A 51034-nucleotide genomic window follows, 5' to 3' on the forward strand; every position below is an offset into this window, starting at 1 on the left:
AAGAAAAAAAGAAATATATAAGTTAGAAAATGAAGAAAATAGAAATGAAATGACTAAATAAAAGTGAAAATGAAAAAAAGCAAGAATTTAAAAAAGGAATTAAAATGAGAACTAAATATAAAAAATGGCCGAAAATGTTGACGTCGCCTCGAAATGCGCGTTCCTGGATCAAGGAAGCCTGAAGCATGGTAAATTTCGCGGATTTACCAAAATAAAATCCCGTAGGAATAGGAAATTATTCGTTTATAGAATTAGGAAAGATCCAAACACGGAAATCACAGAAGTGATGCTAGGGAAAGCGCGCGCAAGAGCTGCGTCCCTTTGAAGAGGCGCGCAGTGCGCGCTTTGTTCCCAGCGGTCGGTTCGTGATTTTTGGAAACAGCAATTAGTATAAATAGAAGCGTCGATGAAGCTTTAAATCATACAAATCTTCCGTCTCTTCTTCGTTGATTCACATATAAAACTCCCCATAAATTTTCAAGAGAAAATTATCATCATGAATACCCTAGAAATTCGCTTGAAGGAATGGACTAACGAGTTTTCGAATATTGAGAAACATGACATGGGTGCTTACAACCTTGGGTCTCTGTTGAGTTTGAAGCTCATTAAGGTAGTAAAGCCGTTCTTGGATGCTTGTCTTGATTATTGGGATCCAAATTATCATGTTTTCGCGTTCCCGGGCGGTGATATTTGTCCTTTTAGGAGGAAATTCTGCTATTGGCGGGTGGGACCCTGAACATTTTCTGCCATCCCTTCCACTTCACAAGGGTATAAGAGCAAGTTTAGAGATTTGCTTGGACTTACTAGGCTTGAGGTAGATCGTCTTGTTACTTCGAAAGGCGTGCGGATGTTGGATTTTATGGATCGATTCATCACGGGGCCGACCCTCTTGTCTCTTATGTTGCTAGGAGGAGAGCATTCGGTTTGTTTGCTTCACGTTTACGTCTTTCGGGGACATGTTGATGAAGATTTGAGAGGTGATCCCCGCCTATTGGGTCTTGTTGAGCAAATGGAGGCTGCGCAGAGCCCGGCTTGCTTGTGTTTAGGGAGATTATCTTGGGTTTGGATAACGGGGAAATCTAATTGCGATCTTCCATTCTTGGGGAGTCCCGTCATCTTACAGGTAAAAGACACCTTTTTTTTTTCGTTTTTTCGTTTTTTCGTTTTTTTCTTCTTTTTTTTTTTTTTTTTTTTTTTTTTTTTTTTTTTTTTTTTTTGTTGGGTGTCTAATACCTGTTTTGGTAGGTTTGGCTTATGGAACGGCTCCGATTGCTCGAGCCCCCAGTTCATGCACTTTCCTATCATGCCCGTATGATTTCGATGAGGACGAGGTTGTACATGATGGACTTCACCCGGGTCTGTGACTATTGGAAGAACAAGCTGAAGAATGACGATGGCCCTTTGATCGGGTGGATTGTCGTGGTGGCATCTCAAGTCATCCTTTGGAGTGTCTTCTTTGGATCCTACTAGGTCCGTGCGCATCCCTGGATTGGAGTTTATGGTATGCATCTTTCCTGAGAGGTTGATGAGGCAAGTCGGGTTGAAGCAGATGATTCCTAGGCTTGACACCGTCCCATGACTGCCATGGCATTGACTACCGAGAGCCGAAGAGAGTGGGCTATGAAGTGGGCCCAAAGAAACATGTGGTTCTTGAGCTTCTCCTCCAATGCCTTGTGGGTGTCGGATTCTTATACGAGATGGAGGAAGGCCGCAACCGGAAGAGCGTGAAAGGCGAGGAAGCGTGAGCCGTTGACTACAAGGTGCGCGAAGGAGAGAAAGAGAAGGAGAAGCATCGACCGAAGGAAGGAGAAGAAGAAGCCGGCTTTCAAGTCATTCATCCTTCGAAGAAATCGAAGACTACTCTGTCTTGAGAGGTGGTGGTTGGCAAGAACGGAAGAGTGGGGGCCTCGAGAAAGACCGTTGGTGATTAGGTGCGAAGTGGTGCAAGAGCGCCGGCTCGAGGTCGTGACCGAAATATGACAAGAACGACAAGGGCAAGGGAAAGATGGAGGAATAGCCCAAGTCTTATTTATTATTTGATTATTATTATTATTGTTGTAATAAAAGGAGGGATTTTTAGAATCCTAGCCTAGTCTACTTTTATTATTTGCCGTATTATTATTACTAGAAATTGAATGAAATAAAAAGGTTAAGTGGTTATGAAACCGTTGTTATTTTCTTTAAGTTATTCTTGTCGAATTTCAAATGCAATGCAGATGTCCTTCTATTTACATTTTAAATAAAATGGTGGGTTGAATCCCGTGAAGGATTGCCTACGTATTCACTTAAAAAAGCAAAATCAAACCCTTGTGCGTAGTTCGAGTAAATGTAAAAGAATAATTGTTCGAAGCAAGAGCTTGTAATGAACATAGAAAATAAGCATGAGCTTTTGCTTACTCGGGAGGTGCGAATTTAGTTTGTTTGATGATATGAGGATGACAAGTTTGCCAAGATGCAAGAGCACGGTGACATTCGGATGGGCGGCCGTTTATTTAGTGCCGCAAGAGCGACACGTGGGCTTACGCGAGGCGCGTTTCTGTTCTATCCTAGGCATAGTACCGTTTCAGTTGGTCGAGATTTGTGGGGTTTGAAAACTCATTCCCATCTAGGTCTGTGATTCTAACCGCACCCCCCGGGAGTATTGATTTGACTAGATATGGTCCGACCCAGTTAGGTTTGAATTTTCCCCTTGGGTCGACAGGTAAAAGAGCTCTGACCGATTTGAGAACTAAATCTCCTTCTTTGATGTTTCTTGGCCTAACCCTTTTGTTGAAAGCTCGTTTGATACGTGCTTGATATGTTTGGACATTATGTAAGGCACGAAGCCTGCGTTCATCCAGGAGGATGAGTTCTTCATACCTATCCCTCTTCCAATCGGCTTCCGGGATTTGACTTTCGAGTAAAATACGCAAGGATGGTATTTCTAGCTCAATTGGTTGTACGGCTTCCATGCCGTAAGTCAAATAGAAAGGAGTGGCCCCGGTGGGCGTCCTGACGGATGTTCGATACCCCCACAAAGCGAAGGGTATTTTGCTTGGCCAATCTCTGTAATTGTCGGTCATTTTCTTGAGGATTGTGACGACATTCTTGTTAGCGCTTCTCTACCGCGCCGTTAGTCTGCGGTCTATAGGGCGATGAGTGATGGTGCTTGATCTTGTACTTGGCTAGCAATTGTTCGGTTTCGGCTTGGAAGTGGGACCCATTATCGCTGATGATCTCATGTGGGCAACCATATCGGCAGATGATGTTATTTTGTATGAATTTGGCTACATTTTTGGCCGTAAGAGCGGTGTAGGAAGCTGCTTCTACCCATTTGGTGAAGTAGTCAATTGCTACTAGGATGAAACAGTGACCTCCTGTTCTCTTTGGGGTTATTTTCCCAATTATGTCGATTCCCCACGCGGAGAATGGCAAAGATGATGTCATCGTATAAACTGACGAAGGAGGGACGTGTTGTACGTTCCGAAGATTTGTGATTGTGCGAGTGCCTCACATATTTGATGCAATCGGATTCCATTGTGGTCAATAGTACCCTAGACGTGTGATTTTCTTTGCCATCATAGGTCCACTCATATGAGGACCGCACTCTCCATCGTGGACTTCTTCCATCACCTTTCGTGCCTGTGAATGATCAAGGCAACGCAGGACTACACCAAGAGGTGTTCTTTTGTATAATTCTCCTTGCATGAGGACGTATTGTGAAGCTAGTAGGCGTATAGCTCGTTGTCCCCTCTTATCCATATCCGGTGGATAGGTACCATTGAGCTTGAAGTTCAGGATTGCTTGGAACCGGGGTTCTGTGCGATTTCTTCTTCGTCGGTAATTTGATGGACATAAGCGGCTCGACCGTCGTTCGATACACAAAGGCATTTCCATCATGTAATCGGTATACTTATCAAAGATGCAAGTTTCGCAAGAGCGTCTGCAAATTGATTTTCCTCTCGAGGTAGGTGCAAGTAGGTTACGTGATCAAAGAATTGAGCGACTTGGTCAATCCTAGCTTGATAGGGTGCTAGGCTTTCGCTTCGGATTTTCCAAGATCCCGTAACTTGGTTGATGATTAGTGACGAATCTCCATGCACTCGGAGGTTTTTGATGCCTAAGCTTATCTGCGCTTGTAGTCCGATTAAACAAGCCTCGTACTCTGTGGCGTTGTTTGTCACCTCGAAGTCGAGTTTGACGGCGATCGGTGTATGCTCACCTTCGGGAGAAATGAGCAACACTCCTATCCCAAATCCTCTTAGGTTTGATGCTCCATCAAAGTATAGGTCCCAGGAGTCTACATCTGTTTGAAGTATATCCTCGTCGGGAAATGACCAAGTATCTATGGCTTGTGCGTCGTTGATGGGATTTTCTGCGAAGAATTCGGCGACGGCGCGACCCTTTATTACTTTTAGTGGCACGTATTTGAGGTCAAATTCTGAGAGCATCATGGTCCATCTTGCTAGGCGTCCATTGAGGACGGGTTTCTCGAAGAGGTATTTGATTGGATCCATCTTGGAGAATATTTTGACGGAGTAGCTAAGCATGTAGTGGCGTAGCTTCTTTGTTGCCCACACAAGAGCGAGGCATGTCTTTTCGAGTTGTGAGTATTTGCACTCGTATTCCAAGAACTTCTTACTTAGGTAGTAAATAGCTCTTTCTTCACTTCCTACGGTTTGAGCTAGCATAGCACCCATGGCGATTTCGATTCTTGTGAGATACAAACCAAGAGGTTGATCGGTTGTGGTGGCATGAGCACTTTGGTGGTTTAGCTAATATCTCCTTGATTCGGTCGAACGCCTTTTGACAATCATCATCCCACATGGTGTGGTCTGTCTTCTTAAGTTTCTTGAAGATAGGCTCGCAAATCATCGTAAGTTTCGATATGAATCGACTTATGTATTGAACTTTTCCCGGGAATCCTCGACTTCTTTCTCTGTTTGAGGTTGTGGCATTTCAATCGAGCTTTGATTTTCGAGGATCTATTTCTATACCTCGTTGGCTAACGACGTATCCTAGGAGTTTGCAGATGTTACCCCAAATGTGCATTTCGAGGATTGAGTCTCATGTTGTACTTTCGTAGCCTTGCGAAGAACTTGCGAAGGTTCGCAATATGTCCCTCTCTCTCTTTGGATTTGATGATCATGTCATCTACATATACCTCAACTTCTTTGTGCATCATGTCATGTAAGAGTGTAGTTGCGGTGCGTTGGTATGTAGCTCCGGCGTTGATCAATCCGAACGGCATTCTTTGTATAGCAATAGGTTCCCCATTGGGTGACGAACGCGGTCTTGTGCATGTCTTCCATGGCCATTTTGATTTGGTTATAACCCGCATATCCATCCATGAAGGATAGTAATGCGTGGTCTGCAGTATTGTCTACCAATATGTCGATGTGGGGTAGAGGAAAGTCGTCTTTCGGACTTGCTTTGTTCAAATCTCTAAAGTCAACACAAACTCGGATTCTCCCATCCTTTTTGGGTACGGGTACTATGTTAGCCACCCAGTCAGAATACTCGGAAACTTTGATGAACCCGGCTTTGAATTGCTTATCAACTTCTTCCTTGATCTTTAGGGCCCATTCTGTTCTCATCCGTCGAAGCTTCTGTTTTACAGGCTTGAAACCTGGCTTAATCGAATTCTATGTTCGGCAATATCCCTGTCGATCCCTGGCATGTCTTTGTAGGACCAAGCGAAAACGTCTTTGAATTCATTTAGGAGGTCTATGAAGTCGGCCCGTTCGGTAGAGCTCAAGGTAGTCCCTATCCTAAGTTCTTTGGGTTCTAGTTCAGTTCCTATATTGATGGGTTCGGTGTCCTCAGTCTGGTCCCCCTTCCCTTTCTGTAGTATTTCTTTGGCTACGTAGGGAGGTATTTCGGTCAAGTCTGGGTTTTGGTCATCCTCGGTATCATCATAAACAGAATTGCACTCAAGATAACGCAAAGAGTAAGCGAGAACTGATTTATTCATATTAAGATTTGAGTAAAGTTGAAACAAAGAAGCCAACTGATCCATCGTCAGTGGCGGCAAAGGAACAGTAGTTGGGGCATTTCCCGAACTACTGTGACTACTTGAAAGTGAGCTAGGAGAAACGAAAGGAGTGGGGATGACGACAGGAGTAGACTCTCTAACGACTTCTCTAGACTCTGACTCTGACTCCGACTCCGACTCTGATTCGAATTCGTCGTCTTCTGGCTCTTCTTTGAACATCTCTCCTTCTCCAGTGGTGAGCTTGAAGAGTCTTCCTTGATTGTTGGTCCATTTGATTGATTTTCTCCATCCTTTCTGTTGCTTTGCATCGATTTCTGTGATTAATGCGGTGGGGTTGAAACGATCGTCTTGAAGTATTGTAGTAATGATCTCATCCTGCGCGGCCCTAACAAATCGGTCCTCTCCAAATAGGAGGCTAACAGCTTGTTCGTCTAAGCAAGGTGCTTGACGGGTTTTGACGGTAGGAACCGTTTCTGGAGGGATAAAGTAGCAATCGTGAAAGATCTCGATTCCGGCTAACTTCCTCTCGAGGTAATGCCAAGGTTCGGGAAATCCATGAAAGAGTTCCGAACTTCCTTCTTGAACGAAATACCCATTCAAGGTGGGGAGATATGGCCTCATTTGGACTCCTACATACTTGCGATTTTGGACTTGAGCAAGCATTTCGAGAACTTCTTCAGCTGTGGGTTTGTACCCTAGTCCAAGTGGTATTTTTGATGAGTTGCCTTTCTTGTATGGCGCGAAGGTGTTCTTCCGAATTGGGTTCAAAGGCATTCCAGGGAAGTATCCCTGATTTTTGAGTATGTGATTGACCACCAAGTTAGAGTAGGGATTGTAGTACAAGGGTGCCAACTCGCTTTCTATGACACTTACACTTTGGAAGCCCCCAAGTTCGTATATGGGATCCGCCAGGACTTCATTGATTTGATTGTTTCTCGATTATTGCCTTGATAGGCGACGAAGTGATTGTCACAACTTTGCCATTGAGTGGGATCTTGATCTTTTGGTGAAGGGTGGATGTTACTGCTTTGGAAGCATGAATCCAAGGCCTTCCCAGAAGTATGTTGAATGAAGCTTCGATGTCCACTATTTGGAAGTTGACCTTTCGCTCGATCGGTCCCGTAGCTATGGTTAAGCTAGCAAGTCCAACCACTTTTCGTCGTGTACCGTCATATGCGCGTACACCTTGACTTGTAGGGGTCCAATCCGACTCTTTCATGCCTAGTTTATATGCCATTTTGAGGGGTATGACGTTGACCGCGGAGCCATCATCTACCAAGGTCATTGGCACATTCTTCTTTAGACAGATGACAGTGATGTATAGAGCGAGGTTGTGACTAGCGCCAAAAGGTGGCAAGTCTTCGTCTGAGAAAGTAATAGGATTACTTAACTTCGGTGATTCTTGGAAGACCAAGTTGACTACATCTTCGGGAGTAGAGTTATGTGCTACATTCAATTTGGCCAAAGCTTGCGGTAAAGCTTGGCGATGCGGAAATGAGCTTGCCACTAGTTGCCGAGGTGAAAGATCGGCCTTGGTTCTTTGTAATTGCTTGAGCAAGTGGTCGGTGGGGTCGTCTTCGTTGTCATTTGGTGTGATGACATTGGTTGGACTGTTTTGAGTAGTACTTTGGTATGGACGGCCCGAGCGAGTTAGGTGATCCACATCTTGGTCTTCGCCATTTTGGACTATCTCTTTTACTAAGGAGTTTTCGATGAGATACTCGTCCTCATCGTCATCGGCCCAAACCCCATTAATTGCAGCTAGTTCTTTCATCCTCATGATGTCACTTTCTAGTCGTATGATTTGATCAACTAGTCTATCGACCAAGGTGACTACTTCTTGCATAGTGGCATTTTGAGAAAAGGTCAAGGGTATGCGTTCTTTAGGCGTTGCCTTGGGATCGCGTAAGATCATTACCATGTTTTCTAGTTCCCACACTTGTCTATCTACACTCCTTGCCCATGCGATGAAGTCGGAAATGGTAGGGGAGATGGTAGAGTAGAGTCTTTCTTTCTCAATTGCATGAATTTCATTTTCGGTGGGAGAAATGAGATGTGAGCAATCTAAGGTAGATTCGTCACTTGTAATCACTAGAACTCCAAGAGGATTCTGAGTGTTGTTGGGCTTACCTCCTGGTGGAATTGGGAGCCGACCATCTTCAATCATATCTTGAAGCACATGTTTCAATTTGTAGCATTTTTCTGTGTCGTGCCCCTTGCCCCTATGGTATTCACAGTAAGAGTTTTCATCCCAGAATTTGGACTTCCTTTCGGGTTCGGGAGTAGGTCCAATGGGTTGGAGTTTGCCTTGCTTCATTAGCCTTTTCAGAGCATTGGAGTACGTGTCCCCAAGGTTTGTGAACTTCCTTGGTGGGCTAGTTTTCTTGGATGGCTCGAGAAGGTTAACTTCGTCGGTCTTGCTAGTAGAGCCGTATGAACGACTTGTGGACCCTTGATATCCTCGACCTACCGTTTTGGACAAGAGCCCTTTGCGGATGTCATCTTCAATTCGTGTCCCCAACACGGTTAAATCTCTGAAAGTCTTGATGTTTTGGTATCTCAAATGGTTGGCATATATGGGCTTGAGATTGTCCACGAACTTCTCCACAAGAGTGGCCTCATCTGGACGTTCTACTAGTTGAGTACTAGTCTTCCTCCACCTACTTAGGAAGTCGGTGAATCCTTCTTTGTCATTTTGGGTAAGAACCTCTAGAGTGCGCATGTTGACTTGGATCTCGGCATTATCCGCGTATTGTTTCGAGAACCCAATGGCGGCGTCCTCCCAAGTAGCGACCTTTTTGTGATCTAAAGTGTAGAACCATTGCTTTGGGATGGTGTCAAGAGATGAAGGAAAGATCCTTAAGAACATCTCGGGTTTGATGCCTTTGATAGACATGTAGTCCTTGAAGGCGCGGATGTGGTTCAAAGGGTTCTCATGTCCTTTAAACTTAGGGATATCCGTCATGCTAAAGTTAGTGGGCAGTTTGGAATTGACGGCTTCATACTTACGATTGTTCTCCCTGTAAATGTCATCCCCCTTAAGGTACATCAATTGCTCCTCTAGGTATTGGAGTCTTTTCTCTTTGCAGAGTTGTCCCCATGAGAGGATTCTCATCTTTGGACTCGTCATCGGAAAAACCTAGTACTTCACTTTTAATGGGAGGTAGCTTTCCCTCTACATCAAAGATGCGGCCTTCGATAAGCTCAAGGCGGTCATAGGTTTGTTCTTGAGTGAGTTGCATTTGGGTTATCGCGGCCAGGATTCGATCATTACTCTCTTGAATTTTTGAAGGTTTGTATCATCACTTGACCCAGGCATCTTGGGAACTGGATAAGAGGCCGCGACGAATCAAAACACGATCGACCATTCTATCACATTTGCTAAAAGAGGAAAAGTTTTGACTCGTGAAGTGGGTGTGTGCCACTTGTGTTGAGTGAGTTTTTGAAGAAAGACAAGGTCTTTGAAAATGTGTGTCCTAGCCAACTGTAGTGTAGTTGTAGGAGTGGACTCGAAGTGAGGTTTGAAATGGGCTTGTGGCCCGAATTTTGACTTGACAAACGGACAGAGTTTTGACCGGACTTTGTACTAATTAAAGGCCCTATTTTCGAAATTCTTGATTGAAAACGGGTTTTGATTTTTTTGAAAATTCGTCATGATTTGTTTTGAAATGGTGATCACATAAGGTTTTGCATATTTATACAAGCATTATAACGGGATGCTGAGTGCATTTAGAAAGGTTTTGGTTTAAAGGGTGGGTTGCCATACCGAACCATCAAACCCGAAGTCTGTGGAGAGGCTCGTGCCAAACAAGAGTAAGGCCGATTCCTAGTCCATTTCCTCAAGTAGTGAAGGCCCTTGATACAAACAAGAGTAAGCATCATGGTATGGATGACGTCAATCGCTATCCATCCTTAGGCCCAAATAAGAATTAGGACCGTTTAGACGGGACGATTAGTCAAATGGGTTGGGTTGGGCCTAGGAAGGCCGATTAAAACGGTCTAGGAAGACCGAGTTATGAAAACCGACAATTGTCTTGTACAAACTTGTTCCCTAACCTTGTTCAAGTTTCACCCTAGCTACACGTAAGTGTATATCCCAATGAGTCGCCAAAGCGTGGAGACGGGCCGCCCACGGGGCGCTTGGGACGGGGAGCTCGGAAACAACAAGCGTTTGCATTTTGTAAGGAGTCGCCACCAATTTTTATGGGAAATTGGAACCGTTCGAATACCTCGTGTCATGTCAAGACACAAAGTAGTGACATGAACACTAAGCAATCGTTACCCTTAGCATTCTATGTCTAGAATGACTCTCGTGGATGCCAATGAACACGGGTGCTCACGGAGATCTGGAGTAAGGGGTGAGGGTACGTATTAGGAAGCTCTTTTGATCGAACACCTAATCCCGCCCGCCTCGATAGCGGCCTCTACTAATGATTAGGGAGTTTATTCGTACTTGATATATCGTCGGCTATATGCATGCAATGCAACATCCATAAATTAATCCTAACATGTGATAATTAGACTAAGTCGGTGAACAATTAGTTTATCATGCAATTGGGTCGAAGTAGGATTTAATGCTCAAATTACATGTGAAAACATACAAATGATAAATGGAATACAATAATTATGAATTACAATAATGAAAATTACAACAATTACAACGGATAGGCGATTTATGTCGAAAATACCTTTAAAACGGATAATTTGATAAAAAGGAATAAAAGAATAAAAGAAATTAAATAACGAATTGAAATTAGCGATATTACGAATATTAGTTGATTAATACGTAAACTAATTAAACTACGTCAAGGCGAGAAAAGGAGTTGAGGTAAATCACTGGAACAAAGCGCAGAGACATCTGCGCCCTTTGGAAGAAGCGCAGCGATTCGCGTCCTGTTCAAGGGTGAGTTCAGGTGAAGCCGGGAATCGCAAACCGTTAATGTTGATTGTTAATTTTAAGGATTGATTAAATTATTTGACTCGGATGAAAGTGATTAATGGATTATTTACATATGATTAAAGTCATAAAAACAGTAAAACATGAATGAGACGGAAATAAACGGATTAATTATGTGAAGGGTCGATGTTAATGAATGAGATTAATTAAACTAAACAAATTAATTAGACTAAACATGATGAATGATGAATTAACAACGAATATGGACGCAAATATATCAATGACGAATCTCAGAAACTCAATATGAACAAATTGAATCTCTAAAATCCGGGTTTGAATTTAATGACGAAAACCCGTAAATATTGATTATTTAGGATTTAAGTCGGAACAATTAAACATGTGAATGAATTATATACGACATACATGTGAATTATATGCTAATATGATGAAGAAATACAGAACAAAAGAAAATAAATAATTTTGACACGAATTACAGAGGACGAAGGAAGAAGAAAGGAAGCGAGGCTCGGCAACCTCACGAAGAGCGCGCAAAGCAGTGCTGCGCTCCTTCAAGAGGCGCAGCGATTCTTTGCGTCCTTTCTCTTCGTCTGTCTACTGGAAATCCGCAAAAACAGAGTTTTAAAGCACGGTTTTAGAAATCGGTTTTAATGGTGTATTCGACATAAATCTTACAATGGTGATACGATAAAGTAAAATACAATAAATAAAAGGAGAGATTTACACCCTCAGACTTACATGTTGACGGAACGAGAAGAACTAAGAAAATCGATTAGTGATGCTCGACGCGAATGCAAGGAAAGAGTGCCCTCGTAAGAGGAAAACGATTTAACAAGTTGATTAATTAGATTGATTGTTGTGTAGTGGTCAAATTGGTCGGTCATGCAACGGAGAGGCTGGTACCCGGAAAGATCCGAGCTTACGTGGTCGAAGGTTCAAGCACGTAGGCGCCAATTAGTAAGAACAAAGTCTAGAATGCAAAGGGAGAAGAGAAGGGCGGACACTCGCGTGAGAAATATGAGGAACGAAAGCTCCTATTTATACTAATCACACGGAGGAATAGGGTTTCGGAGACTCTTTGGAAGTGAATCTCGGAAAGATATAAAAAAGATACGTAAATCATGCAAAGAAGGGCGGGGGAAGGCGCAGCGACCACTGCGTCTCTTGGAAGAGGCGCGATTTCTTGCGTCTATTCCCAGGAGGTTTCCTCTGTTTAAGAAAGATTGATTTCCGTGTTTAAGTTATGGTAGGACGGATTTAATTCGATTATCTTTTGAATATTACGGGATATTATTTGCCAAAAGATAAAATTTGAGAAATATGGAATAGAAATATCCAGGAACATTCGAACATTCGACTCGGGATTTACTTGGTTATCGAGAAAATGGAGACGGTTTTTGACCCGGACTCGAATGTACTCTAATTATCGCCAAAACGACCGTATCGGCACGTAGATGACAACTAAGAGGTTGACATTAATTTTTGAGCAATCACTTGACGATAATCTTACGAACTGTCACTAATCGTTCCGCGAATCAAACATGCGGCCCAATCATCACCGGGTGGCTTGCGAGGGGTGCAGAAACGAGGTGTCTACAGTTGTTTCGACATCTTCTTAGCTTTTTGGGTGGGTTTTTGTTTTGTGTTTTTAAGGGATTTGATTAACTTTTAGTATCTTTCCCCACAGACGGCGCCAATTGTTCCGGGTGTAATTCCAGAGCAAGTATTGTTACCACCCGTGGCTTGTAGAATAATGTCTTGAGCTGAACCGTTCTTGCCTTTATCGTTCCTCTCGGCCTCTCCTGCAACAATGAACAGGCGAGGGCTTGGCTTTGTGCCAAGCGTACTCACTCCGACGCTCAAGTCAGTAAACTTAAAGGATTAAGTTGTGTTACTTGGCTAGGTATGTATTGTAGAGAGATAAGGAAGATATTACCAGATGAATAGTGTATTTAGGTTAAGTTGTGGATCCTTTCCTCAATGAGGGTTGAGGAGTATTTATAGACTTTCACCTTTTGTCACGTAGTGGCCAAGTGGCCAAGTGGCTAGCAGGTGGAAAGACTGTTCTACCCTCGACCGATGGACCTATGGCAGGCCGGCCGAGGGGTCTTGGATATGAGTACGCGGATATGTGTCCCGGCTGGCTAGTTGCCTGGCCGAGACCCTGGAGACAGGCCGGTGGGTTTCATCGGCTAGGCTGTCTAAGTTGTTGACTTTGCTGTGGATATCTTTGACCTTGCGCAATATGTTGACTCGGTCAGCGGGTGCAGAATATGCCCTATCACTTATAAACTAATATTTTAATTTATTTATTTTAAAATTGATACAATGTAAGTAAATATATTGAAAAACAATAAGTAATTTTAAAAATAATGAGCACAAACGAGCCTTAATATGCTCGAGCTCGGCTCGGTTTTGGCCCAATTTACTTCGAGCCCGAGCTCGAGCTCAGTTTGATCGATCTCGAGCAGAGCTTTGACCGAGCCGATTCCGAGGGCTTGTCGAGCATGCTCAGTTCACTTACAACCCTAATCACTCACGCAAACTAAATTACGATCCATTTTTACTCTTATTTCCATTTTAATTATTTTGAACCCATTTATACACTCTCATACAAACCATCATAAGTGATGGCCTTGATCATTTCTCACCTTCGCTATCCACAAAAACCTCACCCCTTAGCTTCTCAACCACTTCTATTTATGAAGTAACAAATTATAAAATAATAAACTTAATAAACTTGAAAAAAAGGGAAAAGAAATAAATCAAAAGTCCTATAAATATATGGTTCACCAACCAAGTATTTCTACCCAGTAAAAAAAAAACCAACCAAGTATTTCTTTCCCCCAAATCTTTATCTTTCTTATTTTCTTCATCTTTCATTTCCTGGGTTTTCTTAAAATCTTCATAGTTCATTTTCTAGGTGATGGGGCATATTCTGCACCGTTGACCAAGTCAACACACTGAGCAAGGTCAGAGACATCCACAGCAAAGTCAACATATCAGACAGCCTAGCCGACGCAATCCATCGGCTGTCACCGGGGTCCCACGGCACCTAGCCAGCCGGGACACATATCCGCGTACTCATATCCAAGACCCGTCGGCCGGCCTGCCATAGGTCCATCGGCCGAGGGTAGAACGGTCTTTCCACCTGCTTGGCCACTTGGCCACTACGTGACAAAAGGTGAAAGTCTATAAATACTCCTCAACCTTCATTGAGGAAAGGATCCCACAACTTAACCTAAATACACTATTCATCTGGTAATATCTTCCTTATCTCTCTACAATACATACCTAGCCAAGTAACACAACTTAATCCTTTAAGTTTACTGATTTGAGCGTCGGAGTGAGTACGCTTGGCACAAAGCCAAGCCCTCAGTTCGTTCATTGTTGCAGGAGAGGCCGAAAGGAACGATAGAAACAAGAAGGATTCAACTCAAGACATTATTCTACAAGCCACGGGTGGTAACAATACTTGCTCTGGAATTACACCCGGAACAATTGGCGCCGTCTGTGGGGAAGACACTAGAAGCTAGTCACATTCATTCCCAAACAAAAAAAAACAACAACAAAAACCCACCCAAAAAAGCTAAGAAAATGTCGAAACAACAAGACGCAGTCGTGACCGACGAAACCGCGTTCTACCAAGATGATGCTTTCAACAACTCTGGAGTCGTGCAGCCCTCCACCGACGGAGTAATCCAACCAGAGTTCGGGATGCCAATAATACCCGACACGCCGCTGCCAGCCAACCAGGTCACCCTCATGGGGCATGTGGTCGACGTAGCGAAACTGAAAATGCTCCTGGACCTAATCGATGTCGCCCGCTCACACCGTCACGCCGACAAGAGCGGCGGAAACCGTCCAGAGACCGGGGCCCTAAACGTGACTCGAGAAATTTGAACGGAGCACTAGGAGAAGCCGACCCGGTCAAGACGCCGGGGGAGCCCAAATTGGGCGCGGTAGACCTAAGTCCTTCCCGCACTCGTGGGAGGACAGCGTCCCCGCCGCACGAACGAGGCTTACCCCAAAGGAACCAGAGGAGTCCGACTCAGCAGAGTTGGAGAAGAAGTCCGAGTCGAAGAAGTAGCCCCTCCCGCTACGGGGGGAGGAGCCAGGTTAGGGATGCGAGGAGCCGATCGCCGCGTGTCGTTCGACACGTGGTCGCGACCCCTCAACGCCTACGTCCTAGAAGTCCGGTGCCAACTAAGCTCAAGTTGCCACCCATATCATATAAAGGAGATAGTGATCCGGCCACCACGCCGAGGCTTTCGAATCTTACATGTCGGTATGGGAACGACTGATGAGGTGCGGTGCGAGTTTTCCCAACAACTTTGCATGGGATGGCTCGAGAGCTGGTACAAAGGGCTTCCGACGGCTCGGTGTACTATTACGCCGACCCGAAGGACGCTTTCCTAGCCCAAGTATTCCGCAACAAGAGAAGAGCGTAGAGACATCGACCTCCCGACTATCGACGGGAGGGAGGCGAGTCTCTCCGGAGCTATGTGAAGAGGTTTGATGGAAAGGTCCAGCAGATTCGAGAAATTAATCCCGAGCTGGCGGCCTTGCGGCGATGAAGGGCCTCCCAAGGGGAGCCTTAAAAATGAGCTCATCAAGAGCGGAGGCACAGGCCCGGACGCCGCCGGGAAGTTGGCCGACCAAGCCATCAAGGTGGAGGACTATCACAAGACACAGGTAGATCCCGGCGAGGCCGAGCACTCGAAAAAGAAGAAGAGTCGCCGGGAGGACAGCCAGGACGAAAGACGCCGTGACAACAACGGGTCGCGGTCCGATGAAAGACGCCGTGAGAATAATAGGTCACGGTCGGACAGATCCGACCGGAAACAGGACTCGGCGGGCGCCGGGTGGAATTCAGGAACGTACCACCAGAGGCGGTATAGTGATAAAACCCCTCTCGTCGTATCAGCCGCCGAGGTCTTCGCCCTGAGCAAAAACGAGGGCCAGAAGTGGGAGAGACCCCCAAGCCAAAAAGTGACGGTGACACGAGCCGATCGTGAGTACCACGGCCACACCGGCCATTTAACCAACGACCGCCGCCATCGAAGAATGCCATAGAGGAACTGATCCGGAAGGGAAGCCTCGGCAAGTACGTTGCAAAAGGCCAAAAGACTGACGCCGGCAGTTCAGATAAGAAGTCCGTCTTCGAGCGGATAGGAGTGATTCATGTTGTCATCGGGGGCAACGAAAACGGAGGGTCCGCTCATGGGCACAAACGACACCTGAACGAGCTATATCAGGCCATCAACTTTGTGCCCAACTCAGGGATCCCCTCTGCAAATATCCCCGATATGACTATTGGAAGAAAGGACTACGAAGGGGTCATCGCTCCTCACAGCGACCCGCTTGTAGTCAATTTGGACATATCCAACCACCTAGTCAAGAGGTGCCTGATCGACACAGGCGCATACATGAACATCATGTTCAAGGAGTGCTTCCTCGGCCTCGGCCTAAAAATAAAAGACTTAAGCCCCTGCACCAACCCACTATACAGCTTCTCTGGGGCCGGCCTGGTACCACTGGGATCAATCAGACTCCCGGTGACTTTCGGCGAAAAGACGGCGGCCAAGAACATCCTAGCTGAATTTGTGGTCATCGACGGCTCGTCCGCATACAACGTTCTCATAGGCCGGGTCACCCTGAGCGAGGCTGACACGGTGATGTCCATCCGGGCCCTAACACTGATGTACGTCTCGGACCGGGGGGAAGCGCATAAGCTCGTCTCCAAAAACGAGAAGGATGAGGTGATCAACATCCAGATAGCTGCCCGAGGATGCAACATGCAATCCCTCAAAGAGGCAAAGAAGTCCGAAAAAGGAAAAAGTCCATCCTTACAGCAGGAGGGCGACCTCATGGAGACAACTAGTGGCTGACTGGGAAGGTGTGCCTGTGATGAGCCATTAGGGGGTTGGTAATCTCGTAAAAATCGATGTAGCGGCGGAGGTGTCCAAAATAGCTGTGGACACCCCGACGCATGTTTTTTCTTACCTAATGAAAAATCATCCAAACCTTCCATCAGTGTAAATTTTTCCCATCAGTTATCTATCAAGAAACAGACGCCGGCTCACACTGTCACACCGACAAGAGCGGCAGTCGCTATGAAGAAATACATTGTCGCAGTCACCCCAAGTAGTAGACGCCACGGCGATCACCCCAAGAGGTAGACGCCGTCGCAGTCACTCCAAGTGGTAGACGCCACGTAACACGCTATCAAGAAACTGACGCCGGCTCACACTGTCACACCGACAAGAGCGGCAGTCGCTATGAAGAAATACATCGCCGTCGCAGTCACCCCAAGTAGTAGACGCCACGGCAGTCACCCCAAGAGGTAGACGCCGTCGCAGTCACTCCAAGTGGTAGACGCCACGTAACACGCTATCAAGAAAAGTACGCCGCCGACATCGTCACACCGACAAGAGCGGCTAGCCGCTATGAAGAAATACAACGCCGTCGCAGTCACCCCAAGTAGTAGACGCCACGGCAGTCACCCCAAGAGGTAGACGCCGTCGCAGTCACTCCAAGTGGTAGACCCCACGTAACACGCTATCAAGAAACGTACGCGGCTCACACCGTCACACCGACAAGAGCGGCAAGCCGCTATGAAGAAATACAATACTGTCGCAGTCACCCCAAGTAGTAGACGCCACAGATCACCCCAAGAGGTAGACGCCGTCGCAGCTCACTCCAAGTGGTAGACGCCACGTAACACGCTATCAAGAACGTACGCGGCTCACACTGTCCACACCGACAAGAGCGGCGATCGCTATGAAGAAATACTGGCGTCGTCTTGATCACCCCAAGTAGTAGACGCCACGGCGGACACCCCAAGAGGTAGACGCGTCGCAGTCACTCCAAGTGGTAGACGCCACGTAACACGCTATCAAGAAACGAACGCCGGCTCACACTGTCACACCGACAAGAGCGGCAGTCGCTATGAAGAAAACAATGTCGCTGTCGTTAGATCACCCCAGTAGTAGACGCCACGGCAGTCACCCCAAGAGGTAGACGCCGTCGCAGTCACTCCAAGTGGTAGACGCCACGTAACACGCTATCAAGAAACAGACGCCGGCTCACACTGTCACACCGACAAGAGCGGCAGTCAGTATCAAGAAATAGACGCCGGCTCACACTGTCATACCGACAAGAGCGGCAGTCAGTAACATGGAGCACTCGCCGGCTGACACCGTCACACCGGCAAGAATGGCAATCACACTCAGGAAATAAACACCTCGACGGTCACGACCAGCGCAGTTGATACTCGCAAAGCGATCAAAACGCCTCAGAAGCGTTGCACAGCTGAGGAACGCACTCTAAGACTGCCTCGACCAGGCTAAGGCGGAAGCAGAGGAGGCGCCCAGTTAATAACATAAAAAAAAAAAAAAAAATCAGACAAGGATGAGAAAAGACCTCGGCCAAGCCGGAGGCAGAGGAAACGAGCTCTTATTAAATATGTTTCAGCAAATTACAAAGAATACAGACAATGGCCGTCCCCATTGGGATGAGCCAAAACACAACCTGCCAAAGTTGTACAAACTACAAGGAAAGAAAAGCAAAAGTTACAAGTATATCATTTGAAGCGCCAAAAGATGGCAGAGAGGAAGGGTTTAGTATTTGGCCCCTGAACGGCTGAAACAGATCTGCTGTAAACTTGTTCTCATCAAGCAGCACATAGTAGTGTGTGAAGAGATAAGACAATCCGAGACGCCAGGTGAGCCTGGTGACCGCCGCCCGTCTCCCTATGACTGTTGCCGCTTGCCATCATCAGCGGTAGCCGCATCTTCTTCAAGGGGCAACCCAGCAGCTTTCCTAGCAGCCTCGGCCTTGGCCTCGGCATCATCAGCTGCCCTCATCCTCTCGGCTTCCACCTTGGCCGCCTTAGCCTTCTCAGCAAGAGCTGCTTTCTCCGCGGCCGCCTCCTTCTCCATCTTCGCCTTCACCGCCTCCTTGGCCTTCTCCGCCACGGCTTTCTCCTTAGCCTCGAGCTTATCATCAAGCAGCTCGTCAAATTGGCCCCACGGAAAGGAACCATCGAGAGGGAAAAGCTCCCCGATCACTTCCCTAGCAGCTTCTTCGGCCAAATCCCGGAATTCAGCGCACAGTTTGGGGAGCATGACGGTTTGGAGCATCTCAATGTCCTCCTCCTTTTGCTTGATGATGGCCTCTTTGCCCCGAATCACCTCCGCCTGAGCCTTAAACAGGCCCCTGGATTCGTCCCTCTGCTGGAGATAGAGGTCGGCACGCCTCTGAACAAGGTTACATTTCTCCAGCAGCTTCGCAGCTTCGGCTGCCGCAGCCTCGGCCTTGGCTCTCTCAGCAAGGACCTCCTTTTCAGCGTCCTCCTTGAGTTTTCTCTCAGCCAAGAGCGCCTTCTCAGCATCTCCCCTAAGCCTCTGCTCATTAAGGAGATCCAGCTTCGCCGACGCAGCCACCTGCTTAGTGGCATTACGCTCAAAAACAGCTTGAGCAACGGCCTTCTCCTGCTCCATGAGACGAGCACCGGTAACCACGTTCCACCTCGCCAGCTCCTTAATCAGCTTCGTACCTTCCTCTATAAGCTGGGAGACGGAAGCCTTCTGGGATGAGGGGACGGTGGTGACACTTTGACCACCAGCCTGCAGCTGCAGCTGAGAGAGGGAAGCCTTCTGGGATGAAGAGTTGACAGTGACGCCCTGATCACCGACCTGCGCAGAGATCCCCTCCACTTGCTGCCCAATGAGAGCGAAAGCCGGCAGCGGTTGATCTACAAAAATTTAATAAAGGCATCAGCATCAACATATTTCGACTAAATTTGAGCCACAGGATAGATAGGTACCATGTTTGGCCTTCTTGACCGGAGGAGGCACTTCCTTGCCAGTGGTAGAAGCTGTCCCTTTCCTCTTACGGATAAGGGGAGATCCCTCGCATCGAGTCCCCCTCATCGGGAATATCAACAATCTCCACCTTCTTAAGGGAGGGGATGGGAGTTGGAGCGGTGTCGACGCCGTTGCCGCTGAAGACTTTGTTTTCCGCGTCCGACGCACTACGCCGCTAACAACCCTCGCCTGCGCCTCCTCCTTGCTCAAGACCTTCAGCCGCTGTTCCATAAGATCATTCGGCGACGTCCTGCGGTCATAGGGCTAGAGCCTTGGGATGCAAGTTAGCAACGGTTTTATCTTTGTGCGGCCCCATTCTCGAAGGATATCCTCGAATAGGTCCGGTCCAAAGTGGTGCAAAAGAAACAAAGCAAGAGTCAAGTAGAGGAAATAAATCGAGGTTCGAAAAGCAGGAGCATTGAGAGCGGTGATGGGCCTCACACCGACCCCACTCACCCCGTGTTAGGGCCGGTATGAGGCCGACATAGCAAAGCGGCTCATCCTGAAGAATGATCTGCGTCGGGGGAATCCATTTTTTCGGCATCCCACTCTTGTCCACCTCAAAGAGCCTCATTGTCAGCCTCTCATCCTCTTTGAGAGCGACCCTGCTGGCATCCATTTTAAGATGCTTCCGAGTGACCCATCTGTCATGCTCCGCCCTAGTCTCACACCGCAAATTAACCTGGTGCTGGAAGGAGCGGGGCAGCGGATAGTCATCCGGCACTTTAACGTACACCCACCGACCTTGCCAGTCCTTGCAAGAAGAAAGTTTGTCAACAGAGACATAACCCTGCTCCGTTTGCACACTGTACCATCCGACGCGGCCAGAGATTGATGGTTTAAGATGATGAAGTCGGCGGAATAAATTCACCGTCGGAGCCTCTCCCTTAAAGAGACAAAGCCAGACAAAACCGATTATGGTTCTCATAGCCAGCGGGTGCAGTTGGGCAACGGCAACGTTCATGGCTCTAATTATGGCCATAACGTACCCATTCAGCGGAAACCGGAGCCCATACTCCAAATGCCGCATGTATACGCCAGTATAGCCCGGCGGAGGACAACATACGGCCTGACCCTCCTCAGGGATAACAATTTTGTATCCCCTACCAAAGAAAAAATGGTCCTCGAAAAGTTTCCCGCCGGAACAACTGGCAAGCTTATGGGACCAAGCACGGTCAAGACGAACCTTACAGGCATCGCCGTGATCCATGACGAACTGTCTCCCCTCATTAGGACGAGAACTTTCCGCATCATCACCTAAAGAATCATCATCTTCCCATTCATCCAGAATTTGAGGATCAACTTCGGGAGAAGGAGACCTAGGGCCCCCCGACGCAGGGGTACTAGTCCCGGCATCAGCAGAAGACATGTTCACAACAATTATTAACGAAATAAGAGATGAAAAAGTTCGTTTGTTTACCTTAAAAGAAAAAAAAACACTCGCCGGATCAAAGACTCTGAAGATTGGAAGAAAAGGAAGCCCTTGAAAGTTTAGAAAGATGAAGATTTTGGAAAAATTTGAGAAAACAAATTTGGTGGCCAAAATCACGGAAAAACTGCCCTATTTATAGGGAAAAAGCCCACGAAGAAGGACCAATCAGATCACAGCCCATGAAGCGACAGCCAATCAGCGAGCAGACACGTGTCGAGCATGCAACCACGGAATGTCAATCGTCGCCACAGTTAAACGTCAATCAATGCAACAGTGACCAAGCGTCTTCAACACGCCCATTCACATCTCTTCGACTATTCATCTTCCTCAACAAATTCCTAGGTATCTAGTCTCCGCCGACCACCTGATCAACCAAGCTAGGAAGCACCGGCCGGGGGCAATCAAAATCAACCGGCACTCTCAGCCCTGGTCTCGGCCAGCGTCATGTTTCTTTTCCACATCGGATGCCCTTTACGCATCCATGTGGAGGGGGGATATGGTATATGGTACGGCCTAACAAGAGCCACGCCGATGCACAAGAAGAAGCCGATACAGAAAAATTTGTGAAAATTACTCGTGCAGAATATATGCTCAGCATACATCGGAGCCCATACCACGGCATAGACTACGCTGGGGGCAAATTGATGGGGCATATTCTGCACCGTTGACCAAGTCAACACACTGAGCAAGGTCAGAGACATCCACAGCAAAGTCAACATATCGGATGACCCTAGCCGACGCAATCCATCGGCTGTCTGGGTCCCGGACTGGCACCTAGCCAGCCGGGACACATATCCGCGTACTCATATCCAAGACCCGTCGGCCGGCCTGCCATAGGTCCATCGGCCGAGGGTAGAACGGTCTTTCCACCTGCTAGCCACTTGGCCACTACGTGACAAAAGGTGAAAGTCTATAAATACTCCTCAACCTTCATTGAGGAAAGGATCCCACAACTTAACCTAAATACACTATTCATCTGGTAATATCTTCCTTATCTCTCTACAATACATACCTAGCCAAGTAACACAACTTAATCCTTTAAGTTTACTGACTTGAGCGTCGGAGTGAGTACGCTTGGCACAAAGCCAAGCCCTCAGTTCGTTCATTGTTGCAGGAGAGGCCGAAAGGAACGATAGAAGCAAGAAGGATTCAACTCAAGACATTATTCTACAAGCCACGGGTGGTAACAATACTTGCTCTGGAATTACACCCGGAACACTAGGTTTCCAAGATTTCAGTTTTTGCAAATTTGTTAAGTCTCTGATTTTGTTGTCGATTTCAAAGTAGGTCAAAATATATAAAAATTGAGTTCGTTTTGTAAACAATTAAAAAATAAAACATTTTTTTATATGCTCATTTAATATACAGTATCCTTTCACGTCACTTTCTTCTACCACCCTAATTATCTTTTTCATTGTAGTTATTCCTTCCTACACTTTTTTTTTTTTTAAATTCGCAAATAACTAAAAAATGGAGAAGTCTACGGTACACATTGAATGGGGGGTAGAGGGAATTACGACTTTTACAGACACTACTAGAGTTGTTTGCGATAAGGATAAGGATAAGCAAATAATATATATCCTTTCATCTAGTCATCAACTAGACCTTTTTGGTGATAATGATGATGATGATTATCATACCTTATTGGGCAAAAAAATGGTGATTAAAGTCACTTTTTTTGATTTCACAACTTTTAACGGAACAATCTGTCGTGTTCACAAGGTTGCTGATTTGTCATTGATCCGTGTTCAACTAACTGATAATCAGTTTATAACCCATCCTATCCCTCTTGTTCATCCTGCATTATTTTCAAAAGATCTATTATATCCGAGACAAGATATATATGCAATTCATCATCCTCAAATGATAAGGATAGATAGATCACGAGAGCAACTTTTTTTCCAACAAACTGTTGGTCACATTGTGTAAGTAATCTTATTTGTAATGAAACTTTTTTCATAAATTCTGATTTAAAGCAAAAAAAAAAAAAAAAAATTGATAAAACAATTTTAATTTAATCTTATTTCCAAACAAAAAGTGTTTTTCTTTTGTTGTACATTATTTTGAAAAAAATTTAACTATGTTTTTTGACTTTGAGGAATGGGTGTGATATAAAATACTAACACTTTTTTTGTACAAAAAAAAATACTTATAGTATAACCTTATTGATAAAACAATTTTAATTTAATCTTTATTATTACTGTTCAGGGAGCTTAAGTACCCTGCTGTGGGTCAACCGAAGAGAGTACATTTTCAAATGGATTTGGTTATGAGCAGTTCATCGGGAGGTCCAATTTTTGATCAACGCACTAATAATTCATTAGGATTGATCTGTGGAAAAATGATGGGAACAACGAGTGATGGAGTAGATTATACATTAAGACGCTATGTTGTTTCTCTTCAAACAATTAGGAATTTCCTTAGAACAACTGTGGTTTCCGTTTAGTAGATGTTAATTTGCTAGTTAAAGAGTAATTTGTAAAATTAATTATAATTATTAATTATTACTTTTTTTTTTGAGTAAAAGATCAATTTCATTAATAGTAATAATAATATGTCATACAAGAATTGCAACAAAAATTAAAATTAATTGAATACAAATTAGTAAAACACAAGCAAGACAAACTCTTCCTAAAACTAAGATAGTTATTAGATAAAAGCGCTTCTGCACACCACCCTCTAAAATACCGCTGTTTCTTCATACAGCCAACTGCGAGGGGATCCATAGAACCTATAATAAAGTTTTGAAAGAGATGAATCTTGTCCGATCTCACAAATCGTAAGCAATAATCCAATATCCGTTGCAGCACCATATGACTACATATAAGACCATTGATCTTCCACATAATTCTTGAACCTCTCAAATAGAGGGATGAATCTCACACAAGATGAGGACCAAACTCACACAAAGGCGAGGACAAATCTCCAATAAAGGAGAGGCAAGAGTTATTTGCATATAATTAATAATTAATAGATATTTAGTAAGAAAAACGGAAAAATTGGGGCTTACCTCCACCAAAATTGGTAGACGGTAGCCCCTAATTGATGAACTTGAAGATCAGGGTTAGGGTTTTTAGAGAGAGATTTTTTGAAAATTTGTTTGTTTGATTACTAACAACTATTATTAATTATTACTTGTATTAGGTTTAGTTTTGATTTTTTGGCAGCTAAGTTATAATTAGGGAGTATTGTTATTGGCTTGTGTTGCCTTTTGATTTCACAGAGATTTTCAAAATCTCTCTTTATTATGGCATATAATAATGGCAATAATTACTCTTCCGTGTTATTGTTTATTTATTTATGTACATCAATTCATTTACTCCGTATTATTTAATAAGTTTTTCCTCTACGCAAATTCTAGAATAAGACACTTTTACGTTATAAAACCGTTCATTTTTTTAAAAAGTTTACTTATTTAGTATTAATAAATGAGTTAGTTTTTTTTTTTTTATTTAATGAGGCCGTCTCACGGTGTGCTCTCACACAAGAGTTAGTGCTTCCTTTATATTCTTCTCAAAAAGTAATTAAATTTTTCCTAAAATTTTCAATTACAAATATTAAAACGTATATTAAACCAGGAATAATTTTGTTTTTGTAATTTATTTGTTTGTATTTGCCTTTTTTTAATCAAATTAATTCATTTTTTATAAATTGTTTTAATTAGTATTTTTTTTTTGCAATTGTAATTAGGGTTGATTGATTCCGATGATTAATGAGATTGCAAATAATGATAATGATGTCATTCATACATAGTAAAGATGTATCGTTGTTACTTATGAGCATAACCAAAAAAACACAATTGCTTAGTAAGAAATTGGAGTTAAGATAAGATAAGGACTCGAACTTTACAATTTTTTTCCGTTAAGGACCTCAACGATTATTTTTTTCCGTTAATGACCTTAACACTAACACCGTTATGTTTTTAACATTAAAATAAATTTTAATAATCAATATATTTTATGAAATATTTCTATACTTTTAAAAGGCAAAATATTTTATGAAAACAAATTTTAACAACCAATATATTTTACAAAAATACTTATATATTTTAACAAACAAAAATAAATAAAACAAGAGCAACACACATAACATACCCATTAAGGAACTCACACTACATGTTAACTATTCACAAGTTTTCGTCTTTCCATTGAAGGGTGTTTTACAACAATAGCGACTTCAGTGCATTGTTAGGATACCATAAGGTCGTGAGTGAAAAACTCCTTTGCAAAAATAGTTGAATTGTCTTTTGACATTTTTTACCCATTTAGGCTTATGATGCAACCATAATACCAGTAAGAAAACTAATTAGTGAAGGTTGTGTCTTCACAAATTAAATAATATGGGTTGTCGAACATTGTTTCAACATAAAATAAACAATAGAATGAAATATCATATCACAAAAATCGGTTGGATGGCAAGACAAAGTTAACTAATTGAGCACCTAGGGGCTAGGTTCACACTTCACGCATTAAGCTACGACTTGGGAACCAGTGGAGGTACTTGGATAGTTTGATTTGTGAAGCAAGATGGAGCTTAATCTTCTGTAGTCTGCCCATTTTGGGGTGTTTTTGCTATGTTACAAAGATTAATGGGTATGCATGTTGCACTTGTTTGATTAATTTTGATCGTTAAAATATATAAGTATTTTCATAAAACATATTGATTGTTAAAATCTGTTTAGATAAAATATACAAGTATTATATATTTGTTAAAATCTGTTTAGATAAAATATACAAGTATTAGTTAAAATCTGTTTAGATAAAATATATTGGTGGTTAAAATCTGTTTTAATCTTAGAAACATAACGGAAACTTAACGGTGTTAGTGTTAAGGTCCTTAACGGAAAAAATAATCGTTGGAGTTCTTAATGGAAAAAAATTGCAAAGTTCGGATCCTTATCTTACCCTTAACTCCAATTTTTTATTAAGCAATTGTGTTTTTTTGGTTATGCTCATAAGTAACAACGGTACATCTTTAGTAGATGCATAATCTAGCCAACTCATTAGAAAACTTTCTTTTCAGCTAAAAAAACAAAAACCAAGCCAATGAAACTTGTTTATTTGTGATATAGATTAGGTAACCATGTTCTTAAATTAAAGAACTCACACATGATTAGCTCTCTTGACAAATACTCCATCCGCTTCATATTATAATTTATAAGTCGTTTTAGAAAAAAAAAACCAAAAATTTACATTAGTCCATGTACTTGTATTACATAAATTCCGACCGTGTTATAGCTCTTGACTCCAATGAAACTTGTTTTAGAGCAACTCCAATGGCAAGCTACGAGGTCTTGTAGCTTGCCTTGACACATCGTTTTTCCAAGCAACACGGCTTTTAAGCTACAACGTCCTCCAATGGTAAACTACAACAAATCTAGCTTAAAAGGGCCCACATAACAAATAAATATCATAATTTAATTTAATTTATTTTTTTCTTAAATACTAATTTGTTCCAAGCATGTAGCTTGACAAAGCTACCCCTGCTTACAAGTAGGGGCGTATTTCGATGCTTCAATGGTGAGCATACCGCTTGAATATTTAGAATAATTGCAAGCAGGTTCCTAAATGCAACCATTGGAGTTGTATAGCCTTTAACTTATAGCTTGGGTAGCCATGACCTTAAATTAAAGAACTTGCACGTGATTAGCTGTCTAGACGAATACTCCATCCGCTTCGTATTATAATTTATAAGTCGTTTTTTGCAAAATGAATCAAGATTTTTACATTATTTTCATTACATTTTCAACACACCACTAAATAGGAAAAAAGATGAACTTTTAACTTTTAAATTGGCTGCAATAATATTGGTTTTATAAAGTTTTACAATGTAAAACTTCCTGTGATTTGGTTACTACGCAATGATTTACCCACTTTCACCATCACTGCCGTACTAACCTACTCCAACCACCAAAGCCACCACCACCTTTCGTCTTAATCATCATCCACCACCGTCATTAAAACCTCACCGACCTGATCGCCGTTTTCCGACCACAACAATCGTCTCCATACTCACCAAAGACATTTAACCCCGACCACCCAACCTCCAGACAAAACTCGGGCCCTACACCTAACCACCGATCATCAACTAAAACCACCACATGAACAACCCGCTAATTACATCTCATCTCCAACAATTTTCCGGGAGAATATTTTAGGGTTCGATTTTACGGTACCGTGGGGGTGCCGTAAAACCGAACCCTAAAACCTTTTCCGGTGACCCCACGATTTCGCCGCCAGAAACCAAACCATTAGACACCCTATGAAGGGAATGACGAACCCTTTTTAGGACTGGATTTGATATAGAGTTGGTGGTCGTCGGAGTGAATGAGTCATACTGAGGTTGTCGGGGATCCTTACCATCATGGCGGTATACGGCGGCTTTAAAATGGTGGCTACAAAATTGAGTTGGATAAGGGATGGGAGAGAAATTGAGTTGCGAAAGAAACGGAACAAGAATTCCGTATATGTGTGGCTAACTGGCTATGAAATACTGTTAAATAAATTAATCATGGCATAGTGGGCCAGCAGTGTAGCATAAATTTAGGGCCTTAGGGACACTTCCGTAAATTTACACTGCCTTAACAAACGCCCCAGGGGCCTTCGATATCATTTGCCTATATTCAAAGGTCATGGGTGTAAGACCATCCCCAAGCAAAAGGTCGACTTAATCGGGTCAATTAGAATTTTACTCTTAATCAATCCTTATTAACTTGACCCATGTTCACCCTCCCAAGCAAAAGGTCACGACCTGGGTAAATTAATCCAATCATTTTCCACTTTTCAACATTTTCAATCATTTTCTACACTCTACCCCACTAAAATCTTTCTCTTACTTTTTTCAATTATTATTTACTAACTAATTATACACAAGTTTTTATTGTAATTTAAAAAAAATAAAAGTACTCCAATATATTAAACATTAATTTAATGACGTACACTTCGGAAAAAAATTATTAAATAACAAAGTTAAAATTTAATAATCGAAAAGCCGATTTCATTGACAATAAAAAAACTGCATACATAATTAAAAAAGCCGCATACATTAAAAAAACCGCATACTCTTTGTACTTTTAATGTTAATATATTAGTTTTCTTTTTTTATTGGATTTTAAATATTGTAACCAATTCTGATTTGCATAATGTAAGGTCAATTCTTTGGTCAATTTGAGCAAGTGGAGGTCACCAATTGACCTCTTCTCACCTTTTCAACCCTTGGGTCACCCTAATCTTTTGCTTAAATGTGGATTAAGGTGACCTTTCACCAATTGACCCCCCAATTGACCTTGCTTGGGGGTGGTCTAAAAATCCTCTCCATTTTCTAAAAAAAAATGGAGAGTCCATTTCCTATCAACGGACGAGATTGGACTCTATCAACATTTAACATTGAACGGTTCACGATTTATGCATAGAAATAAAGGATTAATAGAGTATGAAGAAGATAATATTATTAAATGGGTTTGTGAGAGAAAATGAAGAGAAAGAAAATGGAGAGGATCCTAATTGCATTTAGGGAGTATTTCAGACAAAAAGTAGTAATCGTGGGGTTATGTGATTTTATCGAAGGCGAAATACATAATTAACAAAGACGACTTAAAGTCCAAGGACACGATAAGGAGACGTGAGTAGTTGAATACCAAAAATAAACCAATCCGTTTAAAATCGGTCCGTTTTTCTTAAGACCATTGTTTTTTGTCTAAAATAAGACGGGTAACATGTCATCATTTTACAATAAAATGTTGTTATTTTCTGATAACATGTTACCATTATTGTTCACATCATTTTCAGGGTAAAAAATGACACCTCTAGTCATAACATTTTGTGAATTAATTGGTTACATTTTCTTAAAAAATGGCACCATTTTATCCGTCTGACAAATAAGACCAAAAGTGTCCGTCTGAAACAAGAATTTGTGGTTTAAAATTATAGAATGAACATGTCTGTTTGCAAAGAATTTTTGTTTGCAAAGAATGAAATCACAAAAAAGCTTGGAATTAACAAAGGCAAGACAATTGAAAATTGTATAAATGATTTAGTTAAACTTGTACGTAAAAGAGGTGTATGGATCCTATTCAATTCTTGTTGTCTCTGTTTCCTCTAATATAACAATATTAAATTATTCTTACTTACCACTCACCAAATAATTAAGATCGTTTCGAGATAAAATCTGCGTCATGAAGAGGTAATGGAAGGAATTAGAGAAGGAAAAAAATGGAGAGGATCTCAATTAAAAAAAAAAAAAGAGCAATTTAAGATAAAATGGATAATTTAAAATAAAATGGATAGTTAATCAGCTTACGGCCTTAGCCTTACAGGTAGAAATTAGTATTCTCTACATTACCTCAAAAGTAATGTATGATCCATTATCTCTGATACATTCACTTTATATTACTAGATTTCATGCTCATGCGTAGCACAGAAACTAAATAGTGTTTTGTTTTAAGTGAGGCTAAAAAAAATGTACTCCCTACTATTCATTCATTTTGTCCCCCTTTTATTTTCCACAAGAATTAAGAAAATGATTTTGGACCACAAAACACTTTATTCCACTCTACCCCACATGTAATTAAATTTGGACCACACAAAAATTACCAAAAAAGGAAAGAGGGACAAAAATCCGACTAGCTTCGAGCCTTCGATAAGGAAAGAGGGACAAAAATCCGACTAGCTTCGAGCCTTCGATAAGGAAAGAGGGACAAAATGAATGAATATGAGGGATTATGTTTTTACAGGTCAGGAAATAGTTCTTTTCAATAGGCACAAAAAAAATGATGACTTGAGATCCCACTTTATATTAAGAACAAATTTTTTTTTTTTTTGAAGGAATATTAAGAACAATTTAGGTATAAACTTATAGTTAATTTAGATGACTAAGTCATTCATAAGAGATACTCATATCCAAGTTCTAACTACGGAGTATCAATCAATCAATCAATATATATATATACTTAAAAGAGGAACTTTTGGAGCGATTTCATTGGCTATTATTTTAGAGCGATTTCATTGGCTATTGCTTTTGTTGAATAAATTATGTGTATAAATAAATAGATAATGCAAATAATAACTGTAATTATTATAACTTATTAATTGCGGTAGAAGAATAAATGGAATTGTGGACCAACTACAATTCTATATAAGCACAAAGTCATGGTTGTAAGTTGAGTCTTATACAGCCGCACTATAAAACTCAATCATCCTCCGACCTTGTGCGTCAATCATGTATCCTTTCGGCAATTGATGTAGTTTTATATCGAGTATTGATTTTAGACTTTACTCTAATGCCTAATCTTTGTACTATAGTTTTCATGTATAATATTTGAGTCGATTCTTTTAATTTGTTTAACATTTTTCATGCTAATGAGTTGTGGGATATTTTGTAGTGCAGGTAAACATGTTGATTACTTGTTCACGTGAAGATTAAATATTATGAATTGTCAAAAGGGATATTCATCGTAAGTCTTTGTTTTAATTGACCTCGAGAATTGAGCAAAGCTACACCTACGTACGCCTCTTATTTATTTATTTATTTATTTTATTATTAATTTTAATGGATTCCAAATATTCGCTTTTCAATCGTTCCTTCTATTTTAATTTCCTATCTATAGGGAGTGTTTTATATGAAGGCTCTAATTTTTATTAGTAAAGAATTTGGAAGAAAGAAGAGGCAAAATTGACAACTTGATGTAAATCACCACACATTATTGTAAATGTTATCATATATCGTGTTAATCAAGTTCAGTGAATTGACAGTTCGATCTCATGCTGTTACTCGGAAACTACGAAGTACTCCCTCCATTCAACTCCACACTACACTTATGCTTTTTGCACGGGTATTAAGGAACGGATTAAAAAAACGTTTAAAAGTACATAGGGAAAAGAATGGTGGGGTTAAAAATGTTAAAAAAATATAAATGTGGGGTTTTATGGTGGAATAGAGTGGGCCAACAATGACATTTGATGTAAATAAGTTGTTGGAATTAGGATAAAATTGTCTTTTAAATTTCCTTTTTAGGAAAGGTGTAGTGTGGAGTTGAATGGATGAAAATGGTATATGTGTAGTGTGGAGTTGAATGGAGGGAGTATTGTTTAGCTCATGACGGATCATATATACTCCCTATAGTAATAATACCAGTTTTGAGGACTCATGTTATATAAACTTACTTCCAATATATATTTCTTATAATGAAAATTTTCATCTATTAGCGAAACCCTATGTTTCAATAGGTCTAACATGAAGCATTTGGTAGATGTACTCATACCTTTGTCGTAAACTTGTTAAAATCAAAATCAAAGAACATGGTCTAATACAAAATGTAATCAATAATCGAGCGAAAATCAAGGCTCTTATCTCTTAAACAAGTGGTCAGATGTTCAATTCCTGACTCTTGCGAATGAAAAAATCAAACTTGAGAGGGATCTACTCATTAAGTTGCCTTCAGTACTTACTACAGGTTTTCCTAATTTAGGCACATGTTAAAAAAAAAAGAATTAAATGTGTTTTTATCTTAAGATAAGTAAAATTAATAGGATTTCATCCTGTAATCAATTTAGGCATTTGTTTCATCTTATAGAAATGGACCATTTTACGGAGTAAGACCGTCTTAGTCTAAAATTTGTGATTCATATAAGAATTGTGTAAGGGTGTTTGTTTATTAACTCCGTTCACGTGGGCTTTTTATAACTACAATAAGCTAAGCTTTTAATAACTACATTTATTAAAATACTTTGTAAAAAAATAAACTTTCGTAGTTAGAGATGAAGATTGTTCTTAGACGATAGATTTCTAGGACTTTTTTCCGCAATTCGTATGTAGTGTTATTAACTTTTTTTTTTTTAATGCTGAGAGGGCTTGCATCCTCTATCTTTGGTGGGTACTGGATAAACCCCCGAGTACATAATAGCATGCAAACCACGTATATCAGGTAAGTCACTCAAGAGTGACAGACTCGAAGTCCATAAGGTATAGCTTCAGGCCATAAACATCCATAAGATTGCTCTTGGTGAAACTTGAACCTAACTACCTTAGGAATTTCCTATCCCCTCTCTTGCAACCAGGGTCACGGCCATTCGCTACCGTTTGCCGTCGGACCTTCGGCCTCAAACCACTGTCCCTCTCTCGCGCTCTACCCAGTCCACTGCCTTCAGCCACCGTTGTACAGCCAGGCGGCCACACACCAACTCCGTCATCCACCGACGCCGACAACGCATCACCTCCCATTCTCCCAGTAACCCTTCACAATCAATCATTAACCCTAAATAAAAACAAAAATATGCTAAATGCGTTATTTATCATTACTATTTTGATTTGCAAATATTCTTTCCATTAGATTAGTCGGAAATGCGTTTATAACCTAATGTACACGAAATAGGTAAATAGGCATTGCAATAGGCCACTTTAATCTTAAATTTAAAAATAGACATAGTAGCCAAAAGATAATGTTATTTGGAAACTAAGAGCAGGCTAATCAAAAGAGTCTGAATGATATAAAATTACTATTAGAAAATTCAACTTCTGCAAATCCGAATTATATGAAATTTCAAGAAGATATAATTTTGTGCACCAATAAACATCAACTTCATTTTTGTTTAAAAATTTCTTAAAGATTAGCGTTTTTTAATGAATTTTGGGGGAATAGAACTTAAATGACATAAATCCAAGGTGTTATATAGTCTGGAACTATAACAGATAGTCCGTTCCTACATAAAAACTACAAAGAATCCTTATCAGATTTGGAAACCTAGCATAAGTTATAGGTAGGGTAAAATTATAAGTAGTATACGCTTTTTTTGCTCTCAAAGTTCTTAGACCTATGGGCTATGCTTCACGAACTTATCCGGATACGCAATACTCCGTATAAGATATTGCATAAGAAAGCAAAACGACTTAGAAATCTATAAAAAATTAAAAATTTAATATGACATTGACCGAGAAAGATTAATTGGAAATATAATAGTAGTAGTTGGCTACACTACTCGGGACAATTTCCATTATGAAGCACCGATTTCGGTTCAAATTTAGAAAATATTGGATTTCCAATCGTCATGAGCTGCATAAAAGTCATGATAAATAAAATTCTTCTATTATATTCGTTATAAAAATGTTTTCAAAGCAACAATTTCAAGATAAATATTCAGAAATTATTTTTGATATTACCCGGCCAACGGCCGGGCATGAAATCTAGTTAATTAGATCTCCGATCCGTCAGCCAAAGGTAATATCGATTTTTTCACACTTGTTAGCAAGTTTTTGCAACGTAAATATCTTTAGTTCACATTATTAAAAATTATAAAAATTTGATATTCTTATAGCATTCATGATGATTTAATCAAACAAGATCTCACATGAATATATTTTGTCTTATAGATTAAGAATAATATCGAAGATTCTACTACAATAATGAATAGTGCTAAAAAATCGATATTCTTTCTTGAGTGCGGATCGGAGGGAGTATAAAGAGATGTTTTTAGTCGCTTTACTGGGTACGTCCTATATTAGGAGAGTTGCTGATGTACAAATGTAGAAGTGGGCCCATTATGTTCAATGCATTGTGATCTATTGCGATGATGGGATTGTAAAAAGGGAAATGATAAATACAACCCACTGGATTGTATTTAAACATTTAATACCCTTCTATATTTGGCATTAATTTAGAAATTAGAGAGTAAATTACACATAAATCAATGCAATTAATGCATATATTAACTATTTATTTCCTCTTTTAGTTGCTTAAATACAACCCACTAGGTTGTATTTATCATAACCCTTGTAAAAAAGACGGATAGAAAAGGATAGAAAACTGCAATGTTCAATAGAAATTACGCAAAATCTCATTTGTGACGGCACGTATCCGTCACTTTAGAGTGACGGATACCATTTTTTCTCACAAATGACCCAAATAGAGGAGAGAGGGAAGTACATGGGGGTGCCCCCACCTTGTCCCTCCTATCCGTTTTGTGAGTGGCATTACTCGTCACTTGCTCCGACCCGTCTTCAGCAAGACTTCTTGTAGAATTTTATAGGCTACAAATGTAGAACTGTGATGAATTAATTAATTCACCTGGGTTCCAACTTCCAAATAACTAAAACTAAAGCTGAAATAGCCTAAAATACCCGCTTCTTGAAACGATCTTTGTCCTCAAGGATCAAAGACAAGTCACAATTGAAGCAAGGCATATCATCAATTGCTATCCTTAAGTTCTGCTTGAAGGATGTGTCCTTAGCCAGCAAGTATACATTACATTTATTTACAGAGAATCCAACAAACTGCAGTAGCTTTGGGAACAAATACATGGGTAGTTAAATAAAATAAGAACCAGTTTTACATTAACACTTGTGTAAAACGGTTTTACACAAGTATTTTTGTTCCCAGAAATACCCCACCGAAGTAGTGTCTTTACAATAAGCTAATGATCAATAAACCAGACCTAAAGCATAATGTACACATACAAGTTAATTGTAATAGCATAGTGAAACTCTGTAGGTGCTCGAAACTAGGGATCGGCTGGACCGACCATCTCTTCATCACTTGAAGCATCTTCTTCATCTTCAGTTAATTCTTCATCGCTAGTCTTTTCTTCAGGAGCAGCTCCTGCATCTTCGGGTTTCGCATACTTCTCACAGTACTCTGGAGAATATCGTGTAGACATCAGATATACCAAAGCATATTATAATTTTACCGATATGGGATTAATTGATTCGCAGAATGTTTCCCTTTGAACAAATACCGCAAATTAATGAGACATAGTTTCATCTAATCCAGAAGCTTAAACTTCTTTAGTGGATGGTAAGATGATTAACGCCTATTCTACATAGGCTCAGCTACACACGACTAATTCAGGAGCATGTCGAAGTTTTGGGCGTGGCTATTTTGTGGGGAAAAAATGAAGTGCTCAATGTCCTGACTTGTCTCGGATATCACGTCGACATAGATGAAATGGGAGGTTTATTGTGAATAGGAGGGAGTAAAATTTATCCTGAAGCGGAAAAAAAAAATGATTTCTCATGCAATTTTGTTGTTTCTCCATAATTCAGCAGGCAGGGATAAGAAACACAACAAGGCTTTCCTTTATCGAATTCAGAACTAGATTTCTATAGTGTAGAGGTATCTTGAATGTTAGATGCCATCAAGTAGCTGGCCCTTAGGTGAACTCCAAAGTTCGCTAATGCGAGGAATCAATAAAAGGAATATGTAGTACTGGACCATCCTACAAGTCTACAACCATCAATGGACACAAGGAAAATAAAAGAGTGATCTCCCGGAGAATGAGAACCTCACTACATTGCGACTGAGTTATAAGGGTTTTGAAGGTTAGTACAATTGCATTTTAAAGCTATATCATCAGCATTCATGGCACGCTATGTTACTCCGACTCTTCTAATTTCCTCGCGTACCCGTATCCGACACTCGACACCTCATTTTAGACCAAAATGTGCATATTTTTCAAAAAAATAGCGGAGTCCGACACTTGGACACGCACCCGTGTCAGATACTTTTACACGAGTCTGAGTAACATAGATGGCACGAATACAGAAAATATGCCGCAACAACCAACTCCTAGATCAATATTGAGGCTGAGAATTAGATAATGGGGTAGTTTACAAGATAAGAAGCACATATAGCTCAGTGAAGCACCTCATACAACACAAAATAAGTTAACAAGCTCCTTTAAGGGAGGATCAACAAGTACACGAGTAGCACAAGTCACGACTCACGATACATGATTGTTCTGTGAGCTAAAACTAAAAGCATGGAATAGAAGCATAAGTGCTGATACCTTTAACTCTTTTCTCATATGCAGCCTTGTCGCTATTCATCAGCGCAGCAGCCTCCCCATTTAGGGGATCAGAAGGGTTTGGGTACAAAAGGAGTTGTGGGAGGAACACCTCGAAAACATTCACCAAATCTGGGAAACATAAGCTTTGTTTAGCCAGTGACAGAAACAACTCATTAACTTCTTTAATGATATGAAAGAGCTTGGACTTACCAAACATCGGACTCCAAGTCTGATTAATAACATCAAGACAAACAGATCCTGACCTGAAATGTTCGTTTGCCAATTTCAAGAAGGTTAACTAACAGAAGCTATTTCCATTTCCAGTGGAACCAAAGATTCGATATTCTTTGGCTCTAGGAATGTGAATAAAGCATAATTACTCGCTAAACTATATAATCGTCGCCTTGTGAATTAACGGTTAGCATATGATGTAATTGACGCAAAATATACGACACGTCCTCTGAAAACAGCCTATCTACTATCTAGATAACAAGGGTAAGACTGCAAATATTCAAACTCCCTTTAACTTTGCCATAATATGCAGGAGACTCGAAATAATATTCTTGTTAAATAGAAGCTTAATCACATCAATATTAAATGTAGGGTTCATGTAAATGATGAAGTAAGAGGTATAGGAGCTAAAAGCGACTCACATCTCATCGACATTCGGATGGTATATCTTGTTTATAAATCCTATTGATGGAGATTTGTAGGGGTAAGCATCTGGAAGCTCAACTCTAATTCGCCACACCCCTTTATGATAGGGACCTGCCAACAACCAAATTCCGTTTACCTTCCGTGTCATCATTCAACAAGTCATGTTTTGTAGTATATAATAAAAACACATATACGGAGTAATTCGCTATTTTATGCAAGGAAGAGGCTAATTCATACACTTACAATGTCCCTCCATAGCTCCATGTATAAGCTAAAATAAAAAGTAAGAGGATAAATGACAAGAATCTTTCAAGACAAATTCATACAACTCTGAACCATTATTCAACTTTCAGTTCATTGTGACAATGTATAACCCTAGTCGAGTTCCGAGGCTTGACACACACTCAAATCTCCTCTATAATCAAGACTTGAGACCAGTTATGAATAATAGAATTCCCCAACCAGTTGGTCTCTCTTAAAACGGGAATATCTGTCTTAAAGATTAAAACGGGTCAATATCACTCCCTAGCATAGAAGTGATAGAACAAGTTTTTTGGTAATCCCTAAGCATTCTGCTTTCGTCTCATCTACCCTACTTGACCCGCTCTAAACGATATACCCGTCTTAAATAAGGATTTGAGATATAACTAATAATAAAAGATGATCTAAAAGAGATGAAACTGACTAAATCAGAAACTAACAACCAAAAACAGGAAATATTTTAACATAAATCAAAGAAGAAAGAAAGCAAATTACTTTCAATAGGGCCATGAAATTCCACATAAAATTCTTGCATACTATCATTAATCATCTCAACCTTATAATCACTCATCATCCTACAAAACACAAACACAAGAAATACAAAAAACCCATCAATAAAAGAATCAAAAGAAACTGCAATTAAATAATAACAAGATCAAAACTTTATATGATTAAGATTAAAAAGGGTTCACAGTTTCATCAAATCCATCTCTCTTCTTTTGCTTGGGGAAGACATGATGATTGTTGTTGTTTACTGCTGTAAAAAATTGTGGGTTTTGAAGGAAGAGGGTAAATAGAGAGAATGCACGGAATAACTGAGGTTATTATTGATTGTAGAAGTGAGAAGTGGGGAAGTTAGGAAAGCTCAATCAATCAATCAATGAATATGGGAAATAATCAAACAATTGGGGTAGAGGAATAAAGAAAAAGGAAAAGTTGTTTGTATGAGAAAAAGAGGGGTCCCAACTCCCAATACTATAGACCTCCAAGGCTGCAAACGAGTTAATCGAGGCGGGTTAATTTTGTTTTGAGTTGTTCGAGTTTGTAAGAATTCCGGTTAGATCGGGTTTAGGTCATTTTCGGGTAATTGTTATCAAGTTGTTTGGGAGTAATGGTCAATATGCGATACTCCCTCCCAGTCACTATAATGTTCCCTCTTTCCCGGATTATTCAAGTAATGTTCCCCTTTCTATTTTTAGAAACTTTTACTCTTATTTTATTCATCCCTCTCTCATATCACCAAACCCCACACAATTCTTTTACTCCTCTTTTATTACTTTCCTTTATGTTTTGGCCCCACAATTCTTTATTTAACTACTAATAATTCATCCCTCTCTCCTATCACTAACCCCACACAACTCTTTTACTCCTATTTTAATACTTTTTCTTAAGTATCGTGCCATTATCAAAGGGGAACATTATGACGACTGGGAGGGAGTAATAAACATTCATATCGGGTTGAATAAGGTCGGGTCAATTTGGATCTTGAGTCAAGTTCGGATATTTAATTCGGGTTTGGATCGGATGAATAAGACCAAGTCGTTTGGGTCCGTTCAGTATAACCAGGTCTACCCAAATTGAAGGAACACAACACACAAGTACATGGGGACATTTAGGTCCATTTTGTCAATGAATAACAACAGATTTTAGATCGTGGTTTTTTAATTATAGGTTTCCATGAAAATGTGTTTGATAAATAGCATGTATCACAGGATAATTTAAGCTATAACAATACCGAGTATTATTGAATGATGTTATTTCAAGAATGTTATCGACAACAACATTTTGAAAAACGATAAGTTTGCATCAACATATTCGTCAATTTATTTACTAAATACACTTAATTAGCATATTGATTGGCCAATTTACTGATACGCCAGTAAGTCTTGCTTAAGAGAGTAATAAAGACAACTTTTGGTAATTAACTAATTACTAGGCAACTTGGTTCGAAGGTATTACGATTATTTATCCACCGAATATTGTGTTCTTTCTCCAAAACAAATGAAAATATAGACTACCATCACGAAAGAATGTAACATGAATAAGAAACTCATGTTTCAGATGGAAAACAACGAGACCACCACAAATGCGGACTAAAACTTAACTTAAAAGTCATGGCTCGTGGGATCGCAATTCGTAACCCAAGTTATATCGGAATCAATAATAAATTGTCTTTACAACTCCCTTTTGCAAGAAAAATATAAGTACTCGTAACAAAAGAACTTAAAATCGGAAATAAGCAAATGTCATCTCAGGAAGTAAATATACGACTTCGTATCCGTCAGAAACCTTCATGTTTTTCCAATGGCTGTTCTCATGACATCACAATTAACAAACAAAACAAATTGGTGACTTTATACACCAATATAATTTGCCTTGTACTAGCAAACAAACACATCAAAATATTGACATGGAAATTACTAGCTAAAATAAACTGGCATTGCGAAACGATGTTCTTGCCAACCTAGTAAAATCCCAAAAAACATTGCTTACTTCACTTCTGCTAGTATCAAAACTGAGAATATATGTGCAGATTCTTGAATAACCATAGAAAATGTTGACGAAGTTCACAAAAATAACCCTTTTTTTCATAGAGAACTACGCAAGCCGAGAAGCCTTAGAGCAAAAGACTTAAGATCCGTATCTGAGGGAGTTATTAGTTGATCGATAGTCTGTTTCATCATCTCCGCTGTCAATGTCACTAGGATAATGTCGATTCTGGTATCCTCTACGTCGAAGCATAAAGACATTATAGTAGTAGTTGACTTGGTCTGCCCACTTCTTTTTAGGTAGAGCCTCACACATTGGTACCCAGAAACATTTTTGTAAGGATTGAGGGTTATCCTTGACTATACTTATGAATTTCTTCTCCTCGTCAATTGTCCAAGCAACACTACAGTCCTCGCCCATTTTATCGAAATTCCAAGCATAGAATGCAGAGCCCAATTCGTATCTAATCTTCAATCTTTTCTCAGAGACATGAAACTTGACACACTCATTGGAACCTGGAAATTGACACCCACAATTATCCCGCCTTCCCTTTCCAATTGGATCTCTTTCAATCAAAGACAGGTTTTCAGTCTTTTCTAATGGCCAAGTTTGGCTGCCCAACCATTTGGGGTCACTATTTATAGTCACTCCGGTCCATTCTGGGACTTGTACCTGAAATGCTTTTCCAAGAGGTATTCTTTGTTGAGGACGACTGGTGTAGATTGGGGATGTTGGTTGCATGTCAAGACGAGCCTCCAATCGTTGCCTTGGACGTGAATAGTTTCCTCCCATTTCGTACAAATTCGATAAATGCCTTTTCAGCTTTTTCTGCACCATAAAACTTTATCGGTGAAATGATCTCGTCTAATATTTCAAGGATAGACATTACGACTGACAAAATAATAATCAGATTGCAATTCATAAAGTCAGCATGCAGAAGCATTTATTCATCTGATTACACACTAAAGAAACTGCTAATACAATAAAGCACACATACCAACCGATATCCCAAAGACTCAAAAGTAACTACTCTGTATAACACAAAATAAGACTAACACTGCAAGTAAGAGTACAACTAATCGCTAAGATCGCACATGTAGCTAACTGTATGAATAGATATGAGTGTGACTAGAAGTTGGTGGAAAGAAAATTCCTGGAGTCAACCCACAAAGCGCTAGCATATATTCAACTGCTAACCATGAAGTTAAAAACCCAAAACCAGAACATCAAAAGCATATTTTTCTTATTTTATGATAGACAATAATTAGAAAATCTGTAACAAAGTTAATCAATTTCATAAGCAACTATCATAACCTCGGGTGCCTTTGAAAAGGCTCACTCATGTCCTATAGAGGCAATAAATCATTATTTTTCAGTTAGTCTCATAAGGTTTTCCTGATTTCAATTACGGGTTTATTGGAAGCATCCTCATTGTTTTTAGTTTAGATCGAATAGTACAATCAGATCTATTATCATATAAAAAAAAGCAAGTGAAGAAAAAGGAGCATAGGCAGAAGTCTAACATAAAAAATAAAGGAGTGTGATATTTAAAACACGCCTTAGTTTGAGACGGCACAAGGCACACTGAAACGACTATGCTCAAGGCACATCGATTTTCCAAACGAATATGTATGTTTAGAATAACACTTCATGCAACAACAATCCCTTTTTTTGTTTTTAAAGAGGATTACAAGTAAAAGATAAGGAGAAGGGAGAAGAGAAAGTTATATGAAAAAAATTTCAGGAAAAAAATATGAAATTGTAAAGTGATGCATGCACCTCGAGCACCCCTCGGGTTTTGTGCCGCGTGCATCTTAATTGCGTCTTTGGAATCCCATCCGCAACTAAATTGACCCTTTCTTTCCAAACATGTAGGCCTAGGGGTTGTTTGGTTGCCCACTAAAAAGCAGAGAAAATCTAATTTATGTGAATTGTAAAAATGATAGGTTATTTGGTCTCCACAATTCATATAATTAAGACTTCCCATAAATTTTGATTCCTCTAAGAAGGAACTTGACTTACCATGGAAATAGAGTTCCCACGTGCAAGTATGCAACCAAACAAGTTTTGTAGTGTACATGATACATAAAACCATGTAAAATACGACTTTCTAATTGCATTTCCTACATGCAATCAAACAACCACCTAGAATGCAATACTTCCAACATTCCAGTCAACAATGTAGTGTAATATGAGCTTGGTCATTCAAGTAGTAAAAGCTACACGCGTGCTAGCTTTAGTGCGCCATGACTCTTTCCTTATATATAGAGAGAGACTACATTAATATGTGTTTTAGATCACCTTAGGCGTGGGATGAAAGTAATGTAAATATCCTTAAGCGTAAGTCTCGTGTAAGAAGAGTAATAATTTCCCCACTACTTTTTCCACTCTCTACTGTCACTAGAGCTCCTTGAGGCACTGGAGTAATGTTGTCGTTTTATTGTCACCGGTCACGACCAACCACCAATCACTAGTCTCTAATTTTGAGATCTATTACCCTAGCCATAATTACCCCCATCCCAAGCAAGTCCCTGGGAGTTATTTCCTCAAGGAGTAACAAAGTATAATAACAGATTTGTTTGAATTTGAATAGGTAATTACGATCGTACAACAAGGCCAATCATGGTCATTAAGTTTACCCGCAAAGGAAGTGAAACTAAGGACATCACCACAAACACAACATTGTAACAAATATCTCCCAAGTTCGATAAATACAGATTCAAAATAAAAATTTTAATTTCCAAACTCCAAGAAAGGGGTTAATACAACATTAACAAGATAAATTTAAGAGAACTCTAAAACACCATAATATAACTCAAATAATAAGGATAGCTCACAGCAGTTCTGAAGTTGGTAATTGTATGACATAAGTACAATTACAACAACTAATTAACACAAGCACCATATTAGAGATAAAAAAAGAAACTTAAGTAAAATTCACTACACAAATAGAGTACTAGTTCAATCTACATGCCTGAACTAATACACAAACATGAAAGTCATAATTAAACGCATTGAATGAATCATCCAAAAATAAGTTTGTAACACTACGATAGGATAATAACAGGCTAAACATCACTATGTAATAAAACCAGCAATTACCTGACTTCCAATCTGATAAGGACTATGTGCCCGGATCTTCCTAAAAAAGAGTGAATCTCGCGCTAACAAGGCTTGCTTCCAGTTCTTGTCATTTCCATATGAAGCCCACTTCGAACATTCAGGAATCTCGCCAATCACTGGATCAGTAGGATCTTTAGCAACATTAATCATCCATTGAAGAACACCCGCAAAGCAATCCTGCTTTCTTTTGTTACTAGAAACTTCCTTCGACACTCCAGAATCCACATTCATCATGTCCCTCTTACATTTAGTCGAATCTTTCTTAGAAGCATCCGAATTTTCAGAACTCATGACCACATTACTAGCTACCACTGGCCTAGCTATAAACTTCTTGTTGTCTGATCTATCCGAAGAATTGCCATCAATACAACTCATTTCGCTCCTGACTCGCTTTAAGTTTTCATCACCATTATCCTCTTTTCCTATACCACCGTCATTATTAGCAGAATCCATGGAAAAATTCTGTTTCTCCAACTCCACAGGCTCATCATCATTCCCTTCATTAGAACCTTCCGAATCTGCAAAATCTGCCACAACTTTCTTCCAATCTAACTTCTCAGTCTCACTCTCATTTTCATTCCCATTCTCATCGTCAAGATCCATCAAACCGTCGAAACTAAGACCACTCTTCTCCAACTTAAAACCACAAGAATCATCATCACTCCCTCTCTCAACATCCATGAACTTAGACGCATAAGCTCGATAATCCCTCTCTAATTCCATCAACAAATCACTCCCTTTATCTAATTTCACTAACCAATTCTCCAATGAACTCAAATACTTATCATAAATCAACTTAAAAGCGGAACCGAAACACGAACCCAACCCACACTGCAAACTCACTTCACCCCACAAATTCTTTTCAGAAATGGCTTCAAACCCACCTCTCTCCTTCACAACGAAGTACAATTTAAGCAAATCTATACATTCACCATTTCCTAACCTCGGAGGTAAAGGCCTAAAACAATCATTACCAAAACAACCCTTCAAATACCCGTAAACTAATCCAACAAAATAACAATGTAGCTCCGATTCACAGCTCTTTAATCCCTCACTACACGGATTTATGCCATTTACACAAGAACTAACCTCGAATTTCGACCACCCTGCCATGTAGTATTCGCGAATTTTCAAAACCCTAAAACAAGAGTTATTACAACAATTTAATCTAAATCAACAATGTCATCACAAACCCACTAATTAAATTCAAACATATGAACTGGGTAGATGATGAATTTCTGTTTTAGATTGAAATTAGGTCACTCATTTACTCATTTAATCGAAACCCTAAAACAACAATCGCAACAAATTTAACCAAAAACAACAATGTCATCACAAACCCAGTAATTAAATTCAAAGATATGAACTGGGTCGATGATGAATTTTTGTTTTAGATTGAAATTAGGTTGCTTAATTTTAGTGTAATGGGGAAATTAGGGCAAAATAAGGGAAGAAATATGGAGGGAGAGGAAAGGGGGGAAAGAGGGAGGGAAATGAAAGGGTACTAAAATTTTGAAAATTTTGAAAGAAGCACAAAAAAAAAAAAACAAAATATTCTTTGAAAAAATAATTAATGAATGAATAGTTAAGTTATTAAGGTCTACTTGTGAAAAAAAGAGAGAAAGGGAAACTTACCAGAGAAATTCAAGGAAGTGTGGTGGTGTGGGGTTGATAGGAGTACTTGATACTCTTGCTTGATAGTGCAATTAGATTGTTCAAGACCTTCTTAAGACTTTTCTTTTACTTTTAGATTTTGTATTTTTTATTTTCAATTTTTTATTTTAGGGTTTTTAAGGAGAGAGAGTTATAAGAAAATCTTGATTATTGCAAGGGGTAGCCAAGAAAAATTGGCAATTGAAGGAGGGTTTGGGAGATTAGAAGAATAGAATAGAAGAGAATTATTAAGAGAGAGGGGAGTTTGTGGAAGGTTAGAAAAATGAAAATAATATGAGGTGTTGATTGGGATGGGTTTGGCCAATTTATAGTGGTTTGGAGGAATTGGGGAACTATAGTTGGTTAACTAGGGTAATGGGTTGTTTGGGGAGGTGAGGGGGTAGAAAGTGGGGGGAAGAGGATGAGAGTGGTTGGGTAGCGAATTTTTATTTTGAGATAAGGAAAGAAAATTAGGTTGTTTATAAAAAATTGATTTATTTGATTTTGAATCAGATGTAATATGAGTAGGAATTTTGGTTTATTTTGTGTGATGTTGATCTATTTATGTATATATTATTAATATAATGAAAAGATATTATCTTTTTATATCTTAACTAATATAGATCTCGCGCGAATGCGCGCTATCTTAGATAGAAACATTAAAGGAAATAATAATAAAATCGATATTTAACTCAATTTGAAACTTAATTGTAAATTTATTATTATTAATATTTTGTATTAACGGTGGAAAAGTAAAAGTTCAGTATAATCCAGATATAAATATAATATAATGAAAGCCCAATAACAAATATGATATAATAAAAGTTCAGTTACAGATATGATATAATAAAAGCCCAATTATAGCAAAATTCATTAGGCGGGAGTATTTTGGAGAAATCTTATTCTTTTAGTATAAGGGGGATGAGTTCTTTTTTTATCAGTGTTGCTCTTCTACAGACGAGTTTTACTCAATTATAAACGTTCCCATATATTTTTCCACTCATTATCCTTTTCATAAAAAAAAAAAAAAAAAAAAAAAAAAAAAAAAAAACCTCTTTTTTTTTCTTTTCTCCTTTAATACCTAGTAATTAACACAAAATCTCATTGAAGATGGCGATATCCGTCACAAGCTTGTGACATATACCATTTCCTCTCACAAAATAACCATGAGAGGTGAGTGGGAAAGCACATGGGGAATGCCCCACCTTATCCCCTCTCCCTTTTTGTGAGAGGTCTTCAGCTTGTGACGGGATTAGCCCGTCATAAGCAAAACGCTTTGAATAATTAATCAAATTGAACTTAAATTCTCCATTGAAGAATCCAAATCCTCACATCAAATAAGTCGATATTCGATTTTGTTGAACAAATTACATGAATTATTGTTTTTATTGACTCAATTAAGTTATTTTTTTCTGGATTTTTTCAATCATGGGTAGTCGAGGCATAGGTGGTGGTAGGGGATGATAGTGGTAGAGGACAAACGCGGTCGTGTGGTTGTGGTTGACGGTTGACGGTGGTGGGTTGTGGGTTGGTGGCGGCAAGGGGTGGTTAGGGACTTAGGATGAAGGGATTAAGTTGAAATTGAATGTATGTTTATTGAAGTGAAAAGGGTAAATTGATCATTTACGTTCATAAAAGAATAAAACTCGTCCATGAATAAGGATCACCATTTCTTATCTTATGAAGATCAGAAACTAGTTCGTCAAAAAATATTTCATATACATAATGTTGAAAAATTATTAAGATTACATCATAAACAACTGAAATTGATATACGTTACGACATGTGAGACCGTGAGAGTTTATTGATTCTTCACTAAGGTTTTGTATTTGCGTGTATATCACATGAATCTATTTAACCTTTTAATGAACTGAACACGTTTCAGGTATCAAAGATTTAGACTTGTTTGGTTACCCTTTCAATTCATGAGATTTTAAAAATTGGTAACCCTTTCAATTCATGAGATTTTAAAAATCTCATGAATTACAACATTGTGCACTTGGTTGGTTGCCAAAATCATGGTTCCTATGGGAATTAAGTTCTTCTAGTATGTAGAAAGTCATTTACCTAGTTAACCTTGGGTAAGTGGCAATTCGGACATGAATTTATTATCCACATGTCAACCATACATCATTTAGGCAATTCACAAACATGGTCTTACTCTTTTCGTTCCATAATATAAGTCGTTTTAGATTATTTCACCAGAAATAAAAAAAATATTGGAAAATATTATATTATTAGTTTAAATCATTTAGGCAATTCACAAACTAATTTAATGCTCTTTGAAAATTGGAAAGTTGATTTTTTTCCACCATTAGGTCTTTTCAAAAAAATTAGTATTTTGGAAAATGAAAATAACATTTAATACATGGAAAAAGGTAAAACGAATTATAAAATGAAAATTTTGATTTTCCTAAAATGACTTATATTATGGAACGGATGGAGCATTAAACTAGTTACACGTTTTATTACAACATGAGTATCATTTTTTTTGGGTACATAAAAGTTTAGGTCTTACGCATTCCAAGGTCAGGGCAAACAACCAACCTCTTTGAGAACTTAAGTGGTGTTTATTGATCGCCTATCAATAGGGCTATATTTTAACTCAATAGGAATCAAACCCCTGACTTCATGGTCATAAGGTGGACTCTTTACCAGGTAAACCCATGTTGGTACAACATGAGTACCATACACAACTGAAATTGATATACGTTACGACAGGTGGGATCGCGAGAGTTTATTGATTCTATCTCTAAGTTCAGAAAAGTTCAGCAAAATTAAGTTCAGAAAAGTCCAGCAAAATTATAAGTTTCATAATATTGACGAGTTTTAAAAAAAAGATACGATTTTCGTTCAAATCGATTAGTCCGAAACTAATTATTATTCTGTATTTTTTTTAAAAGGTATTTATTTCAACCCCAAATTCTTACCTATCCCCTAACCCACCCATTAAAACCACACAAAGTCATCAAAACTCCATAATTTTAATCACCTAAGTATAAACAATGGTATTTGGTCAATTGAAAAAAAGGTGGAAGATGTTAAAAGTTATACCCCAAATGTCACATAAGTATCAAATGTCCATAATTGTTTCTACTTTTACACTTCATAATTTTATACGGATGCACACTCTTAGGATACATGTAATACAACATGAGAACGTTTTAGGGAAAACAGATTCAGGCATGTTTGATAAGAAGCGGAAAAAAGTTATGTACAAGGTGCGAAATAACATAGTTAAAAACATTTGACGAGGCAATGGATTTGACGGGGTGAGCTCAAATGAAGATGAAGAAAGTGACGAGGAAGATGATAATATGGAACTACATGATTAGAAAAAAAAAGTAATATGTGATTTACTTTTTATTTTCATGTATTACGTAATGTGTACGAACATATTAATTTATATAAATAAAGTATTTTATTATTTTTACTTGTGTTTTAAGTTATATTTATTTAATTATTATTATTATTATTAGTAGTAGTAGTAGTATTAAGTGAAATTAAATTAAGTTAGTTTAAGTTCATCAAAATTAAGTTCAGCAAAATTAAGTTCATAAAAGTTCAGCAAAATTAAGTTCAGTAAAATTAAGTTCAGAAAAGTTCAGCAAAATTAAGTTCAGAAAAGTTCAGCAAAAATAAGTTAAGTTCAGCAAAATTAAGTTAAGTTTAGAAAAATTAAGTTAAGTTCAGCAACTTTAAATCCAAAAGAACAAGGCCTTACACGTTTCGTTACAACATGGCAATAGGAAGAAGATAAGGCCTATTCTTGCATGGTTGTGTGTGAGAACTCTATTTCCATAATAAGTGAATTATTAATATACTCCGTATGTGAATTATAATTATTATGAACAGATAATTTGAAAACCAAGAACATGTTTAAACAACTGATATGCATTACGATTTACGACTAGTGAGGTTGTGAAAGTATGTTGATTCTATCTCTAAGCCTTTTGTATATGCATATTATCACGCGAATCTTGTTAACCTATTAATGAGTTGAACGCGTTTCAGGTATTAAATACTTTCTCCATACCAGACCAATGATAACACTTACTTAAGACGGTTGTACCACACCAATGGTAACATACCTTAATTGGCCCACAACATTACCAAATTATCCTTATACCTTTTTTATATTTACACAAAATGTCATTACATACCCCACCTATCAACCCACGATTACATACCCCACCTATTCTTTTTCCCTCTTTTCTTAAAAACTCCATTTTTCTGCCATCTTACCGTTGGTCTGATATAGAGGGAGTACTTAGTACTAAACTAGTAACATGTTTTGTTACAAACATGGTATTAAAAGATAAGGCTTATTTTGGGTTGGTTCATCCATTTAGGCCCTGTTCTTTTGGACTTAAACTCTTAAAGTCACTCTCTATAAGTTAAGTTCAACAAAATTAAGTTAAGTTCAGAAAAGTTCAGCAAAATTAAGTTAAGTTAAGTTCAGCAAAATTAAGTTCAGAAAAGTTCAGCAAAATTAAGTTCAGCAAAATTAAGTTTAGAAAAGTTCAGCAAAATTAAGTTCAGAAAAGTTAAGCAGAATAATAAGTTTCATAATATTGTGGAGTTTTGAAAAATAGATACAATTTTCGTTCAAATCGGTTGTATAAACAATCCGAGATTAATTATTATTCTATATAACTTTTTCAAAAAAAAAACATTTATTTAAAGCGAATTCTTACCTATCCTCCGAAGGTATGTTAGAGCATTTTAATTACCGACGTTCATCATTGAGAATGAAAGTTGAAATGACATTTGGTCAATTGAAAAAAGGTGGAAGGTGTTAAAAGTTATGCCTCAAATGTCACCTAAGTATCAAATGTCCATTATTGTTTCTAATTTCACACTTCATAATTATATACGGATGCACACTCATGGGATACCTGTTATACAACATGAGAACGTTTTAGGGACAAAAGATTTAGGCATATTTGATAAGAAGCGGAAAAAAGCTATGTACAAGGTGCGAAATAACATAGTGAAGAATATTTGGCGAGGCAATGGATTTGACGGGGTGAGCTCAAATGAAGATGAAGAAAGTGACGAGGAAGATGATAATATGGAACTAGATGATTAGAACGAAAAAAAAAAAAGTAATGTGATTTACTTTTTATTTTTATGTATTAGGTAATGTGTACGAAAATATTAACTTATATAAATAAAGTATTTTATAATCTTTATTTGTGTTTTTAGTTATATTTCTTTATTATTATTATTATTATTATTATTATTATTATTATTATTATTATTATTATTATTAAATATTATTATTATTATTATTTTGAAGGGAATTATTATTATTATTATTATTATTATTATTATTATTATTATTATTATTATTATTATTATTATTATTATTATTATTATTAGTAGTAGTAGTAGTAGTAGTAGTAGTAGTAGTAGTAGTAGTAGTAGTAGTAGTATTAATAAGTGAAATTAAATTAAGTTAATTTAAGTAAGATTATTTTAATTTAGAAAAGTTAAGCTATTATAAGTTAAGTTCAGCAAAGTTCAACAAAATTAAGTTCAGAAAAGTTCAGCAAAATTAAGTTCAGAAAAATTAAGTTCATAAAAGTTCAGCAACAATAAGTTAAATTCAGCAAAATTAAGTTAAGTTCAGAAAAATTAAGTTAAGTTCAACAACTTTAAGTCCAAAAGAACAGGGCCTTATAACATTCCAATTTTTCTTAATAACTTAATTAAACAAGGTTAAAAAAATTAAGCCTAATGATAAATTAGCACGTTATATAAGAAATTTTGACTCATTTAGGGTTTAACACTAATCATGGATGTTAGGAAATACACAATTTTGAATTTCAAATTATACTCCCTCCCGGTCACTATCATGTTTCCACTTTCCCGAAACGGATTATTCAACTAATGTTCCCATTTCCTTTTTTGGTAACTTTTACTCTTGTTTTATTCATTCTTCTCTCCTATCACCAAACCCCACACAACTCTTTTACTCCTATTTTATTACTTTCCTTTATGTTTTGGCCCCACAATTCTTTATTTAACTACTAATAATTCATCCCTCTCTCCTATCACCAACCCCACACAACTCTTTTACTCCTATTTTAATACTTTTTCTTAAGTATTGTGTCCACATCAAATGGGAAGAATATAGTGACTGGGAGGGAGTATAATATTTCAAAATACATAATCGTCAAAAACTAGTATGAGCACACTTCTTATCCCCAGATATTTCTCCAAGTTTTCAAAACGTCTGATAATATACCTAAAAACATTAAATTACCCACATTTAATAATTGTAACGAGTCAGTTATAATTGGTAACAATTGTTAGAATCACACATTGGCCTGAGTTGCGCCGACCAAAGAGCAAAGAGTGTCCACTTTACAAGTTCAAGAAGGTTCCATTTCAAAATCAATTGGCAATGAGTAAGGTAGTCCCTTGAATTATAAAGGGGGCTGATTTATATCGACGACGTTTTAGTAAATATCGACGACGTTTTTAAAAAAAAAGACGATAACTGCCCTTCCACTTCTCCAACACTTTCTCTTTCTAAAAAATTTCCTCTCAACTTCAACTAAATTAAAAAAAAACAACAATTAACAACACGACGGATCTCGAATCAACGGTACTTAAAGAACTTAATTGCTTCATTATTTGGTTAATTTTTTTTTTCCGCACCGCCAAATCTATTCGATAATTGATTTACGTCACGTATTGATTTAGTAATAATAAACATTGTAATTTTTCTGCGTAAATTTGAAATTTGTACCCCAAGGTTGAACCGTGGACCAAACTTTGAGTTCTAATGTTCAGCCATGGACCAAACGTTGGAAAGCAACGTTTGCCGTGGTCCAAACATGGGAAATCAACAACGTGGGATTCCAACGTTTGGAC

At 39.1% G+C, this 51034-nt stretch overlaps 2 protein-coding genes and 1 long non-coding RNA gene across 4 annotated transcripts; 1 reads left to right on the forward strand and 2 right to left on the reverse strand.

Moving 5' to 3' along the window:
- The first annotated feature begins 13697 nt into the window (after positions 1-13697).
- LOC141658492 (uncharacterized) lies at positions 13698-23717 on the forward strand. Its single transcript, XR_012549279.1, has 3 exons — positions 13698-13812; positions 22414-23116; positions 23400-23717. It is a non-coding gene; the product is annotated as an uncharacterized LOC141658492 (long non-coding RNA).
- A 10648-nt stretch (positions 23718-34365) lies between these two features.
- On the reverse strand, positions 34366-37901 carry LOC141586108 (ubiquitin-conjugating enzyme E2-23 kDa-like). The gene is made up of 6 exons (XM_074407239.1): positions 37576-37901; positions 37379-37458; positions 36619-36733; positions 36176-36228; positions 35966-36094; positions 34366-34815 (listed from the first exon to the last, which is right to left on the reverse strand). The coding sequence occupies exons 1-6, from the start codon at positions 37617-37619 to the stop codon at positions 34682-34684; spliced, it is 555 nt and encodes a 184-aa protein (XP_074263340.1). The 5' UTR covers positions 37620-37901; the 3' UTR covers positions 34366-34681.
- A 1234-nt stretch (positions 37902-39135) lies between these two features.
- On the reverse strand, positions 39136-44233 carry LOC141586106 (AT-rich interactive domain-containing protein 1). Of its 2 annotated transcripts, XM_074407238.1 has the most exons (3): positions 44132-44233; positions 42476-43634; positions 39136-40201 (listed from the first exon to the last, which is right to left on the reverse strand). In XM_074407238.1, the coding sequence occupies exons 2-3, from the start codon at positions 43607-43609 to the stop codon at positions 39515-39517; spliced, it is 1821 nt and encodes a 606-aa protein (XP_074263339.1). In that variant the 5' UTR covers positions 43610-43634; positions 44132-44233; the 3' UTR covers positions 39136-39514. The 2 variants fall into 2 exon arrangements, with proteins under 2 accessions (XP_074263339.1, XP_074263338.1); XM_074407237.1 differs by lacking the exon at positions 44132-44233 and having other exon boundaries at positions 42476-44071.
- Positions 44234-51034: the final 6801 nt, after the last annotated feature.

The sequence above is a fragment of the Silene latifolia genome, chromosome 6, assembly GCF_048544455.1.
Source record: "Silene latifolia isolate original U9 population chromosome 6, ASM4854445v1, whole genome shotgun sequence".
NCBI classification, from domain to species: Eukaryota; Viridiplantae; Streptophyta; class Magnoliopsida; order Caryophyllales; family Caryophyllaceae; genus Silene; species Silene latifolia.

Bases quoted from the DNA above. Each gene is read 5' to 3' on its own strand.
- LOC141586108 (XM_074407239.1), bottom strand. From the start codon at position 37,619: ATGTCTTCCCCAAGCAAAAGAAGAGAGATGGATTTGATGAAACT. The intron at 36,095-36,175 runs GTAAGTCCAAGC...TATGTTTCCCAG, and splicing joins GACTTGGAGTCCGATGTTTG to ATTTGGTGAATGTTTTCGAG. The intron at 34,816-35,965 runs GTATCAGCACTT...GATATTCTCCAG, and splicing joins ATATGAGAAAAGAGTTAAAG to AGTACTGTGAGAAGTATGCG.
- LOC141586106 (XM_074407238.1), bottom strand. From the start codon at position 43,609: ATGGCAGGGTGGTCGAAATTCGAGGTTAGTTCTTGTGTAAATGGCATA. The intron at 40,202-42,475 runs GTAATTGCTGGT...TTTATGGTGCAG, and splicing joins CTTATCAGATTGGAAGTCAG to AAAAAGCTGAAAAGGCATTT.